This window comes from Ambystoma mexicanum, chromosome 3p (genome assembly GCF_040938575.1).
Source record: "Ambystoma mexicanum isolate Mex_15411 chromosome 3p, UKY_AmexF1_1, whole genome shotgun sequence".
In the NCBI taxonomy this organism is placed as follows: Eukaryota; Metazoa; Chordata; class Amphibia; order Caudata; family Ambystomatidae; genus Ambystoma; species Ambystoma mexicanum.
Window position 1 is genome coordinate 827,976,047 of NC_090925.1, and position 72,089 is coordinate 828,048,135.

The window sequence follows — 72,089 nt, forward strand, 5'->3', positions numbered from 1 at the left end:
CTCTGAATGCAGTCACCAAGACTGATGCCCACCCTTTGCCAAGAACAGATGAGTTGGTGGATAAACTTGGCGCCGCCAAGTTCCTCAGCACATTTGACTTGACGTCAGGCTATTGGCAAATAGCCCTGACAGACCATGCCAAGGAGAAAACTGCATTTTCTACCCCTGTTGGATTATACCAGTTTAAGGTAATGCCTTTCAGATTGAAGAATGCACCTGCTACATTTCAACGGATGGTAAACCAGGTTCTGAATGGGATGGAGGACTTCTGCATGGCATACTTGGATGACATCGCAGTGTTCAGCAATTCCTGGGACGAACATGTAACCCACCTGAGAGATGTTTTGCAGGCTTTTGGACGAGCCAATCTGACCATAAAGGCGAGTAAATGCCAAATTGGACAGAGTAAGGTAGTCTACCTTGGACATGAGGTAGGACGTGGAGAAATAAGGCCTTTGCTCAGTAAGATTGAAGCTGTGCAAAATTGGACGACACCGACTATTCAAACCCAGGTGAGAGCCTTCCTAGGCCTCACTGGGTATTACAGGAATTTCATAGAGAACTATGGGACCATAGCTTCTCCACTGAATGTCATCTCCTCGCCCAAATTTCCTAAGAAGGTTAGATGGAACAAGGAATGACAGAGGAGATCTCCCTGCCGGAGAGTCTCTTCCCCTGGCTGGTGGGAACAACCAGTCCCCTTTGCTTTTTATTCACCTCAGGACGCAGTGGTCGAATTGCCCGTGCAGCGCACCTCGGCAACCGGATAGCCACTACCCCTGTACCGCGACCAAAAGGTGGTACCTTGTGACGGAGCACTCCGCGGCTGGTCTCTTCTCTGGTGGTGCACCGGACTTCACTTTCTTCGATGACGAGAACCTCTCTACTCTTGGCAAAGACCCGACGTGTATCCACCACCAGGAACAACTACCCCCGCCGGAGCTGTCCTCCACAACAAGGTACCGTGTCCGCCTGGCTTCCCTTTTCTATCGGTTCGAGTGAGGTGTCTTATCCTCTCCGTCCCGTTGGGTCGCCTCCAAGCTTTTCTCATTCTTGGTTCTGAACTGGTTCAATCTGCCGATAACGATTTGCTATAAAGACTTGAATGCATCTCCACTAGAGACTTTTTGGGACATCGCGCCTTGCCCCTCTCCGAGTGGGCCTGGCCTCTGAACTTCATGATCTATTGTGATCCTTGCCTTCCTGCCTTGCACTTTATCCGCGTGGGATTGAACTGTGTTGATTTCATAACCTGCCTATCTTTTTCTCTCCCGTCCTAACTAATATTCGAGTGTCATCTAGGTTGAGGTATACACCTCTGTCTGAAAATAAGTGGTACCAGTAGAACCTAGAGTTGTCGATATTGCTAGGGGGATTGATCGTTTCCTACTTCGTAGAGTAATTGTGTTTGATTTGTTTGCCGTGATTTGCCTTAGTGTTTTCCATAGATGTTTCATTATAAATAAATACCGTAATATCTTTACACTAAGCCTCGTTGCGTGTTTGCTTGTCTTGCTGTGAAGAATTGTCCTATGTTGTATACTCCACATACTGCTCAACTCTTCTTGAGGGAAGTCTGACTGCTCAGCCACAGCTACCAAGTGAATCTGTGTGGTACAGACTGCTACCAAGTGGGTTCACCGCCAACCACCTGTAGTCCTAAATCTTTTGCAGTGGTCCCAGAGGGAACTGCACAGGTTTCCGCCCAACACTCAGTAAGATTGAAGCTGTGCAAAATTGGACAACACCTACTACTCAAACCCAAGTGAGAGCCTTCCTAGGCCTCACTGGGTATTGCAGGAATTTTATAGAGAACTATGGGACCATAGCTTCTCCACTGAATGTCATCTCCTCGCCCAAATTTCCTAAAAAGATTAAATGGAACGAGGAGTGCAATCAGGCTTTTGAAAACCTGAAAAAGGCTCTTTGGCAAGCCCGAGCACTCAGAGCTCCTGATTACTGCCAACACTTCATTGTGCAGACATATGCTTCAAATGTAGGGATAGGTGCCGTACTCAGTCAACTGGATGGGAAAGGTAGGGAGCACCCCGTTTGCTTCATCAGCCGCAAGCTGAAGGATCCTGAAACAAGGTGGGCAACAATCGAAAGAGAGTGCTTTGCTATCGTGTGGGCTCTGAAGAAGTTTAGGCCGAACTTGTATGGTTCTACTTTCGTCATTCAGACTGACCACCAACCCTTGAGATGGTTAATGCAAATGAAAGGGGAAAACCCAAAACTATTGAGATGGTCTATCTGCCTGCAAGGGTTTGATTTCACCATTGAGCACAGGTCAGGATGTCACCACCAAAATGCTGATGGTCTCTCTAGGATGTATGTCATCGACCAGAGGTATGAGATTCATCTAGGAGTGGATTAAATCCTCCTGTCCCTTAGTCTGGGGGGGGCGAGTGTTAGGGAAAATTCTCTGTTTAGGCTGAATTTCCTAACCTAGTGAGTCCCCCAGCAGCTTTGCTGGATTTCTGGAGTTTGTTTTTTTCATCCTGCCAAGAGTGAGACTCTTTTCCTCCCACTCTTGGACATGAATGTGTGTAATTCCTTTGTATATCCATGTGTTCTATGGGCTATGGGGTCTTTTACTCCATAGGGTCTCATATGTTTTTCTATGTGTGTTACACCGCACCCTACATGCCGTAACACTGGGGCGTCCTAGCGGACCTCCACCATAGACTCCATACCCGGGGACTGACTACTGTCTCCCCGGGCATGTAAAGTCACCATTGGCTTTACTAGACCTAAATTTACTAACAGAACTAGTACAAACCATCTTATTGTGGACGTGCTAGTAGGGGTTAATTCGATTACTCCTAGATCTGTTACTCAAGGGGGCACTGTCCCGTCCCCCTCGTCGAGTTTTGGCTGGCGGCAGTGGAAACTACTTGTTATGTTCGACCCCGAACATAACCCTATGGGATTCGTCCCATTGTTGGAGATTGATACTTTTCCTCGTTAATCTCTAAAGTACCACCGGTCTACTTATCTTAAATAGTTTTATCGGATGGTATTTTCTGCCAGAACTCGGTTTTTAAGATGGCATCTGTGTTCGTCTCTAAGACTCCTAAGCCAAAGGTTGAGCCCTTTGTTCCACTTTTGGCGGGCCTCTGGACAGAGACCCTCCAAAGTGGTGTCATTCTGTCTGGGTTACCACAGGGGTGTGGGAGGGGGTTTAGGCACCATGGACTGAGTTGCCTTGCCAACTCCGGTCGCACTCTGGTGTGATTGGCCCAAGTGGTGAGCCTCCCCGCTCACCACTTAGCGTGTGTTGATTGACAGCTGGGCTGAATGAATGGGGGTTTTCTGCATAAAAGCAGGGCTTTTGGGACTGGATCTTCAGAAGTCGCCACAGGACCTAAGAATCCGACGAGGGTAACGCTGAGCCGACCTGCACGACGACACTCCCGGTGGAGCCCTGTGGAACTGACTCACCACTTCCCGACGACAGAGGAGATCTCCCTGCCGGAGAGTCTCTTCCCCTGACTGGTGGGAACAACCAGTCCCCTTTTCCTTTTTCTTTGCCTCAGGACGCAGTGGTCGAATTGCCTGTGCAAAGCACCTCGGCAACCGGATAGCCACTACCCCTGTACCGGGACCAAAAGGTGGTACTTTGTGACGGAGCACTCCGCGGCTGGTCTCTTCCCTGGTGGTGCACCGGACTTCACTTTTCTTCGACGACGAGATCATCTCTACTCTTGGCAAAGACCCGACGTGCATCCACCACCAGGAACAACTGGCCCCCGCCGGAGCTGTCTCTCCACAAACAAGGTACCGTGTCCGCCTGGCTTCCCTTTCTGCCGGATCGAGTGAGGTGTCTTAATCCTCGCCTTTCCATTGGGTTGCCTCCAAGCTTTCTTTTAACGTGTGGTTCTGAACTGGTTCCAAACTTTCCAATAACAATTTGCTATACGGGCTCGAACGCCTTTCCACAAAGAGACTTTTTGGGACATAGCGCCTTGCCTCTCTCCGAGTGGGCCTGGCCTCTGAACTTTATGATCTATTGTGGGTTCTTGTCTTCTTGCCTTGCATTTTTTTTCCCATAAAGTATTGAATTGCGTTGACTTCGTAACCTGCCTATTTTTTTCCCTCCCATCCTAACTGATATTAAGTGCCATCTAGGTTGAGGTATACACCTCTGTCTGAAAATAAGTGATACCGGTAGAACCTAGACTTGTCGAAATATTGTTAGGGGGATTGATCGTTTTCTTCTTCGTAGAGTAATTGTGATTGAAGTGTTTGCCGTGATAGTGCCATAGTGTTTTCCATAGATGTTCCGTTATAAAAAATACCTTAATATCTTTACACTGAGCCTTGTTGCGTGTTTACTTGTCTTACTGTGAAGAATTGCCCTATATTGTATACTCCACATACTGCTTAACTCTTCTTGAGAGAGGTCTGACTGCTCAGCCACAGCTACCAAGTGAATCTGTGTGGTACGGACTGCTACCAGTGGGTTTACTGCCAAACACCTGTAGTCCTAAATCTTTTGCAGTGGTCCCAGAGGGAACTGCACAGGTTTCCGCCTAACAGCCCCCACACATGTCTCCCACCACCCCCACCCCCCAGCAGTCAGAGGCACCCTCCACCAGGCCCCCACTCATGTCCAACTCATGTCTCCCAGCACCCCCACCCCCCAGCAGTGCAGGGCACCCTCCACCAGGCCCCCACCTCATGTCCCCCTGCACCCCCACCCCCCAGCAGTGCAGGGAACCCTCCACCAGGCCCCCACTCATGTCCAACTCATGTCTCCCATCACCCCCACCCACCAGCATCCAGGGCACCCTCCACCAGGCCCCCACACATGTCTCCCATCACCCCCACCCCCCAGCAGTGCATGGCACCTTCCACCAGGCCCCACTGATGTCTCCCATCACCCCCACCCCCCTGCAGTGCAGGGCACCCTCACCAGGCCCCCACACATGTCTCCCATCACCCCCACCCCCAGCAGTCAGGGGCACCCTCCACCAGGCCCCCACTCATGTCCCCCTGCACCCCCACCCACCAGCATCCAGGAGCACCCTCCACCAGCCCCCACACATGTCTCCCATCACCCCCAGCAGTGCAGGGCACCCTCTACCAGGCCCCCACTCATGTCCAACTCATGTCTCCCAGCAGCCCCACCCCCCCAGCAGTGCAGGGCACCCTCCACCAGGCCCCCACTCATGTCCCCCTGATCCCCACCCACCAGCATCCAGGGGCACCCTCCACCAGGCTCCCACACATGTTCTCACATCACCCCCACCCCCCAGCAGTGGCGGGGGACCCTCCACCAGGCCCCCACTCATGTCCAACTCATGTCTCCCAGCACCCCCACCCCAGCAGTGCAGGGCACCCTCCATCAGGCCCGACTCATGTCCCCCTGCACCCCCACCCCCCAGCAGTGCAGGGCACCCTCCACAAGGCCCCCACTCATGTCCAACTCATGTCACCCATCACCCCCACCCACCAGCATCCTGGGGCAGCCTCCACAGGCCCCCACTCATGGGTCTCCCCATCACCCCCACCCCCAGCAGTGCAGTGCACCTCCACCAGGCCCCCACTCATGGTCTCCCATCACCCCACCCCCCGGCAGTGCAGGGCACCCTCCCCAGGCCCCCACTCATGTCTTCCCATCACCCACCCCCCAAGCAGTGCAGGGACCCTCCCCAGGCCCCCACTCATGTCCCCCTGCACCCCACCCACCAGCATCCAGGGGCACCCTCCACCAGTCCCCCACACATGTCTCCCATCACCCCCACCCCCACCCCCCAGCAGTGCAGGGCACCCTCCACCAGGCCCGCACCATGTCAAACTCATGTCTCCAAGCACCCCCACCCCCCAGCAGTGCAGGGCACCCTCCACCAGGCCCCCCACTCATTCCCCCTGCAACCAGACCCCCAGCAGTCAGGGGCCACCCTCCACCAGGACCCCACTCATGTCAACTCATGTCTCCCAGCACCCTCACCCCCCAGCAGTCAGGGCACCCTCCACCAGGCCCCCACACAGTCTCCCATCACCTCCACCCCCAGCATCAGGGGCACCCTCCACCAGGCCCCTACACATGTCTCCCACCACCCCCACCCCCAGCAGTCAGGGGCACCCTCCACCAGGCCCCCACTCATGTCCAACTCATGTCCCCCTGCACCCCGACCCCCAGCAGTCAGGGCACCCTCCACCAGGCCCCCACTCCTGTCCAACTCATGTCTCCCAGCACCCTCACCCCCCAGCAGTCAGGGCACCCTCCACCAGGCCCCCACACATGTCTCCCATCACCTCCACCCCCAGCAGTCAGGAGCACCCTCCCACCAGACCCCCACACATGTCTCCCATCACCCCCACCCCCAAGCAGTGCAGGGCAACCTCCACCAGGCCCCCACTCATGTCCCCCTGCACCCCCCACACCCAGCAGTCAGGGACACCCTCCACCAGGCCCCACTCATGTCCAACTCATGTCTCCCAGCAACCCACCCCCCAGCAGTGCATGGCATCCTCCACCAGGCCCCCACTCACGTCTCCCATCACCCCCACCCCCCGGCAGTGCAGGGCACCCTCCACCAGGCTCCTACTCATGTCTCCCATCACCCCCCACCCCCCAGCAGTGCAGGGGACCCTCCACCAGGCCCCCACTCATGTCCCCCTGCACCCCCACCCACCAGCATCAGGGGCACCCTCCACCAGGCCCCCACTCATGTCCAACTCATGTCTGCAAGCACCCCCACCCCCCAGCAGTGCAGGGCACCCTCCACCAGCCCCCCACTCATGTCCCCCTGCACCCCGACCCCCCAGCAGTCAGGGGCACCCTCCACCAGGCCCACACTCATGTCCAACTCATGTCTCCAGCACCCTTCACCCAGCAGTCAGGGCACCCCTCCAACAGGCCCCCACACATGTCTCCCATCACCTCCACCCCCCGGCAGTCAGGGGGCACCCTCCACCAGGCCCCTACACATATCTCCCACCACCCCAACCCCAGCAGTCAGGGGCACCCTCCCACCAGGCCCCCACTCATGTCCAACTCATGTCTCCCAGCACCCCCACCCCCCAGCAGTGCAGGGCACCCTCCACCAGGCCCCCACACATGTCTCCAATCACCCCACCCCCCAGCAGTGCAGGGCACCCTCCACCAGGACCCCACTCATGTCTCCCTGCACCCCCACACTCCAGCAGTCAGGGGCACCCTCCACCAGGCCCCCACTGATGTCCAACACATGTCTCCCATCACCCCCACCCCCCAGCAGTGCAGGGCACCCTCACCAGGCCCCCCTTATGTCCCCCTGCACCCCCACACCCCAGCAGTCAGGGGCACCCTCCACCAGGCCCCCACTCATGTCCAACTCATGTCTCCCAGCAACCCACCCCCCAGCAGTGCATGGCACCCTCCACCAGGCCCCCACTCATGTCCCCCTGCACCCCACCCACCAGCATCCAGGGGCACCCTCCACCAGGCTCCTGCACATGTCTCCCATCACCCCCACTTCCAGCAGTGCAGGGCACCCTCCACCAGGCCCCCACTCATGTCCCCCTGCAACCCACCCCCCAGCAGTCAGGGGCACCCTCCACCAGGCCCCCACTCATGTCCATCCCATGTCTCCCAGCACCCCCACCCCCCAGCAGTGCAGGGCACCCTCCACCAGGCCCCCACACATGTCTCCCACACCCCCACCCCCAGCAGTCAGGGGCACCCTCCACCAGGCCCCCCACACATGTCTCCCACCACCCCCACCCCCCAGCAGTCAGGGGCACCCTCCACCAGACCCCCACATATGTCTCCCTGCACCCCCACCACCCAGCATCCAGGGCACACCTCCACCAGGCCCCCACTCATGTCCCCCTGCACCCCCACCCCCCAGCAGTCAGGGGCACCCTCCACCAGGCCCCCACTCATGTCCAACTCATGTCTCCCAGCACCCCCACGCCCCAGCAGTGTAGGGCACCCCACCCAGGCCCCCACACATGTCTCCCATCACCCCCACCCCCCAGCAGTGCGGGGCACACTCCACCAGGCCCCCACTCATGTCCCCCTGCACCCCCACCCCCCAGCAGTCAGGGTCACACTCCACCAGGCCCCCACTCATATCTCCCAGCACCCCCACCCCACAGCTGTGCAGGGGCACCCTCCACCAGGCCCCCACACATGTCTCCCAATCACCCCCACCCCCCGGCAGTGCAGGGCACCCTCCACCAGGCCCTCACACAATGTTCTCCCATCACCCCCACCCCCCAGCAGTCAGGGGCACCCTCCACCAGGCCCCCGCACATGAATCCCACCACCCCCACCCCCAGCAGTCAGGGGCACCCTCCACCAGGCCCCCACTCATGTCCAACTCATGTCTCCCATCACCCCACCCCCCAGCAGTGCAGGGCACCCCTCCACCAAGCCCCACACGTCTCCCATCATCCCACCCCCCAGCAGTGCAGGGCACCCTCCACCAGACCCCCACTCTTGTCCCCCTGCACCCCCACCCCCCAGCAGTCAGGGGCACCCTCCACCAGGCCCCCACTCATGTCCAACTCATGTCTCCCAGGACCCCCACCCCCCAGCAGTGCAGTGGCACCCTCCACCAGGCCCCCACTCATGTCCCCCTGCACTCCCACCCACCAGCATCCAGGGGCACCCTCCACCAGGCCCCCACACATGTCTCCCATCACCCCCACCCCCAGCAGTGCAGGGCACCCCTCCACCAGGCCCCCACTCATGTCCAACTCATTCTCCCAGCACCCCCACCCCCCAGCAGTGCAGGGCACCCTCCACCAGGCCCCCACTCATGTCCAACTCATGTCTCCCAGCAACCCCATCCCCAGCAGTGCAGGGCACCTTCCACCAGGCCCCCACACATGTCTCCCATCACCCCCACCCCCCAGCTGTCAGGGGCACCCTCCACCAGGCCCCCACACATGTCTCCCACCACCCCACCCCCCAGCAGTCAGGGGCACCCTCCACCAGGCCCCCACGCATGTCTCCTGCACTCCCACCCACCAGCATCCAGGGGCACCCTCCACCAGGCCCCCACTCATGTCCAACTCATGTCCCCCTGCACCCCACCCACCAGCATCCAGGGGCACCCTCCACCAGGCCCCCACACATGTCTCCCATCACCCCCACCAGTGCAGGGCACCCTCCACCAGGCCCCCACTCATGTCCCCCTGCACCCCACCCCCCAGCAGTCAGGGGCACCCTCCACCAGGCCCCCACTCATGTCTCCCATCACCCCCACCCCCCAGCAGTGCAGGGCACCCTCCACCAGGCCCCCACTCATGTCCAACTCATGTCTCCCATCACCCCACCCACCAGCATCCAGGGGCACCCTCCCACAGGCCCCCACACATGTCTCCCATCACCCCCACCCCCCAGCAAGTGCATGGCACCTTCCACCAGGCCCCACTGATGTCTCCCATCACCCCCACCCCCCAGCATTGCAGGGCACCCTCCACCAGGCCCCCACACATGTCTCCCATCACCCCCACCCCCAGCAGATCAGGGGCACCCTCCACCAGGCCCCCACTCATGTCCCCCTGCACCCCCACCACCCCCAGCATCCAGGAGCACCCTCCACCAGGCCCCCACACATGTCTCCCATCACCCCCACCCCCAGCAGTGCATGGCACCCTCTACCAGGCCCCCACTCATGTCCAACTCATGTCTCCCAGCAGCCCCACCCCCCAGCAGTGCAGGGCACCCTCCACCAGGCCCCCACTCATGTCCCCTCTGAACCCCCACCCACCAGCATCCAGGGGCACCCTCCACCAGGCTCCCACACATGTCTCACATCACCCCCACCCCCCAGCAGTGCGTGGGGGACCCTCACCAGGCCCGACTCATGTCCCCTGCACCCCCACCCCCCAGCAGTGCAGGGCACCCTCCACCAGGCCCCCACTCATGTCCAACTCATGTCACCCATCACCCCCACCCACCAGCATCAGGGGCAGCCTCCACCAGGCCCCCACTCATGTCTCCCATCACCCACCCCCCAGCAGTGCAGGGCACCCTCCACCAGGCCCCCACTCATGTCTCCCATCACCCCCATCCCCCAGCAGTGCAGGGGACCCTCCACCAGGCCCCCACTCATGTCCCCCTGCACCCCCCACCCACCAGCATCCAGGGGCACCCTCCACCAGTCCCCCACACATGTCTCCCATCACCCCCACCCCCACCCCCCAGCAGTGCAGGGCCACCCTCCACCAGGCCCCCACTCATGTCCCCCTGCACCCCCACCCCCCAGCATCAGGGGCACCCCTCCACCAGGCCCCCACTCTGTCCAACTCATGTCTCCAAGCACCCCCACCCCCCAGCAGTGCAGGGCACCCTCCACCAGGCCCCCCACTCATGTCCCCCTGCACCCCGACCCCCCAGCAGTCAGGGGCACCCTCCACAGGCCCCCCACTCATGTCCAACTCATGTCTCCCAGCACCCTCACCCCCAGCAGTCAGGGCACCCTCCACCAGGGCCCCCACACATGTCTCCCATCACCTCCACCCCCAGCAGTCAGGGGCACCCTCCACCAGGCCCCTACACATGTCCCCCTGCACCCCGACCCCCCAGGCAGTCAGGGGCACCTTCCACAGGCCCCCACTCATGTCCAACTCATGTCTCCCAGCACCCTCACCCCCCAGCAGCCAGGGCACCCTCCACCAGGCCCCCACACATGTCTCCCATCACCTCCACCCCCCAGCAGTCAGGAGCACCCTCCACCAGACCCCCACACATGTCTCCCATCACCCCCACCCCCAGCAGTGCAGGGCACCCTCCACCAGGCCCCACACATGTCCCCCTGCACCCCCACACTCCAGCAGTCAGGGGCACCCTCCACCAGGCCCCCACTGATGTCCAACACATGTCTCCCATCACCCCCACCCCCCCAGCAGTGCAGGGCACCCTCCACCAGGCCCCCACTTATGTCCCCCTGCACCCCCACACCCCAGCAGTCCAGGGACACCTCCACCAGGCCCCCACTCATGTCCAACTCATGTCTCCCAGCAACCCACCCCCCAGCAGTGCATGGCACCCTCCACCAGGCCCTCACTCATGTCTCCCATCACCCCCACCCCCTGGCAGTGCAGGGCACCCTCCACCAGGCTCCTACTCATGTCTCCCATCACCCCCACCCCCCAGCAGTGCAGGGGACCCTCCACCAGGCACCCACTCATGTCCCCCTGCACCCCCACACCAGCATCCAGGGCACCCTCCACCAGGCCCCCACTCATGTCCAACTCATGTCTGCAAGCACCCCACCCCCAGCAGTGCAGGCACCCTCACCAGGCCCCCCACTCATGTCCCCGCACCCCGACCCCCCAGCAGTCAGGGGCACCCTCCCACCCAGGCCCCCACTCATGTCCAACTCATGTCTCCCAGCACCCTCACCCCCCAGCAGTCAGGGCACCCTCCACCAGGCCCCCACACATGTCTCCCATCACCTCCACCCCCGGCAGTCAGTGGGCACCCTCCCACCAGGCCCCTACACATATCTCCCACCACCCCCACCCCCCAGCAGTCAGGGCACCCTCCACCAGGCCCCCACTCATGTCCAACTCATGTCTCCCAGCACCCCCACCCCCCAGCAGTGCAGGCACCCTCCACCAGGCCCCCACACATGTCTCCATCACCCCACCCCCAGCAGTGCAGGGCACCCTCCACCAGGCCCCCACTCATGTCCCCCTGCACCCCCACACTCCAGCAGTCAGGGGCACCCTCCACCAGGCCCCCACTGATGTCCAACACATGTCTCCCATCACCCCCACCCCCCAGCAGTGCAGGGCACCCTCCACCAGGCCCCCACTTATGTCCCCCTGCACCCCCACACCCCAGCAGTCAGGGGCACCCTCCACCAGGCCCCCACTCATGTCCAACTCATGTCTCCCAGCAACCCACCCCCCAGCAGTGCATGGCACCCTCCACCAGGCCCCCACTCATGTCCCCCTGCACCCCCACCCACCAGCATCCAGGGGCACCCTCCACCAGGCCCCTGCACATGTCTCCCATCACCCCCACATCCCAGCAGTGCAGGGCACCCTCCACCAGGCCCCCACTCATGTCCCCCTGCAACCCACCCCCCAGCAGTCAGGGGCACCCTCCACCAGGCCCCCACTCATGTCTCCCATCACCCCCACCCCCAGCAGTCAGGGGCACCCTCCACCATGCCCCCACACATGTCTCCCACCACCCCCACCCCCCAGCAGTCAGGGGCACCCTCCACCAGACCCCCACATATGTCTCCCTGCACCCCCACCACCCAGCATCCAGGGCACCCTCCACCAGGCCCCCACTCATGTCCCCCTGCACCCCCACCCCCCAGCAGTCAGGGGCACCCTCCACCAGGCCCCCACTCATGTCCAACTCATGTCTCCCAGCACCCCCACGCCCCAGCAGTGTAGGGCACCCCCACCAGGCCCCCACACATGTCTCCCATCACCCCCACCCCCCAGCAGTGCGGGGCACACTCCACCAGGCCCCCACTCATGTCCCCCTGCACCCCCACCCCCCAGCAGTCAGGGTCACACTCCACCAGGCCCCCACTCATATCTCCCAGCACCCCCACCCCACAGCTGTGCAGGGCACCCTCCACCAGGCCCCCACACATGTCTCCCATCACCCCCACCCCCCGGCAGTGCAGGGCACCCTCCACCAGGCCCTCACACATGTCTCCCATCACCCCCACCCCCCAGCAGTCAGGGGCACCCTCCACCAGGCCCCCACTCATGTCCAACTCATGTCTCCCATCACCCCCACCCCCCAGCAGTGCAGGGCACCCTCCACCAGGCCCCCACACGTCTCCCATCATCCCCACCCCCCAGCAGTGCAGGGCACCCTCCACCAGACCCCCACTCTTGTCCCCCTGCACCCCCACCCCCCAGCAGTCAGGGGCACCCTCCACCAGGCCCCCACTCATGTCCAACTCATGTCTCCCAGGACCCCCACCCCCCAGCAGTGCAGGGCACCCTCCACCAGGCCCCCACTCATGTCCCCCTGCACTCCCACCCACCAGCATCCAGGGGCACCCTCCACCAGGCCCCCACACATGTCTCCCATCACCCCCACCCCCCAGCAGTGCAGGGCACCCTCCACCAGGCCCCCACTCATGTCCAACTCATGTCTCCCAGCACCCCCACCCCCCAGCAGTGCAGGGCACCCTCCACCAGGCCCCCACTCATGTCCAACTCATGTCTCCCAGCAACCCCACCCCCAGCAGTGCAGGGTACCTTCCACCAGGCCCCCACACATGTCTCCCATCACCCCCACCCCCCAGCAGTCAGGGGCACCCTCCACCAGGCCCCCACACATGTCTCCCACCACCCCACCCCCCAGCAGTCAGGGGCACCCTCCACCAGGCCCCCACGCATGTCTCCCTGCACTCCCACCCACCAGCATCCAGGGGCACCCTCCACCAGGCCCCCACTCATGTCCAACTCATGTCCCCCTGCACCCCCACCCACCAGCATCCAGGGGCACCCTCCACCAGGCCCCCACACATGTCTCCCATCACCCCACCCCCACCAGTGCAGGGCACCCTCCACCAGGCCCCCACTCATGTCCCCCTGCACCCCCACCCCCCAGCAGTCAGGGGCACCCTCCACCAGGCCCCCACTCATGTCTCCCATCACCCCCACCCCCCAGCAGTGCAGGGCACCCTCCACCAGACCCCCACACATGTTTCCCATCACCCCCACCCCACAGCAGTCAGGGGCACCCTCCACCAGGCCCCCACACATGTCTCTCACCACCCCACCCCCCAGCAGTCAGGGGCACCCTCCACCAGGCCCCCACACATGTCTCCCTGCACCCCCATCCACCAGCATCCAGGGGCACCCTCCACCAGGCCCCCACTCATGTCCAACTCATGTCCCCCTGCACCCCCACCCACCAGCATCCAGGGGCACCCTCCACCAGGCCCCCACACATGTCTCCCATCACCCCCACCCCCCACCAGTGCAGGGCACCCTCCACCAGGCCCCCACACATGACTCCCACCACCCCCACCCCCCAGCAGCCAGGGGCACCCTCTACCAGGTCCCCACTCATGTCCAACTCATGTCTCCCAGCACCCCCACCCCCCAGCAGTGCAGGGCACCCTCCACCAGGCCCCCACACGTCTCCCATCACCCCCACCCCCCAGCAGTGCAGGGCACCCTCCACCAGGCCCCCACTCATGTCCCCCTGCACCCCCACCCCCCAGCAGTCAGGGGCACCCTCCACCAGGCCCCCACTCATGTCCAACTCATGTCTCCCAGCACCCCCACCCCCCAGCAGTGCAGGGCACCCTCCACCAGGCCCCCACTCATGTCCCCCTGCACCCTCACCCACCAGCATCCAGGGGCACCCTCCACCAGGCCCCCACACATGTCTCCCATCACCCCCACCCCCCAGCAGTGCAGGGCACCCTCTACCAGGCCCCCACTCATGTCCCCCTGCACCCCCACCCACAAGCATCCAGGGGCACCCTCCACCACGCCCCACACATGTCTCCCATCACCCCCACCCCCCAGCAGTGCAGGGCACCCTCCACCGGGCCCCCACTCATGTCCTCCTGCACCCCCACCCCCCAGCAGTCAGGGGCACCCTCCACCAGGCCCCCACTCATGTCCAACTCATATCTCCCAGCACCCCCACCCCCCAGCAGTGCAGGGCACCATCCACCAGGCCCCCCACACATGTCTCCCATCACCCCCACCCCCCAGCAGTCAGGGGCACCCTCCACCAGGCCCCCACACATGTCTCCCACCACCCCACCCCCCAGCAATCAGGGGCACCCTCCACCAGGCCCCCACACATGTCTCCCTGCACCCCCACCCACCAGCGTCCAGGGGCACCCTCCACCAGGCCCCCACTTATGTCCAACTCATGTCCCCCTGCACCCCACCCACCAGCATCCAGGGGCACCCTCCACCAGGCCCCCACACATGTCTCCCATCACCCCCACCCCCCACCAGTGCAGGGCACCCTCCACCAGGCCCCCACTCATGTCCCCCTGCACCCCCACCCCCCAGCAGTCAGGGGCACCCTCCACCAGGCCCCCACTCATGTCCAACTCATCTCCCCCAGAGCCCCCACCCTCCAGCAGTGCAGGGCACCCTCCACCAGGCCCCCACTCTTGTCCCCCTGCACCCCCACCCACCAGCATCCTGGGGCACCCTCCACCAGGCCCCCACACATGTCTCCCATCACCCCCACCCCCCACCAGTGCAGGGCACCCTCCACCAGGCCCCCGCACATGTCTCCCACCACCCCCACCCCCTAGCAGTCAGGGGCACCCTCCACCAGGCCCCCACTCATGTCCAACTCATGTCTCCCAGCACCCAAACCCCCCCAGCAGTGCAGGGCACCCTCCACCAGGCCCCCACTCATGTCCCCCTGCACCCCCACCCACCAGCATCCAGGGGCACCCTCCACCAGGCCCCCACACATGTCTCCCATCACCCCCACCCCCCAGCAGTGCAGGGCACCCTCCACCAGGCAGCCACTCATGTCCCCCTGCACCCCCACCCCCCAGCAGTCAGGGGCACCCTCCACCAGGCCCCCACTCATGTCCAACTCATGTCTCCCAGCACCCCCACCCCCCAGCAGTGCAGGGCACCCTCCACCAGGCTCCCACACATGCCTCCCATCACCCCCACCCCCCAGCAGTCAGGGTCACCCTCCACCAGGCCCCCACACATGTCTCCCACCACCCCCACCCCCCAGCAGTCAGGGGCACCCTCCACCAGGCCCCCACACATGTCTCCCTGCACCCCCACCCACCAGCATCCAGGGGCACCCTCCACCAGGCCCCCACTTATGTCCAACTCATGTCCCCCTGCACCCCCACCCACCAGCATCCAGGGGCATCCTCCACCAGGCCCCCACACATGTCTCCCATCACCCCCACCCCCACCAGTGCAGGGCACCCTCCACCAGGCCCCCACACATGTCTCCCATCACCCCCACCCCCCAGCAGTGCAGGGCACCCTCCACCAGGCCCCCACTCGTGTCCCCCTGCACCCCCACCCCCCAGCAGTCAGGGTCACCCTCCACCAGGCCCCCACACATGTCTCCCATCACCCCCACCCCTCACCAGTGCAGGGCACCCTCCACCAGGCCCCCACTCGTGTCCCCCTGCACCCCCACCCCCCAGCAGTCAGGGGCACCCTCCACCAGGCCCCCACTCATGTTCAACTCATGTCTCCGAGTACCCAAACCCCAGAGCAGTGCAGGGCACCCTCCACCAGGCCCCACTCATGTCCCCCTGCACCCCCACCCACCAGCATCCAGGGCCACCCTCCACCAGGCCCCCACACATGTCTCCCATCACCCCCACCCCCAGGAGTGCAGGGCACCCTCCACCAGGCCCCCACTCATGTTCCCCTGCACCCCCACCCCCCAGCAGTCAGGGGCACACTCCACCAGGCCCCCAAACATGTCTCCCTGCACCCCACCCACCAGCATCCAGGGGCACCCTCCACCAGGCCCCCACTTATGTCCAACTCATGTCCCCCTGCACCCCCACCCACCAGCATCCAGGGGCCTCCTCCACCAGGCCCCCACACATGTCTCCCATCACCCCCACCCCCCACCAGTGCAGGGCACCCTCCACCAGGCCCCCACTCATGTCCCCCTGCACTCCCAACCCCCAGCAGTCAGGGGCACCCTCCACCAGGCCCCCACTTATGTCCCCCATCACCCCCACCCCCCAGCAGTGCAGGGCTGCCTCCACCAGGCCCCCACTCATGTCTCCCATCACCCCCACCCCCCAGCAGTGCAGGGCACCCTCCACCAGGCCCCCACTCATGTCCCCCTGCACCCCCACCGCCCAGCAGTCAGGGGCACCCTCCACCAGGCCCCCACTCATGTCTCCCAGCACCCCCACCCCCCAGCAGTGCAGGGCACCCTCCACCAGGCCCCCACACATGTCTCCCATCACCCCCACCCACCAGCAGTCAGGGGCACCCTCCACCAGGCCCACACTCATGTTCAACTCATGTCTCCCAGCACCCAAACCCCCCAGCAGTGCAGGGCACCCTCCACCAGGCCCCCACTCATGTCCAACTCATGCATAGCTCTCAACTCACACGCTTTTGGCAGGTGTCACCCGCCTCGTAAAGGGCTGACTCACCCGCCAAGCCTCCTGCACGCCCATTCATCCCAATGGGCGTCTCACCCGCCAAAAACAAAATCGGGTGATTTCACCCGCCCTTGCAACACAAATGGTTGAGAGCTATGACTCATGTCTCCCAGCACCCCCACCCCCAGCAGTGCAGGGCACCCTCCACCGGGCCCCCACACATGTCTCCCATCACCCCCACCCCCCAGCAGTGCAGGGCACCCTCCACCAGGCCCCCACTCGTGTCCCCCTGCACCCCCACCCCCCAGCAGTCAGGGGCACCCTCCACCAGGCCCCTCTCATGTCCAACTCATGTCTCCCATCACCCCCACACCCCACCAGTGCAGGGCACCCTCCACCAGGCACCCACACATGTCTCCCACCACCCCCACCCTCCAGCAGTCAGGGGCACCCTCCACCAGGCCCCCACTCATGTTCAACTCATGTCTCCCAGCACCCAAACCCCCCAGCAGTGCAGGGCACCCTCCACCAGGCCCCCACTCATGTCCCCCTGCACCCCCACCCACCAGCATCCAGGGGCACCCTCAACCAGGCCCCCACACATGTCTCCCATCACCCCCACCCCCCAGCAGTCAGGGGCACCCTCCACCAGGCCCCAACTCATGTCCAACTCATGTCTCCCAGCACCCCCACCCCCCAGCAGTGCAGGGCACCCTCCACCAGGCCCCCACACATGTCTCCCATCACCCCCAGCAGTCCGGGGCAAGGGCACCCTCCACCAGGCCCCCACATATGTCTCCCTGCACCCCCACCCACCAGCATCCAGGGGCACCCTCCACCAGGCCCCCACTTATGTCCAACTCATGTCCCCCTGCACCCCCACCCACCAGCATCCAGGGGCACCCTCCACCAGGCCCCCACACATGTCTCCCATCACCCCCACCCCCACCAGTGCAGGGCACCCTCCACCAGGCCCCCACTCATGCCCCCCTGCACCCCCACCCCCCCAGCAGTCAGGGGCACTCTCCACCAGGCCCCCACTCATGTCTCCCATCACCCCCACCCCCCAGCAGTGCAGGGCACCCTCCACCAGGCCCCCACTCATGTCTCCCATCACCCCCACCCCCCAGCAGTGCAGGGCACCCTCCACCAGGCCCCTACTCATGTCTCCCAGCACCCCCACCCCCCAGCAGTGCAGGGCACCCTCCACCAGGCCCCCACACATGTCTCCCATCACCCCCACCCACCAGCAGTGCAGGGCACCCTCCACCAGGCCCCCACACATGTCTCCCATCACCCCCACCCCCCAGCAGTCAGGGGCACCCTCCACCAGGCCCCCACACATGTCTCCCACCACCCCCACCCCCCACCAGTGCAGGGCACCCTCCACCGGGCCCCTACTCATGTCCTCCTGCACCCCCACCCCCAGCAGTCAGGGGCACCCTCCACCAGGCCCCCACTCATGTCCAACTCATATCTCCCAGCACCCCCACCCCCCAGCAGTGCAGGGCACCATCCACCAGGCCCCCCACACATGTCTCCCATCACCCCCACCCCCCAGCAGTCAGGGGCACCCTCCACCAGGCCCCCACACATGTCTCCCACCACCCCCACCCCCCCCAGCAATCAGGGGCACCCTCCACCAGGCCCCAACTCATGTCCAACTCATGTCTCCCAGCACCCCCACCCCCCAGCAGTGCAGGGCACCCTCCACCAGGCCCCCACACATGTCTCCCATCACCCCCAGCAGTCAGGGGCAAGGGGCACCCTCCACCAGGCCCCCACATATGTCTCCCTGCACCCCCACCCACCAGCATCCAGGGGCACCCTCCACCAGGCCCCCACTTATGTCCAACTCATGTCCCCCTGCACCCCCACCCACCAGCATCCAGGGGCACCCTCCACCAGGCCCCCACACATGTCTCCCATCACCCCCACCCCCACCAGTGCAGGGCACCCTCCACCAGGCCCCCACTCATGCCCCCCTGCACCCCCACCCCCCCAGCAGTCAGGGGCACTCTCCACCAGGCCCCCACTCATGTCTCCCATCACCCCCACCCCCCAGCAGTGCAGGGCACCCTCCACCAGGCCCCCACTCATGTCTCCCATCACCCCCACCCCCCAGCAGTGCAGGGCACCCTCCACCAGGCCCCCACTCATGTCCCCCTGCACCCCCACCCCCCAGCAGTCAGGGGCACCCTCCACCAGGCCCCTACTCATGTCTCCCAGCACCCCCACCCCCCAGCAGTGCAGGGCACCCTCCACCAGGCCCCCACACATGTCTCCCATCACCCCCACCCACCAGCAGTGCAGGGCACCCTCCACCAGGCCCCCACACATGTCTCCCATCACCCCCAACCCCCAGCAGTCAGGGGCACCCTCCACCAGGCCCCCACACATGTCTCCCACCACCCCCACCCCCCACCAGTGCAGGGCACCCTCCACCGGGCCCCTACTCATGTCCTCCTGCACCCCCACCCCCAGCAGTCAGGGGCACCCTCCACCAGGCCCCCACTCATGTCCAACTCATATCTCCCAGCACCCCCACCCCCCAGCAGTGCAGGGCACCATCCACCAGGCCCCCCACACATGTCTCCCATCACCCCCACCCCCCAGCAGTCAGGGGCACCCTCCACCAGGCCCCCACACATGTCTCCCACCACCCCCACCCCCCCAGCAATCAGGGGCACCCTCCACCAGGCCCCCACACATGTCTCCCTGCACCCCCACCCACCAGCGTCCAGGGGCACCCTCCACCAGGCCCCCACTTATGTCCAACTCATGTCCCCCTGCACCCCACCCACCAGCATCCAGGGGCACCCTCCACCAGGCCCCCACACATGTCTCCCATCACCCCCACCCCCCAGCAGTGCAGGGCACCCTCCACCAGGCCCCCACTCATGTCCCCCTGCACCCTCACCCACCAGCATCCAGGGGCACCCTCCACCAGGCCCCCACACATGTCTCCCATCACCCCCACCCCCCAGCAGTGCAGGGCACCCTCCACCAGGCCCCCACTCATGTCCCCCTGCACCCCCACCCACAAGCATCCAGGGGCACCCTCCACCACGCCCCACACATGTCTCCCATCACCCCCACCCCCCAGCAGTGCAGGGCACCCTCCACCGGGCCCCCACTCATGTCCTCCTGCACCCCCACCCCCAGCAGTCAGGGGCACCCTCCACCAGGCCCCCACTCATGTCCAACTCATATCTCCCAGCACCCCCACCCCCCAGCAGTGCAGGGCACCATCCACCAGGCCCCCCACCCATGTCTCCCATCACCCCCACCCCCCAGCAGTCAGGGGCACCCTCCACCAGGCCCCCACACATGTCTCCCACCACCCCCACCCCCCAGCAATCAGGGGCACCCTCCACCAGGCCCCCACACATGTCTCCCTGCACCCCCACCCACCAGCGTCCAGGGGCACCCTCCACCAGGCCCCCACACATGTCTCCCATCACCCCCACCCCCCACCAGTGCAGGGCACCCTCCACCAGGCTCCCACACATGCCTCCCATCACCCCCACCCCCCAGCAGTCAGGGTCACCCTCCACCAGGCCCCCACACATGTCTCCCACCACCCCCACCCCCCAGCAGTCAGGGGCACCCTCCACCAGGCCCCCACACATGTCTCCCTGCACCCCCACCCACCAGCATCCAGGGGCACCCTCCACCAGGCCCCCACTTATGTCCCCCTGCACCCCCACCCACCAGCATCCAGGGGCATCCTCCACCAGGCCCCCACACATGTCTCCCATCACCCCCACCCCCACCAGTGCAGGGCACCCTCCACCAGGCCCCCACTCATGTCCCCCCTCACCCCCACCCCCCAGCAGTCAGGGGCACCCTCCACCAGGCCCCCACTCATGTCTCCCATCACCCCCACCCCCCAGCAGTGCAGGGCACCCTCCACCAGGCCCCCACTCATGTCTCCCATCACCCCCACCCCCCAGCAGTGCAGGGCACCCTCCACCAGGCCCCCACTCATGTCCCCCTGCACCCCCACCGCCCAGCAGTCAGGGGCACCCTCCACCAGGCCCCCACTCATGTCTCCCAGCACCCCCACCCCCCAGCAGTGCAGGGCACCCTCCACCAGGCCCCCACACATGTCTCCCATCACCCCCACCCACCAGCAGTGCAGGGCACCCTCCACCAGGCCCACACATGTCTCCCATCACCCACACCCCCCAGCAGTCAGGGGCACCCTCCACCAGGCCCGCACTCATGTCCAACTCATGCATAGCTCTCAACTCACATTCTTTTGGCGGGTGTCACCCGCCTTGTAAAGGGCTGACTCACCCGCCAAGCCTCCTGCACGCCCATTCATCCCAATGGGCGTCTCACCCGCCAAAAACAAAATCGGGTGATTTCACCCGCCCTTGCAACACAAATGGTTGAGAGCTATGACTCATGTCTCCCAGCACCCCCACCCCTCAGCAGTGCAGGGCACCCTCCACCAGGCCCCCACACATGTCTCCCATCACCGCGACCCCCCAGCAGTGCAGGGCACCCTCCACCAGGCCCCCACTCATGTCCCTCTGCACCCCCACCCCCCAGCAGTCAGGGGCACCCTCCACCAGGCCCCCACTCATGTCCAACTCACGTCTCCCAGCACCCCCACCCCCGAGCAGTGCAGGGCACCCTCCACCAGGCCCGCACACATGTCTCCCATCACCCCCACCCCCCACCGGTGCAGGGCACCCTCCACCAGGCACCCACACATGTCTCCCACCACCCCCAGCAGTCAGGGGCACCCTCCACCAGGGCCCCACTCATGTCCCCCTGCACCCCCACCCACCAGCATCCAGGGGCACCCTCCACCAGGCCCCCACACATGTCTCCCATCACCCCCACCCCCCAGGAGTGCAGGGCACCCTCCACCAGGCCCCCACTCATGTCCCCCTGCACCCCCACCCCCCAGCAGTCAGGGGCACCCTCCACCAGGCTCCAACTCATGTCCAACTCATGTCTCCCAGCACCCCCAACCCCCAGCAGTGCAGGGCACCCTCCACCAGGCCCCCACACATGTCTCCCATCACCCCCACCCCCCATCAGTGCAGGGCACCCTCCACCAGGCCCCCACTCATGTCCCCCTGCACCCCCACCCCCCAGCAGTCAGGGGCACCCTCCACCAGGCCCCCACTCATGTCTCCCATCACCCCCACCCCCCAGCAGTGCAGGGCACCCTCCACCAGGCCCCCACACATGTTTCCCATCACCCCCACCCCACAGCAGTCAGGGGCACCCTCCACCAGGCCCCCACACATGTCTCTCACCACCCCACCCCCCAGCAGTCAGGGGCACCCTCGACCAGGCCCCCACACATGTCTCCCTGTACCCCCACCCACCAGCATCCAGGGGCACCCTCCACCAGGCCCCCACACATGTCTCCCATCACCCCCACCCCCCACCAGTGCAGGGCACCCTCCACCAGGTCCCCACTCATGTCCCCCTGCACCCCCACCCCCCAGCAGTCAGGGGCACCCTCCACCAGGCCCCCACTCATGTCTCCCATCACCCCCACCCCCCTGCAGTGCAGGGCACCCTCCACCAGGCCCCCACACATGACTCCCACCACCCCCACCCCCCAGCAGTCAGGGGCACCCTCCACCAGGCCCCCACTCATGTCCAACTCATGTCTCCCAGCACCCCCACCCCCCAGCAGTGCAGGGCACCCTCCACCAGGCCCCCACACGTCTCCCATCACCCCACCCCCAGCAGTGCAGGGCACCCTCCACCAGGCCCCCACTCATGTCCCCCTGCACCCCCACCCCCCCCAGCAGTGCAGGGCACCCTCCACCAGGCCCCCACTCATGTCCCCCTGCACCCCCACCCCCCAGCAGTCAGGGGCACCCTCCACCAGGCCCCCACTCGTGTCTCCCATCACCCCCACCGCCCTGCAGTGCAGGGCACCCTCCACCAGGCCCCCACACATGACTCCCACCACCCCCACCCCCCAGCAGTCAGGGGCACCCTCCACCAGGCCCCCACTCATGTCCAACTCATGTCTCCCAGCACCCCCACCCCCCAGCAGTGCAGGGCACCCTCCACCAGGCCCCCACACGTCTCCCATCACCCCACCCCCCAGCAGTGCAGGGCACCCTCCACCAGGCCCCCACTCATGTCCCCCTGCACCCCCACCCCCCAGCAGTGCAGGGCACCCTCCACCAGGCCCCCACTCATGTCCCCCTGCACCCTCACCCACCAGCATCCAGGGGCACCCTCCACCAGGCCCCCACACATGTCTCCCATCACCCCAACCCCCCAGCAGTGCAGGGCACCCTCCACCAGGCCCCCACTCATGTCCCCCTGCACCCCCACCCACAAGCATCCAGGGGCACCCTCCACCATGCCCCACACATGTCTCCCATCACCCCCACCCCCCAGCAGTGCAGGGCACCCTCCACCGGGCCCCCACTCATGTCCTCATGCACCCCCACCCCCAGCAGTCAGGGGCACCCTCCACCAGGCCCCCACTCATGTCCAACTCATATCTCCCAGCACCCCCACCCCCCAGCAGTGCAGGGCACCATCCACCAGGCCCCCCACACATGTCTCCCATCACCCCCACCCCCCAGCAGTCAGGGGCACCCTCCACCAGGCCCCCACAAATGTCTCCCACCACCCCCACCCCCCAGCAATCAGGGGCACCCTCCACCAGGCCCCCACACATGTCTCCCTGCACCCCCACCCACCAGCGTCCAGGGGCACCCTCCACCAGGCCCCCACTTATGTCCAACTCATGTCCCCCTGCACCCCACCCACCAGCATCCAGGGGCACCCTCCACCAGGCCCCCACACATGTCTCCCATCACCCCCACCCCCACCAGTGCAGGGCACCCTCCACCAGGCCCCCACTCATGTCCCCCTGCACCCCCACCCCCCAGCAGTCAGGGGCACCCTCCACCAGGCCCCCACTCATGTCCAACTCATCTCCCCCAGAGCCCCCACCCTCCAGCAGTGCAGGGCACCCTCCACCAGGCCCCCACTCTTGTCCCCCTGCACCCCCACCCACCAGCATCCTGGGGCACCCTCCACCAGGCCCCCACACATGTCTCCCATCACCCCCACCCCCACCAGTGCTGGGCACCCTCCACCAGGCCCCCGCACATGTCTCCCACCACCCGCACCCCCTAGCAGTCAGGGGCACCCTCCACCAGGCCCCCACTCATGTCCAACTCCTGTCTCCCAGCACCCAAACCCCCCCCAGCAGAGCAGGGCACCCTCCACCAGGCCCCCACTCATGTCCCCCTGCACCCCCACCCACCAGCATCCAGGGGCACCCTCCACCAGGCCCCCACACATGTCTCCCATCACCCCCACCCCCCAGCAGTGCAGGGCACCCTCCACCAGGCAGCCACTCATGTCCCCCTGCACCCCCACCCCCCAGCAGTCAGGGGCACCCTCCACCAGGCCCCCACTCATGTCTCCCAGCACCCCCACCCCCCAGCAGTGCAGGGCACCCTCCACCAGGCCCCCACACATGTCTCCCATCACCCCGACCCCCCAGCAGTGCAGGGCACCCTCCACCAGGCCCCCACTCGTGTCCCTCTGCACCCCCACCCCCCAGCAGTCAGGGGCACCCTCCACCAGGCCCCCCACTCATGTCCAACTCATGTCTCCCAGCACCCCCACCCCCGAGCAGTGCAGGGCACCCTCCACCAGGCCCGCACACATGTCTCCCATCACCCCCACCCCCCACCGGTGCAGGGCACCCTCCACCAGGCACCCACACATGTCTCCCACCACCCCCACCCCCCAGCAGTCAGGGGCACCCTCCACCAGGCCCCCACTCATGTCCCCCTGCACCCCCACCCACCAGCATCCAGGGGCACCCTCCACCAGGACCCCACACATGTCTCCCATCACCCCCACCCCCCAGGAGTGCAGGGCACCCTCCACCAGGCCCCCACTCATGTCCCCCTGCACCCCCACCCCCCAGCAGTCAGGGGCACCCTCCACCAGGCTCCAACTCATGTCTCCCAGCACCCCCAACCCCCAGCAGTGCAGGGCACCCTCCACCAGGCCCCCACACATGTCTCCCATCACCCCCACCCCCCATCAGTGCAGGGCACCCTCCACCAGGCCCCCACTCGTGTCCCCCTGCACCCCCACCCCCCAGCAGTCAGGGTCACCCTCCACCAGGCCCCCACTCATGTCCAACTCATGTCTCCCAGCACCCCCACCCCCCAGCAGTGCAGGGCACCCTCCACCAGGCCCGCACACATGTCTCCAATCACCCCCACCCCCCACCGGTGCAGGGCACCCTCCACCAGGCACCCACACATGTCTCCCACCACCCCCACCCCCCCAGCAGTCAGGGGCACCCTCCACCAGGCCCCCACTCATGTCCCCCTGCACCCCCACCCCCCAGCAGTCAGGGGCACCCTCCACCAGGCCCCCACTCATGTCCAACTCATGTCTCCCAGCACCCCCACCCCCCAGCAGTGCAGGGCACCCTCCACCAGGCTCCCACACATGTCTCCCATCACCCCCACCCCCCACCGGTCCAGGGCACCCTCCACCAGGCACCCACACATGTCTCCCACCACCCCCACCCACCCAGCAGTCAGGGGCACCCTCCACCAGGCCCCCACTCATGTCCCCCTGCACCCCCACCCACCAGCATCCAGGGGCACCCTCCACCAGGCCCCCCACACATGTCTCCCATCACCCCCACCCCCCAGGAGTGCAGGGCACCCTCCACCAGGCCCCCACTCATGTCCCCCTGCACCCCCACCCCCCAGCAGTCAGGGGCACCCTCCACCAGGCTCCAACTCATGTCCAACTCATGTCTCCCAGTACCCCCAACCCCCAGCAGTGCAGGGCACCCTCCACCAGGCCCTCACATATGTCTCCCATCACCCCCACCCCCCAGCAGTGCAGGGCACCCTCCACCAGGCCCCCACACATGTCTCCCATCACCCCCACCCCCCAGCAGTGCAGGGCACCCTCCACCAGGCCCCCACTCGTGTCCCCCTGCACCCCCACCCCCAGCAGTCAGGGGCACCCTCGACCAGGCCCCCACTCATGTCCAACTCATGTCTCCCAGCACCCCCACCCCCCAGCAGTGCAGGGCACCCTCCACCAGGCCCGCACACATGTCTCCCATCACCCCCAACCCCCACCAGTGCAGGGCACCCTCCACCAGGCCCCCACTCGTGTCCCCCTGCACCCCCACCCCCAGCAGTCAGGGGCACCCTCGACCAGGCCCCCACTCATGTCCAACTCATGTCTCCCACCACCCCCACCCCCCAGCAGTCAGGGGCACCCTCCACCAGGCCCCCACTCATGTTCAACTCATGTCTCCGAGCACCCAAACCCCCCACCAGTGCAGGGCACCCTCCACCAGGCACCCACACATGTCTCCCACCACCCCCACCCCCCAGCAGTCAGGGGCACCCTCCACCAGGCCCCACTCATGTCCCCCCTGCACCCCCACCCACCAGCATCCAGGGCCACCCTCCACCAGGCCCCCACACATGTCTCCCATCACCCCCACCCCCAGGAGTGCAGGGCACCCTCCACCAGGCCCCCACTCATGTTCCCCTGCACCCCCACCCCCCAGCAGTCAGGGGCACACTCCACCAGGCCCCCAAACATGTCTCCCTGCACCCCCACCCACCAGCATCCAGGGGCACCCTCCACCAGGCCCCCACTTATGTCCAACTCATGTCCCCCTGCACCCCCAACCACCAGCATCCAGGGGCCTCCTCCACCAGGCCCCCACACATGTCTCCCATCACCCCCACCCCCCCACCAGTGCAGGGCACCCTCCACCAGGCCCCCACTCATGTCCCCCTGCACTCCCAACCCCCAGCAGTCAGGGGCACCCTCCACCAGGCCCCCACTTATGTCTCCCATCACCCCCACCCCCCAGCAGTGCAGGGCTGCCTCCACCAGGCCCCCACTCATGTCTCCCATCACCCCCACCCCCCAGCAGTGCAGGGCACCCTCCACCAGGCCCCCACTCATGTCCCCCTGCACCCCCACCGCCCAGCAGTCAGGGGCACCCTCCACCAGGCCCCCACTCATGTCTCCCAGCACCCCCACCCCCCAGCAGTGCAGGGCACCCTCCACCAGGCCCCCACACATGTCTCCCATCACCCCCACCCACCAGCAGTGCAGGGCACCCTCCACCAGGCCCACACATGTCTCCCATCACCCACACCCCCCAGCAGTCAGGGGCACCCTCCACCAGGCCCCCACTCATGTCCAACTCATGCATAGCTCTCAACTCACACGCTTTTGGCAGGTGTCACCCGCCTCGTAAAGGGCTGACTCACCCGCCAAGCCTCCTGCACGCCCATTCATCCCAATGGGCGTCTCACCCGCCAAAAACAAAATCGGGTGATTTCACCCGCCCTTGCAACACAAATGGTTGAGAGCTATGACTCATGTCTCCCAGCACCCCCACCCCCAGCAGTGCAGGGCACCCTCCACCGGGCCCCCACACATGTCTCCCATCACCCCCACCCCCCAGCAGTGCAGGGCACCCTCCACCAGGCCCCCACTCGTGTCCCCCTGCACCCCCACCCCCCAGCAGTCAGGGGCACCCTCCACCAGGCCCCCTCTCATGTCCAACTCATGTCTCCCAGCGCCCCCACCCCCCAGCAGTGCAGGGCACCCTCCACCAGGCCCGCACACATGTCTCCCATCACCCCCACCCCCACCAGTGCAGGGCACCCTCCACCAGGCACCCACACATGTCTCCCACCACCCCCACCCTCCAGCAGTCAGGGGCACCCTCCACCAGGCCCCCACTCATGTTCAACTCATGTCTCCCAGCACCCAAACCCCCCACCAGTGCAGGGCACCCTCCACCAGGCCCCCACTCATGTCCCCCTGCACCCCCACCCACCAGCATCCAGGGGCACCCTCCACCAGGCCCCCACACATGTCTCCCATCACCCCCACCCCCCAGCAGTCAGGGGCACCCTCCACCAGGCCCCAACTCATGTCTCCCAGCACCCCCACCCCCCAGCAGTGCAGGGCACCCTCCACCAGGCCCCCACACATGTCTCCCATCACCCCCAGGAGTCAGGGGCAAGGGGCACCCTCCACCAGGCCCCCACATATGTCTCCCTGCACCCCCACCCACCAGCATCCAGGGGCACCCTCCACCAGGCCCCCACTTATGTCCAACTCATGTCCCCCTGCACCCCCACCCACCAGCATCCAGGGGCACCCTCCACCAGGCCCCCACACATGTCTCCCATCACCCCCACCAGTGCAGGGCACCCTCCACCAGGCCCCCACTCATGCCCCCCTGCACCCCCACCCCCCCAGCAGTCAGGGGCACTCTCCACCAGGCCCCCACTCATGTCTCCCATCACCCCCACCCCCCAGCAGTGCAGGGCACCCTCCACCAGGCCCCCACTCATGTCTCCCATCACCCCCACCCCCCAGCAGTGCAGGGCACCCTCCACCAGGCCCCCACTCATGTCCCCCTGCACCCCCACCCCCCAGCAGTCAGGGGCACCCTCCACCAGGCCCCTACTCATGTCTCCCAGCACCCCCACCCCCCAGCAGTGCAGGGCACCCTCCACCAGGCCCCCACACATGTCTCCCATCACCCCCACCCACCAGCAGTGCAGGGCACCCTCCACCAGGCCCCCACACATGTCTCCCATCACCCCCACCCCCCAGCAGTCAGGGGCACCCTCCACCAGGCCCCCACTCATGTCCAACTCATGTCTCCCAGCACCCCCAGCAGTGCAGGGCACCCTCCACCAGGCCCCCACACATGTCTCCCATCACCCCCACCCCCCAGCAGTGCAGGGCACCCTCCACCAGGCCCCCACTCATGTCCCCCTGCACCCCCACCCCCCAGCAGTCAGGGGCACCCTCCACCAGTCCCCCACTCATGTCCAACACATGTCTCCTAGCACCCCCACCCCCAGGCAGTGCAGGGCACCCTCCACCAGGCCCCCACACATGTCTCCCATCACCCCCACCCCCCAGCAGTCAGGGGCACCCTCCACCAGGCCCCCACACATGTCTCCCACCACCCCCACCCCCAGCAGTCAGGGGCACCCTCCACCAGGCCCCCCACTCATGTCCAACTCATGTCCCCCTGCGCCCCCACCCCCCAGCAGTCAGGGGCACCCCCCACCAGGCCCCCACTCATGTCCAACACATGTCTCCTAGCACCCCCACCCCCCAGGCAGTGCAGGGCACCCTCCACCAGGCCCCCACACATGTCTCCCATCACCCCCACCCTCCAGCAGTCAGGGGCACCCTCCACCAGGCCCCCACACATGTCTCCCATCACCCACACCCCCCAGCAGTCAGGGGCACCCTCCACCAGGCCCCCACACATGTCTCCCACCACCCCCACCCCCAGCAGTCCAGGGCACCCTCCACCAGGCCCCCACTCATGTCCCCCTGCACCCCCACCCCCCAGTAGTCAGGGGCACCCTCCACCAGGCATCCACTCATGTCTCCAATCACCCCCACCCCCCAGCTGTGCAGGGCACCCTCCACCAGGCCCCCACCCATGTCTCCCACCACCCCACCCCCCAGCAGTCAGGGGCACCCTCCACCAGGCCCCCACCCATGTCTCCCTGCACCCCCACCCACCAGCATCCAGGGGCACCCTCCACCAGGCCCCCACTCATGTCCAACTCACATCCACCTGCACCCCCACCCACCAGCATACAGGGGCACCCTCCACCAGGCCCCCACACATGTCTCCCGTCACCCCCACCCACCAGCATACAGGGGCACCCTCCACCAGGCCCCCACACATGTCTCCCGTCACTCCCACCCACCAGCATCCAGGGGCAGCCTCCACCATGCCCCCATTCATGTCCCCCAGCCAACACGTCATCACAATCCTTATCCCAGGCTCCTATGCCCACCCAAATCCCACCCCAAGCCACCCCAGTCCAAACACCCAACCAAGCTTTACATCCATTCAAATTGGAAATACACATTACATGATAGATAAGAAATAAGCAGTATGCGCATGAGTACAAGTCCGTCAGACCCACACAATAGCAACACATGACTGTGAAAACCCACATCCTGACAGGCATGAAACCAATGAGAGAAGTCCACACATTGAAGTAAGAAACAAAAATGTATTACAGTGTAAATGAAGTGAATGAAATATAAACAAACAATAATGGCAACAAAAATAAAAAAGCAGCATGTCCACAAAAATAATAAATAACGAAAATGGGACACCAAAATAACCGTAAAGAAATTGTGTCCAAAGTCACTGCCCAACAAAGCAAATCCAAAGGGAAAGTAAAGTGAAAATCCATTGCTCCAAGGTGAAAAAAATAATAAAAGATGAAGGCCACAAATCCACTGTCAAACTATGTACAAAGAGCAAATCCAGGGTCCATGATCCCAACGATGTAAATGAAACCTACAATAAAACCTACCTAACTAATAACTATATACAAAAAAGTGGGGCATAGTCCAAGCGCCCCAAATTAAAAAAAAGAAATAAAACCTAACACTAATTAACTATGTACAAAGGCGGCGGGCTAGTCCAGCGGCTCACTCCGTGGTGTCCCGGGCCAGGGCATCATCGAACTCCTGTTCGATGTCCCGGAGGCGGTCCTGTTCCATGGCCCTGAGGGTCCGCAGGGACGCCGACATGTCTTCCTCCAACTCCCTGCGGATACCCTTGAGGCACTCGGCCCGCCTCAGGGCCCTCCACATGGAGTTCTCCGCCTGACCATCGTGAGCGCGCCTCTTCCGCCCGCCGCTGCTCCGCACCTATCTGCTGGCCCAACCGCTGCCACACGGAAGACACTTCCCGTCCTGGGTCCTCCTGCCCTCCGGCCGATGCCTGCCCCTCCGATGTAGATTGCCCCGAGCCATGATGCCTCCCACGTTGACTCCGCTGCTACCTCTGACGCAACTGCCTCTGCCAGCACAACGGCATCCAGGCTGATGGAATCCACCGACGCCGTCGTGCACGTGCCCTGCCCAATGATGCCGGCACATCCTCCATCTGCTGGGGTCCAGTTGCTGTGGTGTCCACCCCTGCTGGACCTCCGACTCCCGACTGTGGCAGGGATGGGATCCCCACCAAGCCGGCTGCGTTGGTCAGGGCAGGTCCACAGGGGACCCTGGTGGCATCTGGGCCGGAAGACGGCATGGAGAACGACTGGCGTATAGTCTCCACAGAGGAGGAGAGGGCTACCAGATTGGTCAACACATGTATGAAACCCCGGACCACGGCCGATCCCAACTGGGCCACGTTGGCACGGTGCTCTTCGTGATGACGTGCAAGCTCCTCCCGGGAAGCATGCACGTCATCACGAATGACACCCGTGCGCAACGCGACACCAATCAGGACCTTCTCCATACGGCCACTGGTCCCCTCGTCCACAGGTGGAGGGGAGTCAGATGACATGGACATCCCCCCTACCTGCGGATGGGCCTGGGATGGGGCATCCATGTTGGTGCATGGTGGTGCAGTCACAGTGTCAGGGACAGTGACATGCACAGGCCCCTCCACGGCGACCTGTGCTGCCTCCTGCCCCTGCCCCTGGACTGCACCACTTGCACCAGCAGGGATGCCCCCACCAGGCCCCATGTGCGCCTTAGTAGCGGCCTCCTCCTCCTCTGTGGAAACCACCAACCTGGATGGCTCCACACCGTCTTCCGCCATTGCAAGTCCCTCTGGGGGCTCACCCACCCCTTCCGCTGCAGCTGTAGGGGCATCCCTGCCGCTTTGCTCCACAGCGCCGTCTCCGCCCTCTTCTTCACTTGCCGCTGTGTAGAGGGAGACATAGAACACAAGCATCAGGGTACTGTACAATGGTCCCCTAGACAGGAAGCAATAGCAGATGAGTGGCACTGTCAAAGATCACTTCCATCATGTCCCTCGACAAAACATGGGTCAGTGCAGGCAAAACACACGCAGTAACAGGCATGGCACATGCTATGGTAAGCACAAAAGTGATGGGTGGAAGGTTTTGAATGAATCTGAACCACTGGCATTTCTCTGGGCAACCTTCCACACCACCGTTTTTTAGCCCGACTGCGCCATTGCAAGAGGGGTCTAGCCATATGCAAATCAGTCAGGTACTGCCACCAATGGTAGCAGACCAGCCCGAACGGATAGGCCAGGTCCCCTCTGCACAGAAACACAAGCAACCCCAGACATGTTTCGGCCTTGTTGGGCCTCCTCAGTGAGGTGCAGCTTGGTTCCCTATGGCGCAGCGAGCAAGGGACCCACGTCTGGGCATACCCTCTCTCACATAGTGAGACAAACAGTAAGCACAAAAGTGATGGGTGGAAGGTTTTGAATGAATCTGAACCACTGGCATTTCTCTGGGCAACCTTCCACACTGTCAGGAAGGTCGGTAATCTCCTCTTCTTCCTGTGACACCCCAGACTCCCCTTCCTCCCCTTCCTCCTCACCTTGAAGTCTCCAGCGTTGAGTTAGCTTAGGATTGTCCTTTGTTCGAGCCTTCACTCCTTTTTTTTGTAGATAGGGACGACCAAGGTAGGACACCACAGTGACACCCTTTGGGTGATCTGTGGCAACCCTCCTCGGTCGCTGTTCAATGGGGAAAAAGCCAATGGCACAAAAAACCCCGGAAGATTAGGATCTTCAAACGTAGTGAGTTAGTAGTTACACACTCCGGAGGCAGCAGTAGAAGGCGAGGAATCTGATGAACACGGTCCGGCTATAGAGGAAATTCCAGGAAGAATCGGGTATGATACCAGATCAATGTAAGTTTCCGAAACATTAGACCGTAGAGGGCTAGGCGAGGCAATCCACTTGGCAAGTTGAGGTCGGTACATGGGATATCAATAGGAAGTAATTCCGATACTGGATAAGCAGGTAAGGGCTGGACGAGGCAATCCACAAGGCAGGCTGAGGTCGGTACACAGGGATATCACAGATAGAACAGAGGAGGGCAAAGAGGAGGTCCAAGAGTGGTGATTCCTTACAGGAAGAAGACAAGAATAGATGGAAAAAACAGAATAGAGAGAAAATCTCAAGACGGAAGGGAGGAAGGATACTAGATGGGAACGGAACAGACAAGGGAGGAGGGATAAGAAGACGAGGAGAATCAACGAGATAAAGGCACGGAGCGAAAGAACGGGAGGAGGAAAAGAAAAGAAGGATCACGGAGGGAAAAAGGGAAACTACACGAAAGAATACAGCGGCGCAGGAACTGGACGAAAACACAGTACGTTGCAACGCACCTGACCCCGGAAGTGAAAGGATTAAATACCGGTGTCCGGAACGTAGCAACGACAACTAGACCTGCACAGCACGCAAAAAAAAAAAAACACGTGATGGAACCCGCTATGGTGGGCGCAGCTTCCACTTCTTCCAAAGCCGCCAGGTTCCCTGAGGCGTGACAGTATGCCCCCTCCTAAGGTCCACCCCACCAGGTTTATTGGGGAGTCTGAAATGGAACCTACGCAACAGGAGAGGTGTATTTAAATGTGCTCTGGGTTCCCATGTGTCTTCAGACCTTGGGTATCCTTTCCAGTGGACTAAGTACTCTAAACGTCCCTTATGGTATCGAGAGTCACAAATTTGGGATACCTCATTAGACGTCTTCAGTGGGGTCTGGTGGGACCAGAGTGTTTTTTCTTTTTCGGGACCACTTATCTTCCATGAAGGTCTTCAATTGAGAGGTGTGAAACACCGGATGCACACGACTTAATCGAGCAGGTAACTGTAAGCGAAAGGCTACTGGGTTGATTACATGTGTTATCTTGTATGGTCCAATATATCTAGGGGACAGCTTAGATGGGTGTACCCAACGTGGTAAAAATTTAGTGGACAGAAGTACCTTGGATCCAACTCCCCAATTGGGCACTGGTCTCCTGTGTTTATTAGCTTGGGATCTATTCTTTTCTTGAGCCTCTATGAGTCCCAGTCTAGCCTTGTTTTGGGCTTCTCGAATAGTTGCTAACGAAGCTTCCACAGAAGGCACAGAGGCCTCAATGTTGGCCAAGGGAAGAAAGGTACGGGGGTGATAACCGTATGTACAAAAAAAAAGGGCTGGAACCTAAGGCTGAGTGGCAAGTGATGAGAATTCGGCCGTCGGGAGTAACTGGACCCAATCATCTTGTTGTTGGTTGACAAAACACCTGAGATACTGCTCCAATGTACCATTAAGACGTTCAGTCTGTCCATTTGATTGTGGATGGAATCCCGAGGTCAAGGCCCTTTCAATGCCTAATCTCTTGCACAAGGCAGACCAGAAATGAGAGGTGTACTGGCTGCCACGGTCTGAGACGATCTTAGTAGGCATACCATGCAGCTTAAATACGTCTCTCAAGAAGACTTCAGCCATGCGAGATGCAGAAGGTACCCCAGGTAGAGGTGAAAAATGTGCCATTTTAGTGAATGAATCGATGACCACCATTATACAGGTACAACCCTGAGACTGTGGCAACTCTACGATGAAGTCGGTCGAGATAGTGGTCCATGGACCTGTGGGAATGGCACCGGATTCCAACAATCCCAGAGGTTTTTGTGTGGAATACTTGTTATGAAGACAGGTAACACAAGACTGAACGTATTGTCTGGTCTCTTCCTTCATCCTAGGCCAAAAGAAATATCTCGATAAGAGTTCTTGAGTATTCCGAATACCACAATGGCCCGCAATCTTGGTATCATGGCACCAGGATAATGCTGTTTTCCTTAACGAAGGAGTTGGCAGATATAACTTGTCCTTAACCATATATAATCCATCCTTGATTACATATTCGGTCTTGTCACTGTCTTTCTGCTTCAAATCTCCCTCCAGAATCATCCTTGACCTGTTGCAGGAACGAGGACACCACTCCTATCCTCTGAGATCTTGCAAACATCAGTTCTGTAGTTGTTTCTTGTTCAGACAGGTAGTCACTACGTCGAGACAGGGCATCAGCCACTAAGTTTTGTTCACCCGGAATGTAAGTAATATTAAAATCAAATTGGGCGAAAAAATGTGCCCACCTTGCCTGTCTTGTGTTGTAACATTCAAATTGACGCAATACCTGCAAATTTTTATGATCTGTTTGGAGGGTAAAAGGGTGTTCTCCACCTTGGAGGAGGTGTCGCCACTCTGTGCAGGCTAATTTCATAGCCAGCAATTCCCTCTCTATCACAGAGTAGTTACGTTGGCTGGAGTTCAGTGTTTTGGAATAATAGGACACTGGATGTTCCTTCCCCTCATACTCTTGCAGTAACACTGCCCCGATAGCAGCAGAAGATGCGTCAGCTTCCACTATAAAAGGACGGAGCTGGTCAGGTTGCCTTAATATGGGAGCTGAACAGAAGGCTTGTTTGAGTTGTTGGAAACTCTCTTCGGCTTGAGAAGACCATTGGAAAGGAGAGGAAGATTTCTTAAGGAGTGAGGTCATCGGGAGTACCTGTTGAGAGAAGTTGGGTATACATTTCCGGTAGAAATTCGATAAACCAAGGAATCTTTGGATGTCTTTAACAGACTTGGGAGACGGCCAATCTAGAATAGCATTGACCTTCTGAGGGTCCATGGCAATTCCCTCAGAGGAAAGAATGTATCCCAAATATGATATGGAAGTTGCCGAAAACACACACTTTTCCAATTTGACAGAGAGATGATTGTCTTTGAGTCTGTGAAATACCTCCTTGACATGAGTGTTATACTCAACTTGTGTGTGGGAGAAGACCAATATGTCATCAAGATAAATGATAACAGAGTGTCCCAGAAGATCCGAAAAAAGTCTGTCCATGAAACGTTGGAATATCGATGGAGCGTTTACAAGGCCAAAGGGCATCACCTGATACTCATACAAACCAAAAGGGGTCCTAAAGGCAGTCTTCAACTCATCTCCGGTTTGGATCCTAAGCAAATGGTAAGCGTTGCGTAGGTCTAGTTTTGTAAACACAGTGGCCGACTGCACAGCATGAATGATTTCAGAGATGAGAGGCATAGGATATCTGTCCTTGATGGTTACCTTGTTTAATCCTCTGTAATCAATACAGGGGCATAGCTCTTGCGTGTCTTTCTTGGGAATGAAGAATAAAGAGGCACCAGCAGGAGATTTGGAGGGTCTGATCAACTCATTGGCTAATTTCTTGTCTAGGTAGTCTCTCAAATAATGCCTTTCTTGCATAGTCAAGGGATACATACGACCAAATGGGACTAAGGCATCTGGGTATAATTCAATGCAGCAATCTTCGGGTCTGTGAGGAGGGAGCTCTAACGGGATCTTCTCCGTCACAACTTCAGTGTAACCACTCAAATGGGATGGTATGCAATGTATGGACTTAGATTCTATCCCACAGGAAGTTTGCATCATGGAAAAGGTTGGTTTCGGCAAACAGCCTGCTTTGCAGAAGGTTGAATGAAAACTTAGCAGGTTTCTGGACCAGTCAATGGTAGGGTTATGCCGACGCAACCATCCAATGCCTAGAATCAAAGGGAAGTGAGCAGCTCTAATAATATCAAAGGAAAGGTGTTCAGTATGCTGCATGATATGCATGGTGAGGACTTCAGTAGAATGGGTAATAAGGCCTGAGCTCAAAGGTTCGCCATCTACTCCCTCCACCGTTTGGTCCTCGGTCTTAGCTATCCGAGTCAGTCCTTGACTCTCTGCCCAGTGGGTATCAATGAAATTTCCTGCGGCTCCACAATCCAGGAGGGCCTGAGTCTGGATGGAGGTCTGGCCGCTCAGAAGAGTGACTGTCATCACCATAAGTCGATCATCTTCAGAACACTCCAAAGTGGTGACAGAGAGGGTAACAAAGGGACTGGAATCCTTCCCTCGGTAATATGTCCCTAATTTTACTGAGGGTGCTCGTTTCCCGAGCGTCTAGGAGGCACATCAGGACAATCTCGAAGTAGGTGAGTTGAAGATCCACAGTACATGCATAGGTTCCCTTCTCGCCTTCTCCTGCGTTCCTCAGCCGAGAGAGGGGAACGGGTGATGCCGATCTGCATAGGCTCTTCACGCAAGAGACGAGTAGAGGGAGGTGGTGCAGAAGGAGAAGGAACTGGGGGCATCGGAAGACCACTCTTAATCTTACGTCGCTCAGCTCGCCGTTCAGACAGCCGGAAATCGATCCGAAGTGTTGCAGTGATTAGATCAGCAAAGGTTAAGGGGCGTTCGATACGTGCAAGTTCATCTTTTAACTCTTCTCGCAGACCCCTCCGAAAGATGGCATACTGAGCTTGTTCTTGCCAACCGGCTTCCGCGGCGATCTGTTTAAATGAGGTGATATAGGACATTAAGTCTGAATTTCCTTGTCTTATGTCCAGCAGATCCTCGGAGGCCAGAAAGGTGCTCTCGGTTCGAAGGAAGGTTTGCTTCATCAAGGTCTTGAAGGCCTCATAATCCTGAAGCACTGGATCAGTTCTATTGACTAAAGGGGTGGCCCAAGCCAAGGCATTGCCTGACATGTGGGTTATCATAAACCCAACCTTGGTATGACCAGAAGTAAAGGCCTGTGGATGAAATGAGAAATGCAAGTGACAAGCATCCAAGAACTCCTTTAGCCTTTTGGGCGTCCCATCATACTTCCCAGAAACTAACGGTAGAGGAGGCAAATCTGTAGTCGGTAGTTCCCGCTCTGCTATCCTCTGTTGTAGCACTGCATTCGCACCCTTTAGATTCTGGACTTCCAGGCTCAAGTTTTGGACGGCTGCTACTAGTTCCTGAACCTGCTGCGGAGTGGCCATGTCGAATTCGGGGCGTTGCAAACTGTCAGGAAGGTCGGTAATCTCCTCTTCTTCCTGTGACACCCCAGACTCCCCTTCCTCCCCTTCCTCCTCACCTTGAAGTCTCCGGCGTTGAGTTAGCTTAGGATTGTCCTTTGTTCGAGCCTTCACTCCTTTTTTTTGTCGATAGGGACGACCAAGGTAGGACGCCACAGTGACACCCTTTGGGTGATCTGTGGCAACCCTCCTCGGCCGCTGTTCAATGGGGAAAAAGCCAATGGCACAAAAAACCCCGGAAGATTAGGATCTTCAAACGTAGTGAGGTAGTAGTTACACACTCTGGAGGCAGCAGTAGAAGGAGAGGAATCTGATGAACACGGTCCGGCTATAGAGGAAATTCCAGGAAGAATCGGGTATGATACCAGATCAATGTAAGTTTCCGAAACATTAGACCGTAGAGGGCTAGGCGAGGCAATCCACTTGGCAAGTTGAGGTCGGTACATGGGATATCAATAGGAAGTAATTCTGATACTGGATAAGCAGGTAAGGGCTGGACGAGGCAATCCACAAGGCAGGCTGAGGTCGGTACACAGGGATATCACAGATAGAACAGAGGAGGGCAAAGAGGAGGTCCAAGAGTGGTGATTCCTTACAGGAAGAAGACAAGAATAGACGGAAAAAACAGAATAGAGAGAAAAGCTCAAGACGGAAGGGAGGAAGGATACTAGATGGGAACGGAACAGACAAGGGAGGAGGGATAAGAAGACGAGGAGAATCAACGAGATAAAGGCACGGAGCGAAAGAACGGGAGGAGGAAAAGAAAAGAAGGATCACGGAGGGAAAAAGGGAAACTACACGAAAGAATACAGCGGCGCAGGAACAGGACGAAAACACAGTACGTTGCAACGCACCTGACCCCGGAAGTGAAAGGATTAAATACCGGTGTCCGGAACGTAGCAACGACAACTAGACCTGCACAGCACGCAAAAAAAAAAACACGTGATGGAACCCGCTATGGCGGGCGCAGCTTCCACTTCTTCCAAAGCCGCCAGGTTCCCTGAGGCGTGACACACACCACCGTTTTTTAGCCCATCTGCGCCATTGCAAAAGGGGTCTAGCCATATGCAAATCAGTCAGGTACTGCCACCAATGGTAGCAGACCAGCCCGAACCGATAGGCCAGGTCCCCTCTGCACACAAACACAAGCAACCCCAGACATGTTTCGGCCTTGTTGGGCCTCCTCAGTGAGGTGCAGCTTGGTTCCCTATGCCCCGAGCAATGCCAGTGGTTAAGATTCAGTCTAAACCTTCCAGCCATCACCTCTTTGTTTTTGCTTTGTCACCCTGTGTGGGACGGGTATGCCCAGACGTGGGTCCCGTGCCTGCTGGGCCTAGAGACCCAAGCTACTCCTCACTGATGAGCCCCAACAAGGGTGAAACATGTTTGGGGATGCTTGTGGTCTTGTGCAGAAGGGATGTGACCTAGCAGTTCGGGCTGGTCTTCCCCTTTTGGGGTGGGGCCAAGCCTGATTTGCATATGGTCTTACCCCTTCTGTAATGGCTTGGCAGGCGAAGAGCGATGGTCTGGAGGGTTGCCCCGAGCAATGCCAGTGGTTAAGATTCAGTCTAAACCTTCCAGCCATCACCTCTTTGTTTTTGCTTTGTCACCCTGTGTGGGACGGGTATGCCCAGATGTGGGTCCCATGCCTGCTGGGCCTAGAGACCCAAGCTACTCCTCACTGATGAGTGACACCCTTTGGGTGATCTGTGGCAACCCTCCTCGGCCGCTGTTCAATGGGGAAAAAGCCAATGGCACAAAAAACCCCGGAAGATTAGGATCTTCAAACGTAGTGAGGTAGTAGTTACACACTCTGGAGGCAGCAGTAGAAGGAGAGGAATCTGATGAACACGGTCCGGCTATAGAGGAAATTCCAGGAAGAATCGGGTATGATACCAGATCAATGTAAGTTTCCGAAACATTAGACCGTAGAGGGCTAGGCGAGGCAATCCACTTGGCAAGTTGAGGTCGGTACATGGGATATCAATAGGAAGTAATTCCGATACTGGATAAGCAGGTAAGGGCTGGACGAGGCAATCCACAAGGCAGGCTGAGGTCGGTACACAGGGATATCACAGATAGAACAGAGGAGGGCAAAGAGGAGGTCCAAGAGTGGTGATTCCTTACAGGAAGAAGACAAGAATAGACGGAAAAAACAGAATAGAGAGAAAAGCTCAAGACGGAAGGGAGGAAGGATACTAGATGGGAACGGAACAGACAAGGGAGGAGGGATAAGAAGACGAGGAGAATCAACGAGATAAAGGCACGGAGCGAAAGAACGGGAGGAGGAAAAGAAAAGAAGGATCACGGAGGGAAAAAGGGAAACTACACGAAAGAATACAGCGGCGCAGGAACAGGACGAAAACACAGTACGTTGCAACGCACCTGACCCCGGAAGTGAAAGGATTAAATACCGGTGTCCGGAACGTAGCAACGACAACTAGACCTGCACAGCACGCAAAAAAAAAACACGTGATGGAACCCGCTATGGCGGGCGCAGCTTCCACTTCTTCCAAAGCCGCCAGGTTCCCTGAGGCGTGACACACACCACCGTTTTTTAGCCCGTCTGCGCCATTGCAAAAGGGGTCTAGCCATATGCAAATCAGTCAGGTACTGCCACCAATGGTAGCAGACCAGCCCGAACCGATAGGCCAGGTCCCCTCTGCACACAAACACAAGCAACCCCAGACATGTTTCGGCCTTGTTGGGCCTCCTCAGTGAGGTGCAGCTTGGTTCCCTATGCCCCGAGCAATGCCAGTGGTTAAGATTCAGTCTAAACCTTCCAGCCATCACCTCTTTGTTTTTGCTTTGTCACCCTGTGTGGGACGGGTATGCCCAGACGTGGGTCCCGTGCCTGCTGGGCCTAGAGACCCAAGCTACTCCTCACTGATGAGCCCCAACAAGGGTGAAACATGTTTGGGGATGCTTGTGGTCTTGTGCAGAAGGGATGTGACCTAGCAGTTCGGGCTGGTCTTCCCCTTTTGGGGTGGGGCCAAGCCTGATTTGCATATGGTCTTACCCCTTCTGTAATGGCTTGGCAGGCGAAGAGCAATGGTCTGGAGGGTTGCCCCGAGCAATGCCAGTGGTTAAGATTCAGTCTAAACCTTCCAGCCATCACCTCTTTGTTTTTGCTTTGTCACCCTGTGTGGGACGGGTATGCCCAGACGTGGGTCCCGTGCCTGCTGGGCCTAGAGACCCAAGCTACTCCTCACTGATGAGCCCCAACAAGGGTGAAACATGTTTGGGGATGCTTGTGGTCTCGTGCAGAAGGGATGTGACCTAGCAGTTCGGGATGGTCTTCCCCTTTTGGGGTGGGGCCAAGCTTGATTTGCATATGGTCTTACCCCTTCTGTAATGGCTTGGCAGGCGAAGAACAATGGTCTGGAGGGTTGCCCCGAGCAATGCCAGTGGTTAAGATTCAGTCTAAACCTTCCAGCCATCACCTCTTTGTTTTTGCTATGGCACATGCTATGGACATTTGCATACATGTCCAAGGGACTCTCCAAACATACAATGTTGTTATGGAACTCACATGCATCATGGGTCATGCCTATCACATGCACACACATCAACGTAATTTCATCCATCTGGCCTTGTACACCCCAGACACAGTGGATACAAGGATAACTAGGCAGCATCTGTGAATCTGTACATAGTCACAGAAATGTGTCATGCATCCATGGCATTCACAAGTCACAGACACGCAGGTCAGACACACAGACATGGATACCATACATGTACATGGCATCAGCACCCATCCCTCACCCCCACCCATGTCCAGGAACAGAGACTGGCATGCTCTCATGTGTCCAATCCGCGTAGGGCTCCCCATGATGCATTTAAACACATGCACCAACCGTGTGGTTCACACATTACTGGTCTCACATGCATGACCATGATGTCCCTGCACTCATACATGCGTACATGGCCTATGTCACACATACAGGCAAGCACCAGACAACCAGCACACTGCAACATGCCCTGTCTCACACAGCAATGCTTGCCCACTTACCGCTCAACTCCAGACGGGTCTGCCTCGCAAGGATCTGGGCGTGGAGCGCTGGGTCTACACGTTCCAGGACCCTCACCTGGATGGTACTCATATGGCCCCGGCCCCCCTCCACGAGGTGCCGGGCCTTCAAGAGGGTCCTGGACCACAAGTCCTCCCAGCGCTTCTTGACTTTCTGGATGTTGCGGGTTGTCACCCCCTCCGCGTTGATGGCAACCACCAAGTCGTCCCAGATCCTGTTCCGTCCTTCCTTGTTGGCGCGTGACGATCCGAAGAGGGCATCATACTGCCCCAGGACTTGCTCCACCAGGACACCAACTTCGGTGGCAGTGAAGCTGGTGCCCCTCTGCCTCTCTGGCCGGGGGTTGCCACCGGTGCCAGATGTTGCAGTGCCCGACATGGCAACCCCAGAGGCAGGAGTGGGTGGGCAACTGGGTCCTGGGGCTGGGCTGTGGAGCGATGGTATAGCAGTCGGGAGTCTTCTGTTCCAGCAGGGGTGGACACAGCAACTGGACCCCTGCAGATGGCAGATGTGCAGGCACAAAATGGCAGGGCACGGTGGCAGCAGGCAGGCAGGCAGCAGCAGATGGCTCGTGGGAGGCTGCTCGGGGCTCTGGGGGGGCAGTAATTCGGCCTTCTGGGCAGGAGCGTGGTCTTCTGTGTGCTTACGCGTGGCCAGCTTGATACGGAGTGATTTGGCACGTGAAAATCCTGCACGTCAACATGAAATTCGAGGAAAGGGCCTTAGCGCGTATGCGCGTCAGCATGCATACGCGATTCCATTGGACCAAAGGCCATCAGCGCGTAAGCGCGTCTGTGATGTGACGCGCGCTGGTGTTTCCCTCATAGCACGTGATGACAGAGCACACGTGGAAACACTGTACGTCAGAGTATCATTGCGTGTAATTGGATGAAAGTGCGCGTACACGCAATTGGCCTGGGTACGTGTATTACAGGGGTGTGCGGGAATTCTCACACGCGATTTGCTTGGGTATGTGTATTACAGGGGTTCGCGGGAATTCTCACACGCGATTTGCTTGGGTATGTGTATTACAGGGGTGTGCGGGAATTCTCACACGCGATTTGCTTGTGTACGTGTATTACAGGGGTGTGCGGGAATTCTCACACGCAATTTGCTTGGGTACATGTATTACAGGGGTGCGCGGGAAGTTTTACACGCTCGCCAACAACACGTATCCATGGAATTGAACAGGGCTAAGGCATGCGCACAAAAAAACATGCTAATCCGGAAACACGTACGCCAGCAGGAAGCAGGCGTACGTCGACCCGCGCAGCATAAAAGTGCGCGCAAACAACAAACCAGCTCAGACGCCAGGATGAATATACCGTTCCTAGCAGCAGTGGCCGTGGGTTACCAAAGGAGGAGGAGGATGATAGTGAGGGCCCGAATTTTCACTCCCAGAACCAGGCTTTTTGGGATGCCTGATGACCAGGTGTATGGGAGGTACAGGTTTCCACCTCACATAATACTGGACCTGGTGAGTGAGTGGGAGGATGACCTCACATCACCCACCCTGTGCTCCCAAGCATTCAGCCCCCTGGAGAAGGTCCTTAATGTACTGCACTTCTTGGCCACTGGATCATTTCAGAGGACAAGTGCCATAGTGGGTGGTGTGTCACAGGCCACGCAGTCACTCTGCCTACACCAGGTCTTGAACTTCATCACTGCATGCCCATCAGTCCGCAGGCACATATACCTGCCCAGGACACCTGCAGAAAGGCAGGCTGCTGCCCTGGATTTCTACGGTGTGGCACAATTCCCTAAAGTGCTAGGTGCCATTGACTGCACCCATGTGGCACTACGTCCCCCCAGGGCATCTGAGCACATCTATAGGAACCGCAAGCACTGGCATTCTATCAACGTGCAGGTAGTATGTAATGCCAAGGGAATCATCACCTCAGTATATGCCAACTATCCAGGGTCCACCCACGACAGCTTCATTTACTGAATGTCTACCCTAATCCGGGACCTAGAAGCTGGGCGGCATGCCGATACATGGCTGCTTGGTGAGTATGAATGCCACTGCACATGCATGCATGTCAGATGCAGAGTTATGTCACTACCCCACTAATGATACCCATCACCTCCTCACCAGGGGACAGTGCCTACCCTCTGAGCACCCACATGATGACGCCAATTCGGAACCCCATCACGCCTCCCGAGGTAAGATACAACACAGCCCATATTGCAACCTGGGGCATAGTGGAGCGCACATTCAGAGTGCTCAAGTCACGCTTTCGCTCCCTTGACCGTTCTGGCGGGCAGCTGTTATATGCGCCCCCAGTAGTGTGCGGGATCATAGTGGCAGCATGTGTCCTGCACAATGTTGCAACACGCCGGGGCCTGGCTGTGGACATGGTGGTGCCCCCACATCCCCAACCACATGCACGCCCGCTGCGCATGGGAGGGGAAAGGGCACGTGGTGAGGCAGCCCGTACGCAGCTGGTGGCTAATTACTTCACATAGAAATCACACCCCTGTGGAGTGCACACAGCCGTGGCACATACCATCTGATAAGCAATGATGACTCGACCTGACAATTATGACGAACAAAGGGACAGTCAACTGTCAGAACCATAGCAGCCTGAGATTGTTCATGTGGAAGTGTCACAATGTGTGCATCCCTACCTACACAAACACCACCAATGCAGTGTCATCATAAGACACAATTCCATGCAGCAAAAATGAATACTCACAATACTACATGAGAACAGTGCCATGTCACCCAACCCCTCTCCGGCACAGCCACACAACACACCATGGCATGTCATGCAATGTGAGAGCAAACAAATTAATCCCCACAACATGCCCCAAGTGTCACCAACTACAGTGTCCCTAATGGAAACTGGCCACACATGAAATGTTCACAGTAATGCAGGACCTACTACACACATTACCAAATACGTACCAAGAATACCAATCACCTACTCAACCTCCAACCTACCTTAAACATGACATTACAGACTTGAAAAATTGGTAGCCTCACTACCTGATAATGCCAGCACTTCGAACACTTCCAAGTATACAGTGTTAGCGCCACGCAAGAGTGTAGGTGCACTGCTTACAACATGGACTCCAGTTCCAAGGTAGACCGCCTTGTGAAGACATGAGAAATGGACCTGCAAACTAGGAGGATGAGATGGATGCAGGGGCACATATCAATACACCATGCAGTGTACAATACTGTAACGCTCACCTGACTCCCACGGAGGCGCTGGTCTAGTCTGGGTTGCTGTGGCCTCTTCGAGCGTGATGCGCAGAACTCGGAACACCGACTGAACAGGACCCTCAAATCTTGCTTGTCTGGCCCGTATAGGGCGTCCGCTTTGCCATTCTTACAGCCGGGGCGGTAAGTGATTACAAAATCGAACTCAGCAAAGAACAAAGCCCATCGGAGCTGACGTGACGATTGAGCCTTGGCAGTTTTTAAATATTGTAAGTTTCGGTGATCAGTGATCACGGTGATGGTATGCCTGGCGCCAAGAAGATAATGCTGCCAAGCCTTAAAGGCGGACTTAATGGCTAATAATTCCTTGTCGATGATTGCATGATTTACCTCAGGCGGTGAGAACTTTCTGGACCAAAATGCTACAGGGTGCAGTTGGTTGGTTTCAGGGTCTCTCTGAGACAGGACAGCTCCCATGGCTAAGCTGGACGCGTCGGTTTCGACTATATATGGGAGATCGGGACGCGGGTGCTTCAAAATAGGTGCGGACGTGAATTTAGCTTTCAATTCCTGAAAGGCCTGTTCGGCTTCCTCGGTCCATTCGAAGCGTTTATTTTTTCGCAAGAGTGCAGTGATGGGTTGTACCACACGTGAAAATTCTGGGGTAAATCTGCGATAAAAATTAGCAAAACCAAGCATGCTTTTTGACACCGTTCACCGAACTGGGTGATGGCCATTTGAGGATGGCATCCACTTTTCATGAGTCCATGCGGACCCCTTTAGGTGTCAGGATGAATCCAAGAAACTCAACCTCGGTGGTATGGAAAACGCACTTTTCCAGCTTTGCAAACAGTTTGTGCTGGCGCAATTTTTCAAAGACGGCCCTGACATGCCTTCTGTGATCAGATTCCGAAGAGGAGTACACAAGAATGTCATCGATATATACGACAACACAAACATCGATGAGTTCCCGAAGGACATCGTTCATGAAGAATTGGAAGGCAGCAGGCGCGTTGCACAACCCGAAAGGCATCACCTGGTATTCAAATAATCCATATTTTGTACGGAAGGCCGTTTTCCATTCGTCGCCTTCTTTTACTCGCACCAGATGATAAGCCCCCCGGAGATCTAACTTGGTGTATACGCAAGCGTCCTTCACCTGGTCAAGGAGTTCAGGGATCAAAGGCAGAGGGTAACGGTTTTTAACAGTTATCTGGTTCAATGCGCGGTAGTCGATACAAGTTCTAAGGTCGCCTTCTTTTTTGGGCACGAAGAACAAAGCCGAGGATGCCGGAGACTTTGACGGACGATTGAAACCATTGGCTAGGTATTGATCTAAATATTGTCTCAAATGCAGATTCTCAGGTTCAGTAAGGGCATAAATCCTGCTACAAGGGGGTTGTGCACCGGGCACCAGATCGATTTGGCAATCGTATGATCTGTGGGGAGGTAACGTGTTGGCCTGTTCCTTTTGGAAGACGTCCTGAAAGTCTTGGTATTCCGGAGGTAGTTGCATGGAGACAGAGGTTACAGACGCTAGACTAATCTTCAGATTTTCTGGGTAGCAGGTTTGTGCACAATCCGGGAAGGTTATTCTCTTCGCTCGCCAATCAATTCGAGGATTATGTGTCTCTAACCAAGGGATTCCAAGAATAACCTGAAACTGTGGAGCCTTGATTACATCAAACACAATTGCCTCCCGATGGCCGTCCGGACCTATAAGTGTCAAATCAGCAGTGAAATGTGTTACCGGTCCAGAGGCAATTCCGGTTCCATCGACTGTGGTGATGACATCTTTGCTGGTTTTAGGACGCAGAGGAAGGTTAATCCTAGAGACCAATTCACGATCCACATAATTTCCTATAGCCCCACTATCGATGTATGCCTTTATTGCATGCAACCGCTTAGGCTGTTCCGGATCTACGAGGACCATTGGCACAATAAAATGCGAGGTCTGAGAGTTAGTTTTCAAGCTCGGCAAGCGGACCCCTACGCTTGTCGGGCGTGGTCGTTTCCCGAAACAGAGTCTTCATGGTTTTTATCAGCGGCTCCTACCACCTTCTTGGGCGGTTTTGCCGGGCAATCTCATAGAAAGTGTCCAGAGGACCTACAATAAAGACATAATTGCATCTGCCGTCTTCTTTCACGTTCTGTTTGAGTTAAAGGTCCTTTAACCCCTCCGATTTGCATAGGCTCAGAGACATCAGCACCCTTGGGGTTAGCGTGGGTCTTGACCAACACCCGGGTCTCAAACTTGGACCGATCTGCCTTTCTGTTTTGAAGTCTGTGATCCAATTGGACCACTAAGTCTATATATTCTGTGCATTCTTGGGGCGGATTTACAACTTGGGCCAGGACATCTTTAAGTTCTCCGCGTAGACCTCGATAAAATAACGTGATTCTTTTATCCTCTGGCCACCCAGTTTCCACAATTAGTCTATTAAAGGTTGCAATGTAGGATAGGAGGTCCTGATTGCCCTGTCGCAGGGAAAGGGGTTCGTCATCCAGAGCCTGCCCCTGAGAGTGTCGAGCAAATAACCTTTCCATGCTTGCTTGAAATCCTTGAAAATCGCGGAGAATCGGGTCATCTTGAGTAACCAGTGGAACTGACCAATTGGCAGCACAGCCGCTGTGATATGACAATACAAAGGCTACCTTGGTCTGGTCATTAGGGAAGGCCCCAGGTCTGCATAGGAAGTGCAAACGACACTGATTCATGAATACGGTGAATTGTTTGGGGTCCCCAGCAAAGCGTTCGGGTGGGGCCAGCGGCATATTTCCAGGTAGATTAATCTGCACAGGGTTACTGGGAACCACAGGAGCGGGGTTCCCCCCGGAACCGGGTAGAGGAGTGTGTCCAGCTTGACCTTGCAAAAACTGTCTAGCCAGGTCATCAGTTCTTTCCTTTGATACAATCACTTCCCTCCTGAGAGCATTAGTCTCTTGACGAGCGGCGTGTACTTCGGCCCGTAATTCCCCCAGTAGTTGGGCCAACTGATCAGTCTCAGAAGTTTCCATAGCGCCTGGGTGGAATTTGACTCCCACAGAGACGCTGGTCGAGTCTGGGTTGCTGTGGCCTCTTCGAGCGTGATGCGCAGAACTCGGAACACCGACTGAACAGGACCCTCAAATCTTGCTTGTCTGGCCCGTAGGAATATCCTTCTGCAGATGAGAAAGGGGATTAAAAGTCTGCAGAATAGTGTGCTTGCTCCCCCCTTCCCCCCTTCGTTCTTCTCTAACTTCCTCCGAAATCCCCGGTTGAAGCTCACCTTATGGTTTGAAAGGATGAACTCTCCATCCTGCTTCTGGTGCAGGGGCGCGTGTTAGTCCAGTTACTTCACTGGTTTTCAGAATGGCGCTGGCAAAATCCACTTGACTTTTCCGAGTGGAACGCCGTAAGTATGAAGATTACAAAAGTTCAAGTGTTGAGCCTCCTTTTCTGTTGCCTTCCTAACCTGTGATCTGTCCTTTATTTCAGGTGCAGAATGAAGGCGATTTGTTGAGGGATTGAATTGCTGATGGTAAACTCAGGTGAGTAAGCGATGGAGGCGATCCCTCTTAATGTCTTTATATTCCTCCAGTAATGTCTTTGGTCCTTTCCCCATAGGGGCCGGGGTGCGGTACCTGCCAACGAAGCGGCGCCGACCCGAAATGAGGAATGGTCCACCAACAGAAGACCGGTAAATGTTATGGCGGAAAATTAGGCTTTCCTCATATGTTCCTTCTGCTCACCTTTTGTCTCTTCTTCTGTCCCCTAGGCGCAGAGATGTAGCGACCGGTGCAGACATTCGCGGTGGAGCCAGAAGAACTCCAGAGGACAGGTTAGTGAAGCGCAGCGCTGCAGCGAGCAACGCAGTGCTTTTAAATGAAAGTCTTTTCTCAGGAACAGGAACGCTGGCGTGAAGGTTCCGATGCAGGTAAGAAGTTTGATAAAATTCTTGGTTTTCAGCTTTCTCTTCTCTTCTTTCCTTACAGGTGTTCCAGGATCGAGGCGGCGTGGCTGGAGACCAGATGCAGGAGCAGACACGGTGAGCGTTCAGCTGCTTGGATGCAGAACAACGTGAAGCGTGAGCTACTGTCTGGGCGTGGCTTAAATAGCCTCCAAAGTAGTTCCAGGTAAGTATCCTTCCCTGGCCACGCCCGAGTGGCAAAATAGTCCCAATGAAAAAATAATCCCTTTCAGGTCTCATGGAGGCCTGAATCTTGCAGCATGGTCTGCATCAGGTAAGTGCACAAAACACCTTCCTTTATGAGCCTGGCGCCTATGGCGCCAGGACTGATGTCCAACATGAGCCTGGCACCAACGGCGCCAGGACAGAGTCTAAAGAGCCCCTATATGGGGCCGCTGGGCTTTTACCCGGGGGCATGATGCCTGCTCCCGGGGGTGCTGGGCCTGGCCTGGTGCTCCGGGGGTAGGCATCATGACAAATATACACAGTAGTGAATGTATACACAGTATTGACTACAGACTGCCCACACATCAAATGGGAGTCCAACGTCACCATGTACGTCAATGTCACTTGGGCACACCCTTTGCAAGCCCATGGAAACGGGAAGCAGGAGGGGTGTGTGTCACACAAACCCAAGCATCTGACCCAAATTCATGACAAGCCTGCATGTGCCCAGCCACAATACAGCATATGCCCACGGGAGCCACACAAGGAAACACACTGTCCCAAAAAATTAAATAAATAAATAAACAAACAAAGAAAAAATGGCCATTAATGGGCCCGGGGGGGGGGGTGTTGGAGGCCACCCAGGAGGTCAGAGGACAGGGTGCACACCAAAACCCACCTGTGTGGATCTTACGGAAAAAAAAACACCTCCATGGGCTCATGGCCTGCATGGCTACCCTATTGTGAGAGAATCACTGCTGTCACTCTCCTCACCCTCTGCAGCTGCATCAGGAGGTGGTGGCACTATGGGAGGCAGCCCACGAAAAGCCCTAGTCTGGTCCTCCATGGCAGCAAGCATGCGGGTGTGGAAGGTCTCGTTCTGGAGGATAATTGTGCGTAGGTCCCCATGCAACAACTCACGGGATGTCATGCCTGCGCCATGGGCACATCCATTTATGCTCCATTTGGACTTTGCTGCTTAATGATTATTGTCAACTAACTACGCATACCATAATGCACCTGGCCGCAAGCATTGTTTCTTGGCCGTTCCTATTGGTTTTCTATGGAACTACACCCCCCAGAAGCCTTAGAGTCTGGTCCTGCTTCCACCAGCCCAGGAACAGAAAGGGAGGTGGCCGATTGCCTGCAGGTGTGATTCGCCAGGTGAAACCAATTAGCCTGCCTCTGTGCTGGGCTAGGCAGTATAAAGGCTGCTGCCTGCAGTGGCTCAGCCTCTTGCATCTGAGAGTCCTTCCTCCACCTTTCGCTTCTGACTACGGATCCATGTTTGCTGTTAATCATCACTCCTGCTTGGACCCTGCCTTGTTGCTTGCTCCACCCTGCTGCCTCCAGCCATAGCCTTCCAGGCTCCCTTCCTCACAGTCTTGCCCTGCCGGGCTCTCCACATTGCAGCGGATCACGCTCTGCTGCCTTCCAGTCTCCGCCCTTGCCCTGCCGGGCTCTCCACATTGCAGCGGATCTCGCTCTGCTGCCTTCCAGCCTCTGCCCTTGCCCTGCGGGCTCTCCACATTACAGCGGATCACGCTCTGCTGCCTTCCAGTCTCCGCCCTTGCCCTGCCGGGCTCTCCACCTTGCAGCGGATCACGCTCTGCTGTCTTCCAGTCTCCGCCCTTGCCCTGCCGGGCTCTCCACATTGCAGCGGATCACGCTCTGCTGCCTTCCAGTCTCCGCCCTTGCCCTGCCGGGCTCTCCACATTGCAGCGGATCTCGCTCTGCTGCCTTCCAGCCTCCGCCCTTGCCCTGCGGGCTCTCCACATTGCAGCTGATCTCGCTCTGCTGCTTTCCAGCCTCAGCCCTTGTCCTCTGGGCTTCCTGCTCGGCAGCCTGCCTCACTCCGGCTGCCTTAGCCCTTGTCCTCTGGGCTCCCTGCTCTACAGCCTACCTCTCTCCGGCTGTCTTAGCCCTTGTCCTCTGGGCTCCCTGCTCTACAGCCTGCCTCACTCCGGCTGCCTTAGCCCTCGTCCTCTGGGCTCCCTGCTCTACAGCCTACCTCTCTCCGGCTGCCCTAAACCCTTTTCCTCTGGCTTTCTACCTTACCGTCATACTCCTGTGGACTTACTCACTACTTCCCTGCTCCTCGGAGCTCTCTACCTTGTACCTTACTGTCCTCTGCTATCCTTTCCTGTTACTCAACTTTCCCTTCTATACCTTCTGCTAGTTTGCTATCTCCTCCTTTCCTGGATTTGTCTGTAGTAACATCTCTTGTACTGTTTGTTGACCCTTTTGTTCAGAGCTTGTCTGTTGGTTCCCATCAGTCAACCTCTGCCCCTTCCTTTGTCTTGTTTCTACATTACAGACACCCATAGCTGCTGTTCCTAGTCATGAGCAAACAGCGTGGGACTCTGTTATAGCAAACTGTGCAGAAGGCTAGAGTATTTCCAAGGTTCGTGGAATACTCTTTTCCTATTCTGCATACACCCCAAGAGGGTATTCACTCTGTACCTTTTCCCTTGCTACTCTTCCCTACTCTTCGTTCTCTTTCCATTCTGCAGTGTGTGTACTTGTCTGTCCACTTTATTTCAGCACCCAAACTCTTCTGGGTGTCTTGTGTCACTCTTATTAGAGTGCCATCCTTGACACGGGATGCCCGGACCTCTGCCCTAGTTGCCTGCATCTCAGCTGAGAGCGTACGTGTGAGACGCTCCAGCTGCTGTTCTGTCCTTCTGTTTGTTGAAGCCTCAAGCTCAACAAGAGTCGTCCTGAGGTGAAGGAGTTCCACCCTCAGGGTTTCCCTGTGGCCCTGGGACTCTATGGAAATGGATTCCCGCAGAGTCGTCAGTGCCACCAACATGTCCTCCCTGTGTGACTGGCAGATGGAGTCTTTTGCCTGCTGTAGTCGCTCCATCAGCCTTTCGGGGGGGACAATGGAAGTGGCCACCGTATCCATGGCCTGAGCCATCATCTCTGATGATGCTGCCTGTTGGGTTGCCATACCGTATATGGATTGCTCCCATGCGGTATTGCCAGGTGGCGTATGGCCACCACGTCGGCGGGCACCACACCTGTCTGGGGCAAGGCGAACTGCGCCTTGCTGTCCCGGCACTGCCTGAGGCTGCAGGACTGCATTCCCCCTCTGATCTGCTGGCCCAGGAACAGGATCAGATGTTGCGGAGTGTGACCCTGCATCCGTAACCACCAAAGGCGTACCTGCCAACACTGACATCCCCATTGAGGGTTCTAACCCTGGTGCAGGTGGGACAGACAGAACAGAATCCCTCCCAGGAACACTCACCTGCGACGGCACATAGGTCTCATCATCCGAATGGACACCTGAATACAGCTCGGGGGAGGTGCAGCCAGAGACACCCCTTGAGAGCATGACCTGCAGCAGTTGTGGGTTCTCACCCACCACCACACCACATCCCTGACTGGTGGTCGGTCGGGCCTGAGACCCCTCCTGGGTCTGCACCATCACCACAACCCCAGCAGTATCAAGTGCGTCATCCCCTGCAAAGACATAAAAGAAAAGAAATGGAAACAGGCATTAGCACTATGGCACACAATTAGGGCTGAGAAGCTACAGAAACAGTACTTGATTGACACATGTCCCACATGACTTAAACCCTCCCATGCATGCACCGTCACTGCGTGTGAAGGGGGGGCAGATGGCACACATTGATGACACCATTTGCTGCATGCTGCCTAGCAGTGGCATCACACATTGGCCTGTGATTGGCAGGTCAAATACACATGCCATCAGACAGATGGCATGTACCCTAGCCATTAAGTGAAAAGGGAGAGGAGGGCACCAATTGTTCATTCAGTCTAGTTTGCTCATGAAATGGATTTTTTCATTGAAATGGTTCAAATGTTTAACCTGGAGCTGCCAGTCCAAAATGGTCCTATAGCACAGGGACTTGTCTAAACAAATCATATCCAGGAAACAAAGCCAGTCCACTGTACCATAGCCATGTCAGACATGTGACAATAGGACTGAGAAATGCCTAGTAAAAGTTGTGGTATGCAAACAATCTGCCTGAATAAACAGAGGAAAATAAGCAACAATGTTGTGGCAAGATGACACTTCAAGGGCAACTGGCGTGGTGTTGGGCTAGATGTCTAATGTTGGCAGAAGGGATACTGCTATACCCAAATGCTGGTGTGCAGAATGTATTGGATGAGGCACATGGGTGACCCAAACCACTCAGGCACACACACCCTCACCTAGCACCCAAACAGAAGCCCTCACACACACACCATGCACATGGATGACACACACATGCATGTGCACTCACCGGACAATGCCTCGTAATCTGCCAGTTCTCCCACGCCTTGGATCTGTTCCTCCGTGACGTAGGTCCCAGCAACATGCTCATGTGGAGTGAGTTCTATGTCCTCTGCTGGAGACCCACCTCCAGTCACTAGCGTAGCGGCATGACTTGAGGCCAGCTTATTCTTTGCCCTGCGCTTCAGGTCATTCCAGCGCTTGTAGCATTCAGTAGCTGTGCGCCTCACGATTCCAAGGGCACTTATGATGTCTGCGATGGTCTGCCAGTGTGCCAGACGTTGTGCAGGTGTGGTCTTGGATCCTGCAACAATCACCATTTCGCGGTCATGTGCGGACACATACTCTACAAGTGCATTCAGTTCGGCCTCATTGAAGCTGGGCTTCCTTGACGGGCCGGACTGTGTAGCCGTGTCTGGGGCATCAGCCTCTACTGGACGAGCACTCTTCCTCTTCCGCTTGGAAGGTGGTGGGGATCCTGAGTGTCTACGCCACTCTGGACACTAGGGGCAGGAGCCCCGGTGGACTCTGTACTAGGAGTGTGGGATTGCACGCTCAGCATGGGAGTTGGTGCAGGCATTAGCTCAAGTGTGATGGTGTCAGGGGGAATGTCAGCAGGATGGACTTGGACCGACACTGTCCTGGCTGGGTGTGTGAGAGGTGGGGTGGATGGAGCTGCAGCTGCCCCTGCAGCCTCCCCAGCCTGCCTACGTGGGGCAGCAGATGACCTAGCTGCCCCTGATCCACGTGGCCTGATGACACCAACGTGCACCGGCGCACATGGCCTAGACCAGCTGACATGGAAGTCAGCCACGGAGTCACCCTGTGCCAGGTCTGCTTCCACAGTGGGCTGGTCCAACAAGGGCTGAGCATGGATGGTGTCAGCCACGTTACCCTCAACCGGGGGGGGGTGCATGGGTGTCCCTGACTGGTCCTCAACACATGGGGGGCTAAGGGCACCCTGCAAGTCATGGCCATGTCCCCTACCGGATCCACCACGCCCACCACTTGGAGCTCGGCCACCTTTGCCACCCTTACGGCTTGTTCGCCTCCCAGCCATGGCACTGATGTTATTGTGCGTATGGGAGTCGCTGTGAACTATTGTCCTGGGCAATTGGGGGTCAAAGGGGTTGGGTACCAGATGGTAATCGTACCCTAGTGCTCTAGCAAGGCTGTATGTCACCCCTGGGGAAAGATGACGGGTCACGCAATGCACAGGCACCCCAAAAAAGGAAAGTAAGGTGCACGCAACCCCTCCTAGACCACGTGTGTGGAAAAATAAACCTGCACTTCGCTGTGGCACCCAGAAACACAAGAATGAACGTATGCGTGTCACACGCAGCCTAGAATGACCTCTGAAGGGGTATGCGACACACGGGGCAAGCACAGATGTTAAATACGTGCGCGACTCACCATCTGCCAGGAACAAAAGCGTGAAAAATATGCGCGTGTGCGCGTTGGCAACACCCCCGCCAAAAGAAGAATTGTACGCTGTCTGAGGGGACAGGACAACAGTAGAAGGGAACGCTGTTTGAGGAAACAGGCCCAGGAAAAAGAGGAAAAGGAGAAAAAGCTGTCAGAGGTAACAGGGAGTACGAACTTGAAACGCTGTGAAGTAAATCGCGTGTGAACCGACAAGAAGTACAGATTTCACCCACCCGCTCTCCACAAAAGCACGTACAAGGAAATGGTGTTCTACACGTACCTTTTATACACACGTCACAGACGCGCATACGCGATGAGGCCATTTCCACCAATTACACGCTTTGACACTCGGACGTGTTTCTTTTTTTTACACGCACCATTCTCTACGGCCATGCGCATGACGTCATAGATGCGCATGGGGGCCTTTGGGCCAATGAATTAACGTACGTGTGCTGACGCGCTTACGCACTAAGGGCCTTTCCTCGAATTACATGCAGACGTGCTGGATTTTCACGTGCCAAATCACTCTGTATCAAGCTGGCCACGCGTAAGCACAGGGAAGACCACGCTCCTGCCCAGAAAGCCGAATTACTGCCCCCAGAGCCCCGAGCACGCTCCCACCTGCCATCTGCTGCTGCCTGACTGCCTGCTGCCCACGTGTCCTGCATTTGCTGCCTGCACATCAGCCAGGGGTGCTGTTGCTGTGACCACCCCTGCTGGAACCGAAGACTCCCGACTGGGATACCATCGCTCCACAGCCCAGCCCCAGGACCCAGTTGCCCACCCACTCCTGCCTCTGGGGTTGCCATGTCGGGCACTGCAACATCTGGCACCAGTGGCAACCCCCGGCCAGAGAGGCAGAGGGGCACCAGCTTCACTGCCACCGAAGTTGGTGTCCTGGTGGAGCATGTCCTGGGGCAGTATGAAGCCCTCTTTGGAAGGTTGCGCGCTGACAAGGAAGGACTGTGAAGAAGCGCTGGGAGGACTTCAGGTCCAGGACCCTCAAGAAGGCCCGGCGCCTCCTGAAAGCAACGGATGCTAAGGGGCGCCGGGGCCACTTGTCGGAAGATCAGATGAGGGTCCTGGAACGCATATCCCCAGCGCTCCACGTCCAGGTCCTTGAGAGGCAGACACGTCTGGAGTCGAGCGGTAAGTGTACATGCATACTGATTGTAATCTGTGCGTGTGGTGGTGTGGCAGGAGTGTGCAGGTTGCACATGTGGTTTTATGTGGCCAAGTATGGGGGCGTACCGGGCCATGAGGCTGACACATGCGAGGGCTCTCATGTGTGACACATGGATGGTAATTGTGTGTGTAGGCTTGCATGGCAAAGGATGTGGAAGAATGATTGGTAGGTGTGACATGGATGCTGATCTGAACACTGCGACAGTTGGCGGAGGCGTACACATGCATGCAAGTGTGGTGGTGTGTGTGCATGTGTAGTGCACTCCCTGTGTCACATGTGATGTCTGGCTCACCTTTGCATGCTCGTTGTATGTGTATGTATGGTGCTGGCTGTTGCAATATGGCTGTGGTATAGCTCATGTGTGCAAGTTGAAATGACATGTGTTTTGGGGATTGTGATGGCATGTCTGAGGTTTGCCAATGCCACTCATGTACAACTGTCATGTGTTTATGAGTCCATTATACAGTGCCCTGATGCCTGTGTTTTATTTCTCCCTGTCTGCAGCGTCAACTGATGAAGAGGGCGGAGAAGGTGCTGTGGAGCACAGCGGCAGGGATCGCACCACCACCCGGAGATGCAAGGCCCGGCTCCCCTCCCAGGTTGTGATCTCGTCGGGGAGTGAGGGGTCCGGTGCCGCATCCGAGGCCACAGCTGCCGAGGGGAGGTACAGGAGGCGGAGGTTGGAGTTGGACTCCTCGGCAGCAGAAGGGGCAGCTGGGACCCCACAGGGCCCAACGGAGGAAGATGGCACGGAGTCATCCCGGTTGGTGGGGGGTTTGGTGGAGGAGGAGGCCGTGCAAGCAACAGAGGCGGGGTCTGGAGGTGGGGATTCCACTGGTGCTAGTGGTGCAGTGCAGGACCAGGGACAGGTGGCAGCACAGGCCACCGCGGAGGTGCCTGTGTGCAATCCTGTCCCTGCATCATCTTGCACCAGCAGGGATGCCTACCTCCAGACCCGTTCTCAGGGAGGGGGTTGGCTTACACCAACTGGCCTTCCTCTCCCTGCGGATGTGGCTATCCTGCAACAGGTTGAGCCTGTCCATGGTGGGGTGGCGTTGCGTCAATGGGCCATGCGAGCTGACCTGCAGTCTTTCCATGATGAGACTGCACGCCTTCTCACATGGCTGATTGACCGCGTTGACCCACTGGGACAGCTCACCATGGCCGGATTCCTCCGTTTCCTGGACCTTGTTCTGACCCCGTCCTCAACGGAACCTCCTATGCCCCAGTCGTCCTCCATGCCATCTTTCCACCCATGTATCACCTGGGTGCCCTGTGGAGCTGCCTCTGACCGTGCGGCCAGGCTGGTGGACAACGGATCCCTGCCACAGTCGGGAGTCAGACGTCCAGCAGGGGTGGCCACATCAACAACTGCACCCCAGCTGGAGGAGGATGTGCAGGCACCATCAGACAGGGCACATGGACAGCAGCAGCAGCAGCAGGAGGCTGTAGGTGCGAGCCACGATGGCTCGGGGCCTTTCGACATCGGAGGGGCAGGCATCGGCCGGACGGCAGGAGGACCCAGGGCGGGAAGTGTCTTCCGTGTGGCAGCGGTTGGGCCACGCCATAGATGCGGAGCGGCAGCGGGCAGAGGAGGCACGGCTCACAATGGTGTAGGGGAGGACTGGCCGCGAGGCCCTCCTCACCTACAGCTTCCTCCCCAGGTGAGGACCATGACTCGGTGGACGCCCCCTCATGCCACCCGGGCCCAGGTGGAGGAGGATTCGCCCGCCGACGACATTGCCCACACGCACCTCGTCTTTGCATTTACCAAAAATCGAGTCAGGCCTAGATGCCATCTTGTCTAGCAAACACGGCGTGAGTTTAGCACACTGTAACGAGGCCCCCACCTTTGGAGGGCCTTTCATGCATCTCTGTCGCCTCAGCAGCACTGGCAGATCCGCTGCGAGCGCGTTCCCATGAGAAAGTCGGAGATGAGCTAAACCCGAGATGCCAACACGGCAACATTATATTAGTAACAATGTGATATTGCACCCCGTATGACCCGGACCGCAAGGCCGGGGTAGCGAGGAAAAAAGCTGAAGCATCACAATCTGAAGAAGGTAGAAAACAATTCAAGTATTGGTACTAATGAACTACCTCTGTTTTAAAATGTGAATAAGCCATAAAAATGTAACGTTATATGATATCCCTCCAGGTCTGGACTAATGCTGCTATAACCACGGAGAAAGATGTTGACCAAACGTATAACCTCTATCTGTAAAAGTGTTTTTTCCATAGTATGTAGAAACTGGAACTCATATATGTTTACTGAACCACCCAAAGTGGCAAGCATCAATCTCTGTAGGCCATAACCTAGATATCCCTCGTATAACGTCTAAATGTACATACAATACGCACACAATGTAATGAATGTAATGTTAGGCAATGAAAAGGTACTGGAATCGACTGTCTTAAAGAAATGTGTAATGAAATTGAAATATATATGTGTGTCTAAATAACGTCAAAATAAGGCAGAACAGTATAAAACTTCTGCATTTACTGATCAGCAACGCACGAGGAAAATACCTTTGTGGATATGCAAGGCCATTCCCTCTCCCACCCTACCAAGCCTGCAAGATAAAAAAGCTAAGACTTGTGCCGCGCTCCCTCACCTCCCCCAACCAAGCTGGCGTTACTTCAGAGGCCCCGGCGCCGCAACCAAGGCCATAGCCTGCCACCTGTGTTATTTACAGCACGGTAATAAACCCACAGATGAACCCACTGATCTACCAGCACCCTTTCATAAATCCCACGAACCCCCCAAGAATCCTGACCCCGTGTAAGGACGACCCCCATCATTGAGACAAGACACAGAGACCCATCTATATAATAACTTCTAACGCAGCAGACAGACATGTATCATTCGGCCCAAGCCCCAGAGCCCCGTCCTACGACCTAAAGTACCGGTCAATAGGACACAGGTAAATCTCACTCCAACCGATAACCACCAGACCTCTCACGAGGTGCATTCCTCATGTGTTGCGTTTATTTTATAAGATAAGCTACGGAACAATTTATTAGTGAACGTAAATGTCATTTTCTGAATAACTGCAGTGTGCATGGCCTAGGGCAACTAAGACAGGAAAGGTATTCATCAGTGTCACAGGCTGCCCCAGCGCACCAACACCGCACGGATGACCTCAAGCCGGCCTGCCAGGCCCAACCCAACCCACGAGGCTGACCAGTGACGTCGTCTTGCCAAGACCAACCATGCTGCAGCAACACCTATAGTTAGTCGACGATACCCAATCCCAATTAACTTGTGCCCCCTATAGTGTTTAGGTGTTGATGACGTTTTCTGTATTAGAAATACGCCTGTCTTTGCTATTGTCAGACAGAGCGCTCTCGTAGGTTGCAGAGTTCTTTGCATGCCTTATCCTTGGATAAACTCCCACTTACGCTCACCCGCACTCTGTCTTGGTCTTATTCCCACTACGGGAGAGTCCTTTATTGTCTCTCATTGCGGGGAGGATCGTGCTGAATTGGGGGCGCTTCCCTTCAATGGTCAGGGCGGAGAACTCCATGCGGAGGGCCCTGAGGCGGGCCGAGTGCCTCGAGGCAATCCACAGGGAGTTGGAGGAGAACATGTTGTCGTCCCTGCGGACCCTCGGGGCCATGGAACAGGACTGCCTCCAGGACATTGAGCAGGAGTTCGATGATGCCCTGGCCCGCAACATCCAGAAGTGAGCCGTTGGACTAGCCCACTGCCATTGTATATAGTTAATTAGTGTTAGATTTTTTTTTTTTTTTTTAATTTGGGGCACTTGGACTATGCCCCACTTTTTTGTATATAGTTATTAGTTAGGTGGGTTTTATTGTAGGTTTCATTTACATAGTTGGGATCATGGACCCTGGATTTGCTCTTTGTACATAGTTTGACAGTGAATTTGTGGCCTTCATCTTTTATTATTTTTTCACTATGGAGCAATGCATTTTCATTTTACTTTCCCTTTGGATTTGCTTTGTTGGACGGTGACTTTGGACACAATTTCATTACGGTTATTTTGGATTACCATTTTCATTATTGATTATTTTGGTGTACATGCAGCATTTTGATTTTTGTTCCCATTATTGTTTCTTTTGATTTCATTCACTTCATTTACACTGTAATACATTTTTGTTTCTTACTTCAATGTGTGGACTTCGCTCATTGGTTTCATGCCTGTCAGGATGTGGGTTTTCACAGTCATGTGTTGCCATTGTGTGGGTCTGACGGACTTGTACTCATGCGCATACTGCTTATTTCTTATCTATCATGTAATGGGTATTTCCAATTTCAATGGATGTAAAGCTTGGTTGGGTGTTTGGACTGGGGTGGCATGGGGTGGGATTTGGGTGGGCGTAGGTGCCTGGGATCTGGATTGTGATGACGTGTTGGCTGGGGGACATGAGTGGGGGCATGGTGGAGGGTGCCCCTGGATGCTGGGGGGTGGGGGTGCAGGGGGACATGAGTGGGGGCCTGGTGGAGGGTGCCCCTGGATGCTGGGGGGTGGGGGTGCAGGGGGACATGAATGGGGGCCTGGTGGAGGGTGCCCCTGGATGCTGCGGGGTGGGGGTGCAGGGGGACATGAGTGGGGGCCTGGTGGAGGGTGCCTCTGGATGCTGGGGGTGGGGGTGCAGGGGGACATGAGTGGGGGCCTGGTGCCCCTGGATGCTGGGGGTGGGGGTGCAGGGAGACATGAGTTGGACATGAGTGGGGACCTGGTGGAGGGTGCCCCTGACTGCTGGGGTGGGAGTGCAGGGGGACATGCGTGGGGGCCTGGTGGAGGGTGCCCTGCACTGCTGGGAGGTGGGGGTGGTGGGAGACATGAGTGGGGGCCTGGTGGAGGGTGCCCTGCACTGCTGGGGGGTGGGGGTGATGGGAGACATGAGTTGGACATGAGTGGGGGCCTGGTGGAGGGTGCCCCTGGATGCTGGGGGTGCAGGGGCACATGAGTGGGGGCCTGGTGGAGGGTGCCCTGCACTGTTGGGGGTGGGGGTGGGGGTGCTGGGAGACATGAGTTAGACATGAGTGGGGGCCTGGTGGAGGGTGCCCTGCACTGCTGGGGGGTGGGGGTGCTGGGAGACATGAGTTGGACATGAGTGAGGGCCTGGTGGAGGGTGCCCTGCACTGCTGGGGGTGGGGGCGATGGGTGACATGAGTTGGACATGAGTGGGGGCCTGGTGGAGGGTGCCCCTGGATGCTGGGGGGTGGGGGTGCAGGGGGACATGAGTGGGGGCCTGGTGGAGGGTGCCCTGCACTGCTGGGGGGTGGGGGTGCTGGGAGACATGAGTTGGACATGAGTGGGGGCCTGGTGGAGGGTGCCCTGCACTGCTGGGGGGTGGGGGTGCTGGGAGACATGAGTTGGACATGAGTGGGGGCCTGGTGGAGGGTGCCTTGCACTGCTGGGGGGTGGGGGTTATGTGAGACATGAGTTGGACATGAGTGGGGGCCTGGTGGAGGGTGCCCCTGGATGCTGGGGGTGGGGGTGCAGGGGGACATGAGTGGGGGCCTGGTGGAGGGTGCCCCTGGATGCTGGAGGGGTGCGGGTGCAGGGGGACATGAGTGGGGGCCAGGTGGAGGGTGCCCCTGGATGCTGGGGGGTGGGGGTGCAGGGGGACATGAGTGGGGGCCTGGTGGAGGGTGCCCCTGGATGCTGGGGCGTGGGGGTGCAGGGGGACATGAGTGGGGGCCTGGTGGAGGGTGACCCTGGATGCTGGGTGGTGGGGGTGCAGGGAGACGAGTTGGACAAGAGTGGGGGCCTGGTGGAGGGTGCCCCAGACTGCTGGGGGGTGGGGCTGCAGGGGGACATGAGTGGGGGCCTGGTGGAGGGTGCCCTGCACTGCTGGGGGGTGGGGGTGATGGGAGACATGAGTGGGGGCCTGGTGGAGGGTGCCCTGCACTGCTGGGGGGTGGGGGTGATGGGAGACATGTGTGGGGGCCTGGTGGAGGGTGCCCTGCACTGCTGGGGGGTGGGGGTGCTGGGAGACATGAATGGGGGCCTGGTGTAGGGTGCTCCTGACTGCGGGGGGTTGGGGTTGCAGGGGGACATGAGTGGGGGCCTGGTGGAGGGTGCCCTGCACTGCTGGGGGGTGGGGGTGCTGGGAGACATGAGTGGGGGCCTGGTGGAGGGTGTCCCTGACTGCTGGGGGGTGGGGGTGCAGGGGGACATGAGTGGGGGCCTGGTGGAGGGTGCCCCTGGATGCTGGGGGGTGGGGGTGCAGGGGGACATGAGTGGGGGCCTGGTGGAGGGTGCCCCTGGATGCTGGGGGGTGGGGGTGCAGGGGGACATGAGTGGGGGCCTGGTGGAGGGCGCCCCTGGATGCTGGGGGGTGGGGGTGCAGGGGGACATGAGTCGGGGCCTGGTGGAGGGTGCCCCTGGATGCTGGGGGGTGGGGGTGGGGGTGCAGGGGGACATGAGTGGGGGCCTGGTGGAGGGTGCCCCTGGATGCTGGGGGGTGGGGGTGCAGGGAGACATGAGTTGGACATGAGTGGGGACCTGGTGGAGGGTGCCGCTGACTGCTGGGGGGTGGGGGTGCAGGGGGACATGAGTGGGGGCCTGGTGGAGGGTGCCCTGCACTGCTGGGGGGTGGGGTGATGGGAGACATGAGTGGGGACCTGGTGGAGGGTGCCGCTGACTGCTGGGGGGTGGGGGTGCAGGGGGACATGAGTGGGGGCCTGGTGGAGGGTGCCCTGCACTGCTGGGGGTGGGGGTGATGGGAGACATGAGTTGGACATGAGTGGGGGCCTGGTGGAGGGTGCCCTGCACTGCTGGGGGGTGGGGGTGATGGGAGACATGAGTTGGACATGAGTGGGGCCTGGTGGAGGGTGCCCCTGGATGCTGCGAGGTGGGGGTGCAGGGGGACATGAGTGGGGGCCTGGTGGAGGGTGCCCTGCACTGCTGGGGGGTGGGGGTGGTGGGAGACATGTGTTGGACATGAGTGGGGGCCTGGTGGAGGGTGCCCTGCACTGCTGGGGGGTGGGGTGCTGGGAGACATGAGTTGGACATGAGTGGGGGCCTGGTGGAGGGTGCCCTGCACTGCTGGGGGGTGGGGGTGATGGGAGACATGAGTTGGACATGAGTGGGGGCCGGTGGAGGGTGCCCCTGGATGCTGGGGGTGGGGGTGCAGGGGGACATGAGTGGCAGCCTGGTGGAGGGTGCCCCTGGATGCTGGGGGGGTGGGGGTGCAAGGGGACATGAGTGGGGGCCTGGTGGAGGGTGCCCCTGGATGCTGGGGGGGTGGGGGTGCAAGGGGACATGAGTGGGGGCCTGGTGGAGGGTGCCCCTGGATGCTGGGGGGTGGGGGTGCAGGGGGACATGAGTGGGGGCTTGGTGGAGGGTGCCCCTGGATGCTGGGGGGTGGGGGTGCAGGGGTACATGAGTGGGGGCCTGGTGGAGGGTGCCCTGCACTGCTGGGGGGTGGGGGTGCAGGGGGACATGAGTGGGGGCCTGGTGGAGGGTGCCCCTGGATGCTGGGGGGTGGGGGTGCAGGGGGACATGAGTGGGGGCCTGGTGGAGGGTGCCCCTGGATGCTGGGGGGTGGGGGTGCAGGGGGACATGAGTGGGGGCCTGGTGGAGGGTGCCCCTGGATGCTGGGGGGTGGGGGTGGGGGTGCAGGGGGACATGAGTGGGGGCCTGGTGGAGGGTGCCCCTGGATGCTGGGGGGTGGGGGTGCAGGGAGACATGAGTTGGACATGAGTGGGGACCTGATGGAGGGTGCCGCTGACTGCTGGGGGGTGGGGGTGCAGGTGGACATGAGTGGGGGCCTGGTGGAGGGTGCCCTGCCCTGCTGGGGGGTGGGGGTGATGGGAGACATGAGTGGGGGCCTGGTGGAGGGTGCCCTGCACTGCTGGGGGGTGGGGGTGCTGGGAGACATGAGTTGGACATGAGTGAGGGCCTGGTGGAGGGTGCCCTGCACTGCTGGGGGGTGGGGGTGATGGGAGACATGAGTTGGACATGAGTGGGGGCCTGGTGGAGGGTGCCCCTGGATGCTGGGGGGTGGGGGTGCAGGGGGACATGAGTGGGGGCCTGGTGGAGGGTGCCCTGCACTGCTGGGGGGTGGGGGTGCTGGGAGACATGAGTTGGATATGAGTGGGGGCCTGGTGGAGGGTGCCCTGCACTGCTGGGGGGTGGGGGTGCTGGGAGACATGAGTTGGACATGAGTGGGGGCCTGGTGGAGGGTGCCCTGCACTGCTGGGGGTGGGGGTGGTGGGGGTGCTGGGAGACATGAGTTGGACAGGAGTGGGGGCCTGGTGGAGGGTGCCTTGCACTGCTGGGGGGTGGGGGTTATGTGAGACATGAGTTGGACATGAGTGGGGGCCTGGTGGAGGGTGCCCCTGGATGCTGGGGGGTGGGAGTGCAGGGGGACATGAGTGGGGGCCTGGTGGAGGGTGCCCCTGGATGCTGGGGTGTGGGGGTGCAGGGGGACATGAGTGGGGGCCTGGTGGAGGGTGACCCTGGATGCTGGGTGGTGGGGGTGCAGGGAGACATGAGTTGAACATGAGTGGGGGCCTGGTGGAGGGTGCCCCTGACTGCTGGGGGGGTGGGGGTGCAGGGGGACATGAGTGGGCGCCTGGTGGAGGGTGCCCTGCACTGCTGGGGGGTGGGGTGATGGGAGACATGAGTGGGGGCCTGGTGGAGGGTGCCCTGCACTGCTGGGGGGTGGGGGTGATGGGAGACATGTGTGGGGGCCTGGTGGAGGGTGCCCTGCACTGCTGGGGGTTGGGGGTGCTGGGAGACATGAATGGGGGCCTGGTGTCGGGTGCTCCTGACTGCTGGGGGGTGGGGGTGCAGGGGGACATGAGTGGGGGCCTGGTGGAGGGCACCCTGCACTGCTGGGGGGTGGGGGTGCTGGGAGACATGAGTGGGGGCCTGGTGGAGGGTGCCCCTGGATGCTGGATGCTGGGGTGGGGGTGCAGGGGGACATGAGTGGGGGCCTGGTGGAGGGTGCCCCTGGATGCTGGATGCTGGGGTGGGGGTGCAGGGGGACATGAGTGGGGGCCTGGTGGAGGGTGCCCCTGGATGCTGGGGGGTGGGGGTGCAGGGGGACATGAGTGGGGGCCTGGTGGAGGGTGCCCCTGGATGCTGGGGGGGGTGCAGGGAGACATGAGCCTGGTGGAGGGTGCCCCTGGATGCTGGGGGGTGGGGGTGCAGGGGGACATGAGTGGGGGCCTAGTGGAGGGTGCCCCTGAATGCTGGGGGGTGGGGGTGCAGGGAGACATGAGTTGGACATGAGTGGGGACCTGGTGGAGGGTGCCGCTGACTGCTGGGGGGTGGGGGTCCAGGGGGACATGAGTGGGGGACTGGTGGAGGGTGCCCTGCACTGCTGGGGGGTGGGGGTGATGGGAGACATGAGTGGGGGCCTGGTGGAGGGTGCCCTGCACTGCTGGGGGGTGGGGGTGATGGGAAACATGAGTTGGACATGAGTGGGGGCCTGGTGGAGGGTGCCCTTGGATGCTGGTGGGTGGGGGTGCAGGGGGACATGAGTGGGGGCCTGGTGGAGGGTGCCCTGCACTGCTGGGGGGTGGGGTGCTGGGAGACATGAGTTGGACATGAGTGGGGGCCTGGTGGAGGGTGCCCTGCACTGCTGGGGGGTGGGGGTGCTGGGAGGTGGGGGTGCTGGGAGACATGAGTTGGACATGAGTGGGGGCCTGGTGGAGGGTGCCCTGCACTGCTGGGGGGTGGGGGTGCTGGGAGACATGAGTTGGACATGAGTGGGGGCCTTGTGGAGGGTGCCCTGCACTGCTGGGGGGTGGGGGTGGTGGGAGACATGTGTTGGACATGAGTGGGGGCCTGGTGGAGGGTGCCCTGCACTGCTGGGGGGTGGGGGTGATGGGAGATATGAGTTGGACATGAGTGGGGGCCTGGTGGAGGGTGCCCCTGAGTGCTGGGGGGTGGGGGTGCAGGGGGACATGAGTGGCAGCCTGGTGGAGGGTGCCCCTGGATGCTGGGGGGGTGGGGGTGCAGGGGGACATGAGTGGGGGCCTGGTGGAGGGTGCCCCTGGATGCTGGCGGGTGGGGGTGCAGGGGGACATGAGTGGGGGCCTGGTGGAGGGTGCCCCTGGATGCTGGGGGGTGGGGGTGCAGGGGGACATGAGTGGGGGCCTGGTGGAGGGTGCCCCTGGATGCTGGGTGGTGGGGGTGCAGGGAGACATGATTTGGACATGAGTGGGGGCCTGGTGGAGGGTGCCCCTGACTGCTGGGGGTGGGGGTGCAGGGGGACATGAGTGGGGGCCTGGTGGAGGGTCCTGCACTGCTGGGGGGTGGGGGTGATAGGAGACATGAGTGGGGGCCTGGTGGAAGGTGCCCTGCACTGCTGGGGGGTGGGGGCGATGGGAGACATGTGTGGGGGCCTGGTGGAGGGTGCCGTGCACTGCTGGGGGGTGGGGGTGCTGGGAGATATGAATGGGGGCCTGGTGAAGGGTGCTCCTGACTGCTGGGGGGTGGGGGTGCAGGGGGACATGAGTGGGGGCCTGGTGGAGGGTGCCCTGCACTGCTGGGGGTGGGGGTGCTGGGAGACATGAGTGGGGGCCTGGTGGAGGGTGCCCCTGACTGCTGGGGGGTGGGGGTGCAGGGGGACATGAGTGGGGGCCTGGTGGAGGGTGCCCCTGGATGCTGGGGGGTGGGGGTGCAGGGGGACATGAGTGGGGGCCTGGTGGAGGGTGCCCCTGGATGTTTGGGGGTGGGGGTGCAGGGGGACATGAGTGGGGGCCTGGTGGAGGGTGCCCTGCACTGCTGGGGGGTGGGGGTGATGGGAGACATGAGTGGGGGCCTGGTGGAGGGTGCCCTGCACTGCTGGGGTGTGGGGGTGATGGGAGACATGAGTGGGGGCCTGGTGGAGGGTGCCCTGCACTGCTGGGGGTGGGGGTGATGGGAGACAATTGTGGGAGCCTAGTGGAGGGTGCCCTGCACTGCTGGGGGGTGGGGGTGCTGGGAGACATGAATGGGGGCCTGGGGGAGGGTGCTCCAGACTGCTGGGGGGTGGGGGTGCAGGGGGACATGAGTGGGGGCCTGGTGGAGGGTGCCCTGCACTGCTGGGGGGTGGGGGGTGATGGGAGACATGAGTTGCACATGAGTGGGGCCTGGTGGAGGGTGCCCCTGGATGCTGGGGGGTGGGGGTGCAGGGGGACATGAGTGGGGGCCTGGTGGAGGATGCCCCCAGATGCTTGGGGGTGGGGGTGCAGGGGGACAAGAGTGGGGGCCTGGTGGAGGGTGCCCCTGGATGCTGGGGGGTGGGGGTGCAGTGGGACATGAGTGGGGGCCTGGTGGAGGGTGTCCCTGGATGCTGGGGGGTGGGGGTGCAGGGAGACATGAGTTGGACATGAGTGGGGGCCTGGTGGAGGGTGCCCCTGACTGCTGAGTGGTGTGGGTGCAGGGGGACATGAGTGGGGGCCTGGTGGAGGGTGCCCTGCACTGCTGGGGGGTGGGGGTGATGGGAGATATGAGTGGGGGCCTGGTGGAGGGTGCCCTGCACTGCTGGGGGGTGGGGGCGATGGGAGACATGAGTTGGACATGAGTGGCGGCCTGGTGGAGGGTGCCCCTGGATGCTGGGGGGTGGGGGTGCAGGGGGACATGAGTGGGGGCCTGGTGGAGGGTGCCCTGCACTACTGGGGGGTGGGGGTGCTGGGAGACATGAGTTGGACATGAGTGGGGGCCCGGTGGAGGGTGCCCTGCACTGCTGGGGGGGTGGGGGTGATGGGAGACATGTGTGGGGGCCTGGTGGAACGTGCCCTGCACTGCTGGGGGGGTGGGGGTGATGGGAGACATGTGTAGGGGCCTGGTTGAGGGTGTCCTGCACTGCTGGGGGTGGGGGTGCTGGGGGACATGAATGGGGGCCTGGTGTAGGGTGCTCCGGACTGCTGGGGGGTGGGGGTGCAGGGGGGACATGAGTAGGGGCCTGGTGGAGGGTGCCCTGCACTGCTGGGGGATGGGGTGCTGGGAGACATGAGTGGGGGCCTGGTGGAGGGTGCCCTGCACTGCTGGGGAATGGGGGTGCAGGGGGACATGAGTGGGGGCCTGGTGGAGGGTGCCCCCTGGATGCTGGGGGGTGGGGGTGCAGGGGGACATGAGTGGGGGCCTGGTGGAGGGTGCCCCTGGATGCTGGGGAGTGGGGGTGCATGGGAACATGAGTGGGGGCCTGGTGGAGGGTGCCCCTGGATGCTGGGGGGTGGGGATGGGGGTGCAGGGGGACATGAGTGGGGGCCTGGTGGAGGGTACCCCTGGATGCTGGGGGGTGGGGGTGCAGGGAGACATGGGTTGGACTTGAGTGGGGGACCTGGTGGAGGGTGCCGCTGACTGCTGGGGGGTGGGGGGTGCAGGGGGGACATGATTGGGGGCCTGGTGGAGGGTGCCCTGCACTGCTGGGGGGTGGGGGTGATGGGAGACATGAGTTGGACATAAGTGGGGGCCTGGTGGAGGCTGCCCTTGGATGCTGGTGGGTGGGGGTGCAGGGGGACATGAGTGGGGGCCTGGTGGAGGGTGCCCTGCACTGCTGGGGGGTGGGGGTGATGGGAGACATTAGTTGGACATGAGTGGGGCCTGGTGGAGGGTGCCCCTGGATGCTGCGGGGTGGGGGTGCATGGGGACATGAGTGGGGGCCTGGTGGAGGGTGCCCTGCACTGCTGGGGGGTGGGGGTTCTGGGAGACATGAGTTTGACATGAGTGGGGGCCTGGTGGAGGGTGCCCTGCCTGCTGGGGGTGGGGGTGGTGGGAGACATGTGTTGGACATGAGTGGGGGCCTGGTGGAGGGTGCCCCTGCACTGCTGGGGGTGGGGGTGCTGGGAGACATGAGTTGGACATGAGTGGGGACCTGGTGGAGGGTGCCCTTTCACTGCTGGAGGGTGGGGGTGGGGGTGCAGGGGGACATGAGTGGGGGCCTGGTGGAGGGTGCCCCTGGATGCTGGGGGGTGGGGGGTGCAGGGAGACATGAGTTGGACATGAGTGGGGACCTGGTGGAGGGTGCCGCTGCACTGCTGGGGGGTGGGGGTGATGGGAGACATTAGTTGGACATGAGTGGGGGCCTGGTGGAGGGCGCCCCTGGATGCTGCGGGGTGGGGGTGCATGGGGACATGAGTGGGGGCCTGGTGGAGGGTGCCCTTCACTGCTGGAGGGTGGGGTTGATGGGAGACATGAGTTGGACATGAGTGGGGGCCTGGTGGAGGGTGCCCCTGGATGCTGGGGGGGTAGGGTGCAGGGGGACATGAGTGGCAGCCTGGTGGAGGGTGCCCTGGATGCTGGGGGGGTGGGGGGTGCAGGGGGACATGAGCGGGGGCCTGGTGGAGGGTGCCCCTGGATGCTGGGGGGTGGGGGGTGCAGGGGGACATGAGTGGGGGCCTGGTGGGAGGGTGCCCCTGGATGCTGGGGGTGGGGGTGCAGGGAGACATGAGTTGGACATGAGTGGGGGCTGGTGGAGGGTGCCCCTGACTGCTGGGGGGTGGGGGTGCAGGGGGACATGAGTGGGGGCCTGGTGGAGGGTGTCCTGCACTGCTGGGCGGTGGGGGTGATGGGAGACATGTGTGGGGGCCTGGTGGAGGGTGCCCTGCACTGCTGGGGGTGGGGGTGCCGGGAGACATGAATGGGGGCCTGGTGGAGGGTGCCCCTGACTGCTGGGGGGTGGGGGTGCAGGGGGACATGAGTGGGGACCTGGTGGAGGGTGCCCCTGACTGCTGGGGGGTGCGGGTGCAGGGGGACATGAGTGGGGGCCTGGTGGAGGGTGCCCTGCACTGCTGGGGGTGGGGGTGATGGGAGACATGAGTTGGACATAAGTGGGGGCCTGGTGGAGGGTGCCCCTGGATGCTGGTGGGTGGGGGTGCAGGGGGACATGAGTGGGGGCCTGGTGGAGGGTGCCCTGCACTGCTGGGGGGTGGGGGTGCAGGGGGGACATGAGTGGGGGCCCTGGTGGAGGGTGCCCCTGGATGCTGGGGGGTGGGGGTGCAGGGGGACATGAGTGGGGGCCTGGTGGAGGGTGTCCCTGACTGCTGGGGGGTGGGGGTGCAGGGGGACATGAGTGGGGGCCTGGTGGAGGGTGCCCCTGGATGCTGGGGGGTGGGGGTGCAGGGGGACATGAGTGGGGGGCCTGGTGGAGGGTGCCCCTGGATGCTGGGGGTGGGGGTGCAGGGGGACATGAGTGGGGGCCTGGTGGAGGGCGCCCCTGGATGCTGGGGGGTGGGGGTGCAGGGGGACATGAGTCGGGGCCTGGTGGAGGGTGCCCCTGGATGCTGGGGGGTGGGGGTGGGGGTGCAGGGGGACATGAGTGGGGGCCTGGTGGAGGTGCCCTGCCCTGCTGGGGGGTGCGGGTGATGGGAGACATGAGTGGGGGCCTGGTGGAGGGTGCCCTGCACTGCTGGGGGGTGGGGGTGCTGGGAGACATGAGTTGGACATGAGTGAGGGCCTGGTGGAGGGTGCCCTGCACTGCTGGGGGGTGGGGGTGATGGGAGACATGAGTTGGACATGAGTGGGGGCCCTGGTGGAGGGTGCCCCTGGATGCTGGGGGGTGGGGGTGCAGGGGGACATGAGTGGGGGCCTGGTGGAGGGTGCCCTGCACTGCTGGGGGGTGGGGGTGCTGGGAGACATGAGTTGGATATGAGTGAGGGCCTGGTGGAGGGTGCCCTGCACTGCTGGGGGGTGGGGGTGCTGGGAGACATGAGTTGGACATGAGTGGGGGCCTGGTGGAGGGTGTCCTGCACTGCTGGGGGTGGGGGTGGTGGGGGTGCTGGGAGACATGAGTTGGACAGGAGTGGGGTCCTGGTGGAGGGTGCCTTGCACTGCTGGGGGGTGGGGGTTATGTGAGACATGAGTTGGACATGAGTGGGGGCCTGGTGGAGGGTGCCCCTGGATGCTGGGGGGTGGGAGTGCAGGGGGACATGAGTGGGGGCCTGGTGGAGGGTGCCCCTGGATGCTGGGGTGTGGGGGTGCAGGGGGACATGAGTGGGGGCCTGGTGGAGGGTGACCCTGGATGCTGGGTGGTGGGGGTGCAGGGAGACATGAGTTGGACATGAGTGGGGGCCTGGTGGAGGGTGCCCCTGACTGCTGGGGGGTGGGGGTGCAGGGGGACATGAGTGGGCGCCTGGTGGAGGGTGCCCTGCACTGCTGGGGGGTGGGGTGATGGGAGACATGAGTGGGGGCCTGGTGGAGGGTGCCCTGCACTGCTGGGGGGTGGGGGTGATGGGAGACATGTGTGGGGGCCTGGTGGAGGGTGCCCTGCACTGCTGGGGGTTGGGGGTGCTGGGAGACATGAATGGGGGCCTGGTGTCGGGTGCTCCTGACTGCTGGGGGGTGGGGGTGCAGGGGGACATGAGTGGGGGCCTGGTGGAGGGCGCCCTGCACTGCTGGGGGGTGGGGGTGCTGGGAGACATGAGTGGGGGCCTGGTGGAGGGTGCCCCTGACTGCTGGGGGGTGGGGGTGCAGGTGGACATGAGTGGGGGCCTGGTGGAGGGTGCCCCTGGATGCTGGATGCTGGGGTGGGGGTGCAGGGGGACATGAGTGGGGGCCTGGTGGAGGGTGCCCCTGGATGCTGGGGGGTGGGGGTGCAGGGGGACATGAGTGGGGGCCTGGTGGAGGGTGCCCCTGGATGCTGGGGGGGGGTGCAGGGAGACATGAGTGGGGGCCTGGTGGAGGGTGCCCCTGGATGCTGGGGGGTGGGGGTGCAGGGGGACATGAGTGGGGGCCTAGTGGAGGGTGCCCCTGAATGCTGGGGGGTGGGGGTGCAGGGAGACATGAGTTGGACATGAGTGGGGACCTGGTGGAGGGTGCCGCTGACTGCTGGGGGGTGGGGGTCCAGGGGGACATGAGTGGGGGACTGGTGGAGGGGTGCCCTGCACTGCTGGGGGGTGGGGGTGATGGGAGACATGAGTGGGGGCCTGGTGGAGGGTGCCCTGCACTGCTGGGGGGTGGGGGTGATGGGAAACATGAGTTGGACATGAGTGGGGGCCTGGTGGAGGGTGCCCTTGGATGCTGGTGGGTGGGGGTGCAGGGGGACATGAGTGGGGGCCTGGTGGAGGGTGCCCTGCACTGCTGGGGGGTGGGGGTGCTGGGAGACATGAGTTGGACATGAGTGGGGGCCTGGTGGAGGGTGCCCTGCACTGCTGGGGGGTGGGGGTGCTGGGAGGTGGGGGTGCTGGGAGACATGAGTTGGACATGAGTGGGGGCCTGGTGGAGGGTGCCCTGCACTGCTGGGGGGTGGGGGTGCTGGGAGACATGAGTTGGACATGAGTGGGGGCCTTGTGGAGGGTGC